General features: G+C 44.4%; 2 protein-coding genes across 2 annotated transcripts in view; both read left to right on the top strand.

Moving 5' to 3' along the window:
* Positions 1 to 361: 361 nt before the first annotated feature.
* Positions 362 to 17,208, top strand: COTL1 (coactosin like F-actin binding protein 1; the record flags this gene model as incomplete). The annotated part of the gene is made up of 4 exons (XM_079541622.1): positions 362 to 438; positions 618 to 700; positions 9,385 to 9,542; positions 17,098 to 17,208. 4 exons carry the CDS (start codon positions 362 to 364, stop codon positions 17,206 to 17,208), a joined length of 429 nt encoding a protein of 142 aa, XP_079397748.1.
* A 45,107-nt stretch (positions 17,209 to 62,315) lies between these two features.
* MEAK7 (MTOR associated protein, eak-7 homolog) overlaps positions 62,316 to 70,080 on the top strand; it is a gene marked incomplete at both ends in the record, with an annotated part of 7,781 nt that continues 16 nt past the window's right edge. The window contains 7 exons of the mRNA XM_079541466.1: positions 62,316 to 62,483; positions 64,798 to 65,028; positions 65,650 to 65,794; positions 66,394 to 66,831; positions 67,307 to 67,425; positions 68,573 to 68,752; positions 69,971 to 70,080. The exon at positions 69,971 to 70,080 is cut by the window's right edge and continues 16 nt beyond it. Coding sequence (XP_079397592.1) covers positions 62,316 to 62,483; positions 64,798 to 65,028; positions 65,650 to 65,794; positions 66,394 to 66,831; positions 67,307 to 67,425; positions 68,573 to 68,752; positions 69,971 to 70,080 — 1,391 coding nt within the window. The remainder of the gene's footprint in view (positions 62,484 to 64,797; positions 65,029 to 65,649; positions 65,795 to 66,393; positions 66,832 to 67,306; positions 67,426 to 68,572; positions 68,753 to 69,970) is intronic.

The raw sequence follows: 70,080 nt of genomic DNA on the forward strand, positions 1-70,080 counted from the left end.
CCTCCCTCCCGCAGGGGCTACGCGGACACCGGCGGCCGCTCCTCGCATCACCGCGGCGGGCCCGAGAGCCCCCCTGCCCTCCGCCCGCCCAGCCCCGCATCCCCCCCCCGACTCTTGCATCACCCCCGGGCCCCAGGAGGGGCGGGCGAGGGCCGGCTCAGCGCGGGCCATTGGCAGCGGCGGCGCGGCGGGGGCGGGCCGGTGGCGGCAGCGGGTTCGGCTCGGCTCGGCTCGGCTCGGCTCGGCTCGGCTCGGCTCGGCTCGGCTCGGCGCTGCGCGGTGCGGTGCGGCTGCAGCAGCGGCGGAGGTCCTCATCTCCGCGCCGCTCCGCGGCCGCCGGCCCGCTCCCCCGAACGTCCCCATGGCCACCAAAATCGACAAGGAGGCGTGCAGGGAGGCGTACAACCTCGTCAGGGACGATGCCACCGAGGTGAACTGGTAGGTGCACCGCGGTGCCGGCATCTCCTGGACGGGCACCGATGCTCCTCTGTTCCCCGGCTCCTCTTCCCCCTATCCCCGGGATGTTTTTTGGAATGCGTTCCTCCCCTTCTCCTCCTTTGCCTTCCATAAGGCTGACTTTTAAATCCCGTCTCCCTTCTCTTTTCCCCTTCCCAAAGGGTGACGTTTAAATACAACGGCTCTACGATCGTCCCCGGAGACCAAGGGGTAGACTATGAAACCTTTAAGAGGAAGTGCACAGGTAAGCTCCTTCCCGATGCCTTTGGCACATACAGGGGGAGAGATGGGAGAAAACTTGGGGGAATTGCAATTGGTGCTGCTTCCCCTGTCCTGCACGGTTGGGTTTCCTGCTGCCATGAAGCACAACTCCCTGCAGTCCATAGTCCAACCACTCCTTTGTTTCACCCCCGGACTTAAGATCCTTGGGGCTTTTTCCACCCTTTTGCACAATTTCTCATGGCTTCTCCACCATCACCGAGACAAAAGGTTCGATTAGCAGGAGTCCCATTGTTCGGCGCCGCGTTTTCAAAGAGTGACCTCTTGCCGACGAGCAAAGAAGCGTTCCGTTTTGGTGCCTAAAAATGAACTCAGACAGCTTGTTTTGCAATAAATGGTGCTAATGTAACCTCGTGTAGAAGGCTTGCTCAGATTTTTTCAGAAGGTGAAATCTGAGCTGCGGTTCTGCCCCAAACAATGCGCTGGGAACAGGCGGCTGTGGCACAGCACGACCCACCCGTGGGGCTCCGGGTTGAGACGTGGCAGCTGATGGTTCCACTGTCGGATGTGGATTATCAACAAAGCCCAGGGAAAGCCAAAGATAAACAGATATTTAACTTCACCTGATCGCAACTTTCGACGCCTTTTACAAAGCTTTGACTTTGCTCCAAATAACTTCTGGGGGATGTGGGATGTGGGACAGCTTCTCCCCCGGCGTGGCTGCTGTTTAACAACACTGGTATGAAGCATTTGTAATGAACTGTAGATAATGCTGCTCTGCTGCTGGCAAAGCTTCCTCCCTCCTCTAGTTATAGAGCAAGTGTTAGGTCTGTGTTTTTACGTTATATTTGTACTGCAGAGGAGTTGGGTGCTGAACAGTCTCTCCCTCCTCCAGGTGTGCCTGTGGCACTGAAGGCAAAGCCCCACATCCATAGAAATGCCACTGCCTGTTCCATGGGTCTTCCCTGCCCCAGGGCTTGGCTGCATTCACTGGGTCAGAGAGAAGGATTTCCAGCGACTTAAATGTTGGCAGGTTTTGGTCAGTTAAAAAATATCAAAGGAGAAAATATGTTGTAGCCTTTGCATTGCAGTTGGTGATCAGAAGGGTTCAGAATGCTCTGCTCTGACGTTTGCAGTGGGTTCTCACCAGGATTATTACAGCTACTCAATTCCAGCTGTTCTTGGGAGCTCTGCAGGGAAGATTCTCAAAGCCAAAAATCATCCTTTAGATGATGTCAGAAGAGCTGATGACGTATGTGGCAAAAACTCCTTCCCACCTAGCTCTTCATGTGCAATATTAGGATAAAAAAGAGCAGCCAGCGTGCGGGGGGACCAGGGCTCAGTGCTTCTGAAGTTCAGCCCAATGTTATCTCAGCATTGTTTTCCTGGAAGGTCAACAGCACCAGCATCAGTGCTGTGTTCTATGTCTCCTCCTGTGGCTGAGATAACCGAGTGTCTCCAAGTCCCTGGACATCTGAGGCTTGCAGAGGGACCTTCCCCATTTATTTCCCCTCGTTTTTCAGGAGCTCATATCTTTATTTTGCCTGGACTGACTTTTGATGTTTTGTCTGGACTGGTACCCTCTATAGGAATGGTTCTCATTGTCTCTGCCATAGCATGGGAATACTTTACATCGAGTGGATAAGCAGGAGGAGGGGCTTTGGCAGGGAGCAGTCGCTGGCCGGGCTGGGTTGGATGCGAAGAACAACTAATGGAGGCATGCATTACACTTTGGAACATGGCCAGTTTTGTTTTCTTACCATTGCTTGCATGTGACAAACCTTTAAAAAACAAGGTATTAAAATAGACAGAGTTTATGGAAACTTGGATTTATATCAGCAAAGTGGCAAGCTGGCCCCACTGCTGGAGTGTTTTTACAAAAAGGAATTTGCACACGTTTTAGGCATAAGCACGGTAATGGGAAGAGCTGAGTGAAAGGCATCAGTGGGGTTGAGGTGGCCCATTAGACTTTGATGTGCAGCTCAGCCCTTACAGCAGCTGGGTTCCCTTCCTTTCGCTCTTTTCTCATGCAGGGCTGCTGCTTGGCAGATGAGGGGCCAGGGGTTATTGGTTATTCCCCAACCTTCTCTGGTGCACAATTGCTGCAGGCCAGGAGAAGCAGGCAGGCTCAGGTCCCAGGCTCCTGGCTGAGCACCCAAAAGGATCTTCCTCTACCCACAAGTGCAGCGCTTGCAGAGGGTGAGACCAGGTTTTGGTGCCTCCATCTGTGCAGCCACCCTTTGTCTGGACCACTGGATTGAGAACAGGGCTCATGGGCAGTTGTCGTTTCCTTCTCATCTGGAAGAAAGGTGCCAAATATTACTATGAAGAAGAGCTGGTTGGAATATTTTTACTGGAATGAAGTCATTAAGAAAGAGTAGGAAGGGCTGGGAAGAGCTGCTAGATATGATTCCCTCCTATTGCTGCATGTGCTACCTCAGCTCCTTCTATGTTTTGCTGGAGGAGAGAGGAGCTGCCACTGATGCAAACAGCTTCAGAAAACATGGTGAAAGGATTAAAAAAACCCTGACATTAGAATGAACTTCCTTCCTTGTTTCAAATTCCTGTTTTGTGAAGAACACTGCCCCCAAAGCCACAAAGTGCTGCAGCTGCCTTGGGTAGAAGCTGAGCATAATTTGGTGGTTGAAGGTGAGAGCGTGAGCTGGAAACGCTCAGCGTGCGAAATGTCACCAAGAGCACTAATTCATGTGGCACTGAGACCAGGGTGGCCTTTTGTACCGGTTTGGAGGACGTCTGTCCATGGTGGATGTCTGCCTTGTGTGCTGGCAGAACCTGGGAGGTGCCGGAGGGGTTTGTTGGTAGCAGTGCTTCTGCTCACTTTTCTTTTCACGCAGCCCATGACTGAGTCTGTAAACCTCCTCAGGGAATGAGAGAGGCTGAGGACAAAGGAAAAAGTAAGAATTTGCTTGAAATCGCTTCTTTTAAATAGAGCAGCAGCTGAAAATGACCACGTTAGGAGCCAGCCCTGCAGAGCCCCGTGCTTTGCTGCTGAAGGAAGGCGGTGCAGATGGAGTTGATCACCACAGCTCTTCCTCTACTCTCAGATATGTGTTGCACATGGGAACCGTGCTACATGTCCTGGGGTGGGGGCTGTATCTTCCTAAGCTTTTTGTACTGGCAGAAAACTGTAAAGTACCGTGTACTTAAAGTATTTTCATACTTGAAGCATTTTCAGTCCCCTTCTGTTCAAGATCCCAGTGTGACACCTGTGCTGCATGCACAGCCTCATCCTTGAACCTTTGCCTATCAGTCACTGCCATGCTGTTGTTGGCAAGGTCCGTATGAGGCCACAGGATGACAGAGACACTTGGGCTGTGAGGCTGTAGGCACTGCTTTAGTCTTGTCTGTCCTCCAAAGGCAGCCCAAGAGGTGTGAACACCTCTCCAGCCTTTTCTGAACTAAAGCCATCAGGCTGGTTTAAACCACTGACACAGTCAAGTTCTTATTAGGAGATTAGAGGTGGCTGCTGATGGCACGTCCTCCTGCAGTCCTGTGTAATGACCAGCCTACGTGACTGCACTGGCCTTTGGGTGACCCAGAGAGTCTGGAGACCATAAGTTAAGGGCATTAATTGCGTCAGGGTCATTAAACGCAGTGTAGACACCCCCTGTGTCTTCTGGCTGAGAGCTGTTTTGGTTGGGTTTAGCCGCACAGATTACCTCGGCACTAAACAAGGACTTAATTCAGGGCTTTCCATCCATTTGACTTCACAGTTGCAGCTTTTCCCTTTGCAGATGGCTTGGGTCCAGGCACAGCTTTCATTTGGTGTTCAGTGGTACATGGACATGAGTTCACTTAGGCGAAACGCTGAGCTGGTGAACTGGAAGCCAGAAAGCCAGATAAGAGTTGAAGGTTATTGTACAGAAGGATGTTAAGGCTTCTGGGTTTTGTTGTTCCTTAAGTTTCATCACTGGGCTGGTGTTGCTGTTGCTGAGAACAGCAGGATGACTTAAAACTGAGATACCAACGTAAACCACCAGGCAGAAACATCCGCTTCAACTTTGGGGTGCATCAGTGATACCTGACTGCACGGACAGCTGGGTTCACTTCCCATACCACAGAGCAGCAGAGCATTGCATGGCCTCTGTCTGTAGTTTATTTTAATGTCTTTTTTTTCATCCTGTCATTAAGTAGTAGAGAGATGGGAAGACTGTTTCCTCCATGCCACATGTGAGCACTTGTTTCTCAATGCATCTCTGACAAAAGAAATAATGAGCCTTTTCTTTGGAAAGCCCCAGCGCAGATAAATAATTGCGATGACAGCATGAAATGGGATCGTTATTCATGTGTCTGAAAAGATCAGACCAAAAGCACACTGTGCATTCAGTGCGAGGAAGAACTGGAAATCTTTGGGCTGAAATAAATACCCTATAAAACCGTTCCTGGTTTTAGGAGAATTAGGAAGAAAACAGTAGTGGGACTTGCTTCTGGTACAAATGTGGGCTTATGACAGTTGCCCTATAAACACTGGCCTGTATATAAAATTTAGGAGTTAAGATCTGAGAGAGAGATCACCAAGATTGCATTGGCACCTTAGGATGGAGTTAAGAGCTGTAAAAATGCACAAGGGGTGACGAATTAATGCACACCTTCCTTCCTTCAGGGAAGGAGACAAACTTAGTGCAAGCCAATGCCAGCATCCTGCCTCCACATGGCAGCAGGGCAGAGAAGGGCTGGCAGTGTCCCCAGGGCAGCTGTGGCTTATCTACCAGGATGCTGCACAGCAGAGGGAGCAGGAGGAGCTTCTTTATGCACGTGTGTCTGGGTGCCCCGCTCAGCCATGGTTGGTGCCCCAGCTGTAGTTCTGCAGTCAAACCTGATGTATTTGTCTTGGATGGCTTAATGAACATGCTTGCATGGTGCAAGGCAGTATTGCAACAGAGATGCACAGGCTTCAGTACAGGGACAGAACCAGAGTGCTGAGAGGTTGGGATGGGTTCTGTCTGCACCTCCAGCCACGTGGCTGAAAGGGTGGCCAGAGAGGTGGAAAACTGACAGGCTGATCTCACATAAACCCAACGAAAAAGTCCTTTGCGCAGCCTGTGGGCACTGCCAGTAACTCACTGTGGGGAGAGCACACACAAGCAGTTCTTCCCGTGGGCTGCGTGCTGTGTCACCCTGATGGAGCAGGCAGGTGAAGCCAAGAGTGTGGCCATTCAGTGCCACCACGGGAGGCATTCGAGGCCAGGCTGGATGTGGCTCTGGGCAGCCTGGTCTGGTGGTTGGTGACCCTGCACATAGCAGGGGGTTGAAACTAGATGGTCATTGTGGTCCTTTTCAACCCAGGCCCTTCTTTGATTCTATGATGATGTGAGAGTGGATTTCTTTCTTGCAGCTGATAGCTTTAACTGATGAGTCAGTGCATTCTAACCCAATGGGAATTTTTGTGTAGAGCTGAAACAAAGGGTTTGAGCGGATGAAAAAGAGGAGAATGCCATCAAGGAAATCTCTGCAGCTCCACATCAAGCTTTGTTTACAGCCAAAGGCAGTTTAATCAGTGTATCTGGGAAATCCTGCATCGTAAGGGGCTTGGAGAGAAACAATAACTAAGTTCATTAAGGCATTTGTTGTACTTCTAATTGTTTGTATAGCCCTCTTGCCTTGCCGTGCAACTGCACTTAAGGGAATAGTGATATCAGTAGGAATTAAGGTTAATTTCTGCTGTGTGTAACTTGTGAGATCTTCTCCAATAAAGCTGCTATTTCCATTCCACCCAGAACTATTAATAATATCTTTTAATTGCTTCTCTACGCCCTGAAATTCGTGGCTGAGCGATGAGGAAGGTGGTTGTGTAGAGCTAGGCAGGATTTCCTCTTGCAGAGGAAACCTTCTGTCTGTGATTTGTTGGATTCCCTCCACATGCAGCAAAATTCCTTTTTTTTTGGGGGGTGGGGAGGAGGATTATTAACGGCTTGAGGTTCTGAGCAGAGCCAGCACTGATGGCACCGATGGCTCCCAGCACAGCGAGGTGATCTGGCAGGGCAGAGCCCATTAACTGTGAAAGAGAAAAATCTGGGAGCATAAAAGAAGTCCTGCTTTGATCCCGTTATCGCTCGGAACAGGCTTCAGACTCATTGTGAAACTCAACTGCTTCTGCTCAGGGATTTTCATCAGGAGGGTCACATAACCAGGCTGAGCCAGTGCTAAGACAGCCCGCATCTGTCCTGTTGTCCTGTTGGGAAAGGAGACAGGCTGATTGCTAAGGGCTCTGATTCACTTTCCCTCTTGGCTTCATCTGCATCTGCTGAAGAGCTCCTCAGCCACTGCAGTCACAGACTGGCAAGCTAAGTTAAAGCATCGTGCCTTGGAAGTCTGCACTGAATACATTGGAAACCTGCCTCAGGCAGGGCAGTGACTCAGAGCCCACATGTAACCCGCAGTTGCTCATTAAACTTACTGGGACCGAACACCATGAGGTAGTTGTTCAGCCACCGAGTGCAGGTGTTCTGATAGCCCACATGGAACTGCTGGGTTTGGCTCTGGGTGCTGCCACTGATCGAGCTGCTTTCAGACAGGATGGGAAACTCCATCGAGAAGCAAATCCTGCTGCTTCCAGCGATCCCTGGGTTCATACTGACAGATCCCTAGTTTGGATTGTTCCCATTCATTCTACTTTTGCATTAGCTTTATTTTAAAGGAGTAGATTCCAAAGCAGGCTTCAGGCTCTGTAACAGCCTTTAGTAGAAGAACAGGGATCAAAAACCTCCACACTCAGAATGGAAAGTGATTATCCACGAGAAGGGCTGTGACACAGTTACAGAGCTGTAGGGGACAGGACTTGGTGTCATTAAAGTGCCTTCCAGCACTGAGTTCCCATAGGAACCCCAGTACAATTCTTAGCAAAGCGTGGCCTCCTTTCCCGTCAGATCTGGGAAAGCAAAGTCTTTTTTCCGTAGAACTGTTAATAATAACGTTTGGGGATTTGCTGTCTCTCTTCACCTTGGGTATTTCCTGGCTGTCTGTTCATTTACGGCTCTAATCAATCTTGGCAAGAGGATTTACTGTCAGGAGCAGGAGTCTCACCGTAGGTTTGGTGCACTTGCCAGTCATTGGGCTTCTGAGAGGGAAGTTTTGTTTGCCTGCTCTATCTGTGCACTTGGCTCTTCTGGTCTGCCAGAAGATCCGTCTGAGTAAGAGCTCTCTTTTTCTTCATTTCAAATCTGAGATCTTCAGAAGAGTTTGTTTGAAACGCTCCAGCAGGCTCACACACCCCTACATACATTTTCCAGCTTTCCCCAGTAGTCCTCTGTCAGTGGCAAAAAACAGAGAGAACAAAACAGGAGAACACAGGTGTTTGGGTCCTTTTGGACTTTAAAACTTGACGACATTCATTAAATGAGAGTTGTCTTTACTGACACTTTGGCAAAACACGGCGTTTAAGAATCAGATCTGTCAGCTTTCAGAGAATATTCCCTTTTTTTTTTTCCTAGCAGCATATTTTCTGGGGATGAGCAATTCCCAGCTCCTTTTCCCCATTCCCTGGAGCTGCCGGGGCTCTTGTGACCCTTCCTGGAGCGTGCTGACCTAAGGGATGGAATTTTGGCACGTGTCACTGCACCTGGAGTCCGTGTTCTCACCTGGCAGCAGTCGAGACAGCAAGTACCAACAAAGCACATTGAACTGGTCACAACAAGTGTAACCAGAATGAACACGATTCTTCTCAAACAGCAAGTCTGTTCTTCTATTTTGAGTCATCTCCCTTCATTAAAAAGGTCTTGAGCGCCCTGTAACAGATGCAGTAGCTATGATTAGATATATTCCACGATTGCACAACTGTCCATCTGCTCTGCTTCTCTGCACAGTCCTGGGTAAGGCTCCAGCATCCTGCGTGCCACTGAGGCTGGGACAGGATGGATGGTGTCACATGCTTATCAAGTGTCTGTTATCATGCAGGAGTCCAGCAGTCTCAGTGGACGAGCTGCTATGCAATGAAGGTACAAACTCTTCCAAAGAGTGTTCAAGGTTTTTACACATAGAGCCGAACTAAATAACTCTTGTCTGGTCTGATATGGCAGAAACTGGCTGGAAAGCAAAGATCAGAACATTTTTTAAATCCAAAGCCTTTGTCTACAGGGCTTGGGAAAGAGTAGAAAAGCACATCTGGGGAAGCAGCTTCAGATTTGCTTTAGACACTTCTTCTATCCTCCTCTTTTTCTTGCAAACTCATACTCCAAGTGAGCCACAAATGTTGCTGAAGGGAAAGCAGGAAAAGGATCAGATTTACACAGTGGCCAGTTTCTGGGTGTATTTTATAAAAGGTGATCTTCATCTGGCTATCCTCTAACAGACGGGCTGGGAAATCACTTTCTTCTCTTCTTGAGCAGTGACCTAGAGATGAATGATCAGTCTGAATGTGTAACTTGGGTTAGCTCTGGGCTGAATGTGTAACCAGGCAGAGCTCTGTGCTCTCAGACTGCCTGTTGATTGTGTGTTAGCCATTTCCAAACTCATTAGCAGTGCACTAGTGAAGCATGGGCAAAATCAGATTCTTCCCAGTCGTGCTTTGCCAGCAAAGGACACGTGAACAGAGCTCCTGTGTTGCCCTGTTAGTCCAGCACAACGCTGTCATAGTGCAGTATCAGTGCTCTTCGGTCTTTAATCTGTGAGCAATAGTCTTACTGCAGAAAGCAGTGAGGGGAGGATGTTTCTGGTTTTAATCACCTTGTTTCTGTTGCTTTGTCCCTCCAGATGATGTTCGATTGTTTGGCTTTGTCCGATTCACCACCGGTGATGCCATGAGCAAGCGAGTCAAGTTTGCCCTCATCACCTGGATTGGAGAGGATGTCAGTGGCCTGCAGAGAGCCAAAACCGGGACCGACAAGACTCTGGTCAAAGAAGTAGTACAGGTAACCCTTCTCAGCCAGTTCTCATTGCTTTTAGCTCTGCCAGCATCAGCAGGAGGTGAGAGAGGGGGAAGCATCGAGTCATGCTTCATCTTATTGATTAATCCTTTAAAAAGAAGACCGTTTCTTATTGCCTGACTTCTTACTAAGAAGACTTGACATCTGCCCTTCGAGAACTCAGGCATAAAGAAGCACCTTTGAACTTAAACACATCTTAATTATTACCAGAGGAGAGAACACGTGCTTCCCCCTGTGTTGCCATTAAGAAGTTTCTTATCTCTTTCCTTGATAAGAAAATGACATACTATCAAGTGGTAGAGAACAAAGCATTATTAAGTTAAGCAAATAAATCTAAACAGAAAGATCTGTGTCTGTTTTTAAACTTTTCCCTTGAGGCCTTTTGTCTCTGTACAGTGAATTCATGGACACAATCAAATGGAGTCTAAGGTCCCTAGCAGTACCAATTAACCGACGGCTTTTAATAGCTAACTAGGTTTGAATAGTCTTCTGTTTGACTGTGGGCATATCAGAGAAGAGAAATGTGCTTGGTGCACACGTTGGAAGGACTGGGCTTGAATTGGATGCCCCAGCAATGTGCCCAAGCTCTGTCAAAGTGAGGAAAAGCAAACACCTACCAGAGAGAAGTGAAGAGTGGAAGGCTGCTGCTGGAAAGGCAGAGACGACGCTCGTGTTCAGCACGTGTATTCTGAAGAAGCGTTTAAAATAAGATTAGCTCTTTCAATGAGACCTAAGGCCAGCTGCTTAATTCCTTATAAACTGGTCATTCTTGCTGCACCAGGAGAATAAGCTGAATATTGCAATAATTTCCCTTAATTATTTTGCTCTTGATGATGTAAAGATATCTTCCAGTAGGACCATATGGAGGATGAGAACAAAGCCCCCTCAGTTCATTGGTATTTTGTGTGATAACAGAGGATGTTTAGATAGGGAGCATGAACAATATAACAAAATGTTCTGAAAGAACAACTATGCAGAGGGGCTCCTTTTGAAAAGAAACTTCCATACTGATACCTGTGAGACAGGACAGCAAATCTCTGCTTATGTGAAGCAGCTGAAACTGCATTATTGCAACCGTAACTAATGAATGATTCATACTAGAATCACTAAGACGAAGATTTTTAAAAGATGTTTAGACAATTTATTTCTGTTGGGCTGAGTAGCATTCCCAAATTCTGTTCTAAGATCTGTCCCTTAGGTCTGCTATGTATGATTTGCAATTCCACTTGTTTCATATTTGATTAGTAACTTGTGTGAGTTAAGAATCCAGTGCAACATGAACCATCCCTGGCTGCTCGTGAGGAGACTTCTTTGTACAGCAGATAAAAGCTTCCAGTTCTGTGATCTATGGGAGAGACTGGCTGGGCTTACAGAACAGCACATCTCCAGTTTGAGAAGTGAAACTTCAAGGGCGTTTGCCATCTCGTAATATTTGCAAAAGCTAACTGGAGCTTTTTATCCAAAGCATCACTGTGAGAGGAGCCTGCTTTATACTCTCTGATATGTTGTAGATGCACTGATGAGCTGCGGCTGAGCTCTGCTCAAAGCTGAACGAAAGCCAGCAAACATTGTTCTTCCACCAAGAGGCTCAAAGGGAGAGAGAGTCAGCTTCAGTACCTGCCAGCAAGCAGAACCCACAGAGCTGCATCTGTAGGACGAGGAGAGTTCACACATGGTGATTATTAACTGTCTCCCAGTAGCACCTGCCATAAGGAAAACCAGAGGGATATTAACCGTTGAAGAGTAGATTAGGGGCTCCTGAGCAAAAGGATGCAATGCTACAAAGCAAGGAGAGCAACTGGGCTCTTGCCCTTGCTTTTGTATTCCTCCCTTGGATGGGGGAGCAGGTGCTGGGAAGGCTGTGGGAGGTGGCTGGGGAGTGGTGCTGCTGGTCAGTGGAGGAGGCTGCCAGGAGATCTCTCAGGAAGCAAGGACAATTGATTTTTAGCTGTAATAGCTGTAAAATTATAGGGATGGATCTCATCAGATACAAATAACTGTATTTCCTCTGAAGAGTACTAGCTGAGAATCAGATCTTACTTATTTGGAAATGTCCTTATCGACTCTTTGATGTTGTTGGAAAGAAGGCTGTGCACTTCTTTTGAATTGCAGAAAAAAATGCATTTCTCATTTAAGGAACACTGAGTAGCACTTTTCACAGCCGTTTATTTTCTCAGATGCAGGCTGTGACTTGGTCCAAGCAGTTCAGCTGCAAGAAGGTTAGAAGTAAGGGCAGGACCAGGAGCAAAACTTCCAGCTAAGGAACTTATTTGACAAAACAGTAATCCCATGGTGACTCCAGCTAAAGGGCTTCATTTGTTTGAGTACACAGAGCCACTAGCTGTCATGCCAAGGCTGCATACAGATGCCAGCAGATACCAGCTGAGCAGAAGGACTCTGGGAATATTTTCTGCTTGGCTACAAAGGATTCCATCCAAAACTGGTCTTAAACTCACCTTTTATGTTCCTGGCAACAAAGACATCTCTGCCTTTTCCCTTCTTTCCCTTCTTCCCAGCGTGGCACAAGCCATGGCCCACTCAGCATTAGCACAGGAGACTCCCTCTGCTCCAGCTGTTTTCTAACCTCCTTTATCCCAGAAGCTCAGGAGACACAGAATTCTGGCCTGAGCCCAGAATTCAAAGCTGTTGTGAGCTGCTCAGTGTGGTTATCAACGCCTGCTAGCATGAGGTGCAATTCAGCCATAAAAATTCCTGCAAAGTCCAACCTGGCAACGGTGGGCTTAAGTACAGGAGAGTCAGGCCTCCCAGTAAATGGCCTCATTCACTCTGGGGAGAGGCAGAAGGATGAGATTACATGCTTTCTTTTGAGTAAGGACAAGCCCAGACCCCGTGGTTGCAGGGCTGGGAGTGGCAGTGCTGCCATGGAAGGGTTGGGATGGAAAGGCTGGAGAACTGAAATCAAGACTTTGTTTCTCTGAATGTTGCTTCCTCTCCACAAACTTGTTTCCCTTCATGACTGCATTTCCTACCAGGTGATTTTAACCCCTCATTAGGCAGTGTGGAGCTCTTTTTCCCAATGGGACTGACTTCCCCTGAAGAGCTGTTTGAGCAAGGGACTGACCAACCTTTGTCAGTTTGCCTTCCATAACTTTTCACTCCTCTCTGTTTTCTCCAGCACTCCTGCCCCCACAAAATCATGTGCTCTATTACTTGCATAAATCATATTCAAAGTGAAACAGTTCCATTTCTGTGAGCAAATATTCATGGCATTTGATTCATTATTATTTTTGGTGAGGAATTTGCCCAACTTCAGTGATGTCAACAAGTTTGCCAAATTCCTGCTCTGGAGCTCATGGTCAGATCTTCATCTTCCTTGCTTGTTTCTCTTTCCTCCTGGGCTCCTCACTGCACTGATGCTGCTGTCATGATGAAGGACCCACTTACGGGGTTATTGTCTTTCATTAAGGGCAAATAGATCGTATCTAATGGTCTATCCATGTATGTGCACTGGGTTTCTTATGTGAGTATGGTAACTTAAACAGAAAATGATTTAATAGTTTTCTTTTTTTTACGATCAGAAAATCAAATTCATATGTGGTACTGCTGGGAAGGGAAACAGAATTGCACTTTTTGACAGTTCTCTTCTGGTTTATTGTGATGACCATACCAAGTGGATATGGATGTACATGAACTCCTACTCCTGGTTTAGAGAAGGTGATGACTTTATAAGTAACAGAAGTAACTTCTTTAAGCAGCCTCCCATCACCCCACATCTGAAACACAGCCCTGTGACTTCCCCAGTGGGATGCAGAATGGGTAGGAAGAATTTGCAGATCAGCTGAAATGCAGTTTCCACTGCTGTGAGATGTGTTTGCCAGAGGTTAGAGCTGGCTTCTCCCAGTGGCTGGAAATGATGTGTGTAAAAGTTGGCAAGGTATGAAATGGAAGAGAGGAGTTTTGCTGATGGCTTGGACTCCCTTATCTGATTGCAGCACCAGGTTGGGTGCAGCCAGAGTGGAGGGCAGTGGTGCTGTATTGCAGTGCGTGTAACCTTGTGGCTCTCCTTGCTCTGAGGGAAGCCCTGCTAGAACATCCCTTTGCTGCAGCCATAGCACATTTCTCATCTTCCTACATGACCTCAGGTCTAGGACTCACACCATGCTGGGAAAGAAACTTGGACTATGGACTCTGTCAGCTCCTCTGAAGCAGTACCTTATGCACAGAAAACAAGATGTCCAATGGATGGGAGCAGTGACATTAAGCAGGGTGGATCTGAGGATTTTGAGCATCAGTGGAGGCCACAGCAAGGCCCAGTGTAAATAAAAACAGCAGGTAGCTGCTTGACTACCTGGCACCATCACTCACTGCTAAGAACCCCTGTGTCTATAGACGATACAAGGATTTTCCTCCTGGCTGCAGGCCTACCCATGCTGGGATTTATAATGGCCTCCGCAGATCTTTTTGGGACAGTATCTGCACCAGGCAGATTTTCCCTTGGCCAGCTCAGGGAAATTTTATGACCCCAGATGCTAAACATTCAGAGCCTGGATTAGGCAGAAAATCTACTCCACCTTTTTGTTTTCCTCCTTAAAGTTGTCTGGAAGAGAAAGTCTGGACCGACCTTACTGCACAAATTTCACACCTCCCAGGGAGGGATGCAGGCTTTGCTTTTGTGACCTGGCCTGCATGGTCAGAGCCCCTTCTCTCCATAGTGGTACATGTGGATGTCACAGCAGACTGCATTGCTTAGCTGTAACCCTCAGCTACTCAGGCACAAAGGGAAGCAAGTGCTAGGTTGGTATATTGAAGAGCCATGTGTAAATTGCACTTTCTGTGTTGCGTTCAGTGATTTAAGAGGCAAAGCATAGCACTGTGGTTACTGGCATGTTGTGTGAGTGATAAATGGTGTCATTGTTTCAGTTATCTGCAGGCTGCTGGTGACTGGTGTGAATACAAAGGCTGGGATTCTGCAGGGCTTGCTGTAGTTGTAAAAAGCTTGGGGGTAGGGGATGAAGAAAAGGAAGTAGAGGGGGTGAAATGAAGATGCTTGTCAGCATAGCGAGGGCTCAAGCATCAGAGTTATGCATCATGCCTTAGGCAGCTACAAGTACTCTGCAATTCACTTGAGAGACATCAGATAATGGCATTTGTGAGGGAAGAAACACCATGGACTTTCCCCACCCCTAAGAGAAAGAAGCTCTTAAGGAAAATCTGGTGGCAGAGCAGAAAGCTGACTGAATCAATGCTGGCATTGCTGCTAGCTACTCAAAGCTCCAATCTTTTCTTGAGCTTTGTCTGAGCCAGTCTGCTGTGATCAGTTATTTATAACTGCAGATGACAGTCACAACAAATAGGGACCATTGCTTGGTTCAGCTAACATCAGACCTGATTAAATCAGCCAGGAGTTGTTTTTTATTCTGGCATTTTCAGCAGGATCAAAAAAAAAAGAGTGAACTCTGGGTAACATGGCCCTTGGCTGAAAAGTGCTGCTGTTGACCCTAAGTGTTGGTCTCCAATCTGAAGCCACAGCCTTCTTGCCCTTGCAGTCATCAGATGCTTTTAACAATCTTAGAATGCTTCCATGCTTCCCTTCATCTTATGATTTGTGCCCTGAACAAATCTTCACAAAGCTCAGCCCCAGAGAACTCAGACAGTTCAGAGCAATGAGTGGCTGGAAAAAAGGTCAAGCACGATCCCAGAATCAGGAATGCTAGGCAGTAAACTCACCCCAAGCACCTTCTCCCTTGGGGCCAGGCTTGATGGGACGCCGTGGTGGGGGAGAGCCAGTGTGAAGAACCAAAGGAGTCCCTACAGCACCTGCAAAGAGAAAGGAATAAACTTCTGTTATTTATAGCAGTGACCCAGATTGCTCTGTGAGGGCACAAATCTGGCACAAGAGGTGGCCCCGTCAGCTAAGAGGATATTGAAGAGTGGCTGGGAACATAACCCATCTGGCCAACTGCTGGGGGGAAACTATTCCAATCTGGTGTCCCGGTGGCTCTGACATGAAATAGTGACTGACCCCCATAGGGCATCACCCAGGAATCGTCTGGGTAAGTGTCCACTTGAGAAGTGTCCAGTGTTTGAGTAATTATAATTGCTGGTGCCTGGAACATAGCTTCCCTCTGGCCATACATGAGTGGACTTGCAGCCTGATTTCAGATACAGCTTAATTCTGCAGACAGGGCATTAAAGGAAAGCCTCCCTGCTTTATAAAATATGTTTTTCATGGAACCTTTCTCAGAAAGGTTATGGGCCTGACTCAGCTGTCACTGCAGTCAAGCTAGCACTGAAGCCATGTAATCGCATACATGATTTTTTTTCCTAAATAAACACTTTATTTCCCATTTCCCCTGAACTCTGCTAAGACATGGATGAGTGCCTGTAGCATCTGTCCATCCTCACACCAGAAAAACTGAACATAGGTTGAAGCAGAGCAGACAAGTCTCCTCCTAGCTACTATAAGCCTTTTTTTTTTCCCTAATCAACCCTTCAGCAGTGAGGATTTCCTACAGTGTGAAACAGGATCAGTGCAGCATGGGGTCTGATGGGGAGGGAGCTGTTCTGCTCTCCGTTCCATTCTTCCACCGCATGAAAGAAGTGCTGGGGCTCTTTCAAGCTGCATCCTTCTCCACCCCCTCCTTTACCCAACTGCAATCCCAAACAGAGACCCTCGAGACGATACCAAATAAAGAGCTCTCTCATGGCTGAGAGCCTGAAACCAATTAGAAACTCTCTCTGCTATAGGCACTGTGCAGTCCTGGTCTCAGAGATCCATCCTGAGAAAGGTTTTCTCTGTTCCCAGCCTCACGTAGCAGCATGCTGCCTAGGGCTTGCCTGGCTCACACTGTTACAAAGAGCCTTCGAGCAGCCAGCGAGCTGCCCTGCAGTACACAGTGCATTAACAGAGCGTGTCCTTAAAGGTCACCTGGGATCATTAGACCATAGAGCACTCTGGAGCCTATTAACAAAGCCTTTCTAGGACAATATCTTGGTTTTGGCCATGATGTGAATTAGATAGTTCAAAGGAGAGGTCAGTAAATCTACCGAAGTAGACTTATAAGCTCTTGGTAGCATCTGCATGCTGCTCTGCCTTTATCAAAGCATCCTTCCTCCATCCGGGGGTATGGCTCTGCAGTGTGCTGTAGAGCTGGCTTTCTTTTTAGGAGAAGGGCTCCCAAAAAGCACTGGGACACCAACAGGACTGGTGACATGGCCAAGGCCACGCTGAAGGTTGTGGCGGCTGTCAGCTCCTTAGTTTCCACACTACTTAGGGCACTTGACCTAACCTTGCTGTGCACTTCTTGCTAGGACAAGCTACTGCACAGGGCAGGATTAGCTCTTGCAGCCGGTGCCTGTAGAAGCAGACACATAAAATTGCTCAGTGTTGAGTCATAGAATTGTAGAATGGCTTAGGTTGGAAGGGACCTTACAGATCGTTGAGCTCCAAGCCCCTGCCGTGGGCTGGCTGCCCAGGCTCCATGCAGCCTGTCCTCCAGCACCTCCAGGCATGGGGCATCTTTACACAAGACTGGACAAGCATCCTCTATTTAACAGGCTTTTTCTTTACCTCTTGCAGAACTTTGCCAAAGAATTTGTGATCAGCGACCACAAAGAGCTGGATGAGGACTACATCAAGAACGAGCTGAAGAAGGCCGGGGGGGCAAATTATGATGCACAGACTGAGTAACCACAGGAACCTCCTGGCACCAACACCCGGATCTCCAAGGGAGGGGAAGCACAGCAAACTAACACAGCTGAGAGATGAGGCAGCTGAGCCCCCAGCTTTCTGTGTGCACTCCTCAGAACTCCCTTTCTTTGAACAGCGGACTTCTATTTTCCATTCCATCTCATCAAACATTCCTCTTTGGGGTTCTGTTCCACCCTCCCTCCCCCCTTTTTTTTTTAACTCATAACTCTTTCCATGTTCTCGCATCTGTGGAATTTAAGTTTTGCTCTGCTTTGGTCCATATTCAGCACTGTGTTTGTAGCAGCTTGCCATCCTGTCCTTCTTTGTCTGCATGCGTGTGTGTATGTATTATTTAGTTGGGCTCAACCTCTGAAGGGAGAAAGTTCTGGGGGAGTTGTGATCATGGATTCTTTTCTTTGTTTTTTTTTTTTCTAATAGGTTCTCACTGATACTTTTGGGAATGATATTTTTGTCTGATCTAGGCTCAGGTCAACACGAGTTGAGTGCACTCCAACTTTGATTAAACTGTCTAAGCTTCAGCATCCAGCTCAGAACTGATCTAGCAGCTTAAAGAACAAAGCGAACAAACAGCAAACCTTCATCTCTTAATAAATGGGAATAAATTTGCCTTAAACACTGCTTGACAGTTGCTATGCTACGTGCTACATCTCTACCCCTCCCTCTTAAAAATAAGATCCAACGCGATCCGAATGTGGGGGTTTTGTTCTTTTCTGAAGGTATCATGGCACAGTAAACCGGGGGGGCTTAGAAATGTCTGAACATTTGTTCACTATTTTGTGTACTTTGGTCTCTGGGTTTGTATTTGACTTTCCAAACGCTGGGGCTCAGGAGGTGAAGCCGAAACGCGTAGATTTCCTTTTGAACATCTGCATAAATGGCAGCCGCTGAATCCTCGCAGCCTCCTCTGCCCGTGAGCCCATCTGTGCAGCTCAACCCAACAGCCTGAGCGATGTGGGGCTGCAGGCAGTGCCTCCTGCACTGTGACCGAGGGATGCAGCATGGAGCTCCGTCCCAGCCAGGCTGAGACACCCAACAGCTCGGGCTCAGAGATGACCTGGGCGCAGTTTGTTTGGTACCAAACTGTCGGTTTGGGGGCTTCTCTGTATGGCTTTCTTTCTTTCATTCCATCAAAGATAATGGTCCCCAGAATCATGTGTAGGGGAGAACTGTTGTACTGAGGCTTGGAAGTCAGCGCTATAAACCCATTATGGAAATAAATGTTTTTCAAGAACAGTTCTCAGAGGCTCTGTTGTTATTCTGTCTTCCCTGCAACAACAACCCTGTATTTAGGAGCTCTCTCAATCCTCAGTGTAGGGCTCTGAGCTCTTGTAACCTCAGTGCTATTGGGACAATTAAACACTGGCTTAAATGTAAAACAATTCTGGTGCCTACAGCCCTTGCCTGCTCTGAAAGCAAAGAGGTGACCATGGCACATCTGACACACTTCTGTTCAGCAGCTCTGTGCCCACATTTCCAGCACCAAAATGCCAAGTGGAAATTGTAATTAGGTCAAAGAGAATTTCACACCCATGTAAAATAACCATAGAGAGCTTGGGAGCAGATTTGGGAGTAAGAATGACACTTGGAGTGAAGTTGGGAAGTTTCCTGCACAGACTTCCATGGGGCATTACCATTCTGGGACCAACCTTACTGAGCTTTGCACTGAAAGGAGGGAAATAATGGTTATTTTAACAGGGCTGACAGCAAAGAGAAGCATAACGAAAGGGAAAGAGCTTTGCAGAGAGCCTGAGACACTCTGGGGCTTTGCCTCACTGCTTCAGTGGCCACAATAAACTTTTACGTGACAGATTGTGGGGTACAACTGAGAATTTCTACAGATTATCAAAGATTTGTTTTCTCTGTTGGGGCCATTCTTGCCCAATGCTGATAGAGCTGGGAGGGGAGGCACTCCAGTTGCCCCTGCCTTGGGTTTTCTCCTCACTTTGCAGTGGGTGTTCAGAGCATTCCTGCATGATAACCATCCCATTTACCTCAGTCAGTCAAGCTCACAAATCCCACATTGCTCTCTGGATTGTCTCTGGGGCGTTCTCATGCACATGGTCACATTGTGACCACAGGAAGATGGAGATCACACTGTGAGCTCAGCAATTGCATAAAGGATATTGGATACTTCAGAGAAAAATGAGGAAGACAAGGAGCTACTCATCTGCGGTAGGACACCAGGACAAATCCTTATGGAAAAAACAAGCCCAGTGAGTGACACTGATAACAAACAACTAGTGATTTTACTGTTGTTTTCAGCCTCAATTTCGTCTTCTCAGGTGGGTCCCCAACCACACCATCCTGCAGATGCTCTGAAGAACAGCAGCACAGTGGCAGCCAAGAGAATCACGGCCACACTTGTCGAACCTGCAATCAAGTGCAAGATTAGCTGTGTCACTAAGAATGCTGTGGGCGCATGGCCAGCCCCAGCTCTGCTCAGAGCACGTGAGCATGCCCCCCAGGTGGCTGCTTTGCAGTACCTGGGACAAAATCTCATTCAAGAATCTGCTATTCCCCTCCCTCTGTGTGAGTGATTTCTCTAAGAGCAGTCTAAACTACAGAAATTAAACGGCTTTGCTTATAAAATGCTGCTGATACTTTGCCAATACTAAAAAAAATTTTATTTTCCTCAAGAGAGTGATTATTGGTAGGAAGTCAAACCCTTCCCAAGCCTGCAATGGGAGCAGCTCAGCGAGCACAGGGTGATGGGCCTGGGGAACTCACAGCCTCCTCTGCAGGCTGAAAGCTACTTCTGGGCTCTGCTCTTCTTGGCTACAAAAGCACCTTCCCCACAGTGCCTGCACGCATCATCCTTCCCTGTTAATAATTAAGAATGCAAGAAAGAATTCACAGCCCTTATCAGAACTGTGCTGATAACACTGCATCCTGGAAGTTATGAGACATGGATTTGCCTTTTCATTTTTAAGGTAAAGTGCCCTGCTTTGCCTCCGGATAGCATTTGCAACCTGTTTTTGCCTTAGCAGCCTCTCTGCTGCACAAAGGCTTTGGGGCCACGTTCCAGGAGCCTACTGTGCCATATGTGCCATATGCCAGGGCTTGGGGCCAGGGGTGCCTCTGGCAGCAGCTGGGGCTGTGCCTGGAGGGGAGCAGCCTGAGACAGCACAGGCTGCTTTAGATTTGGCCTCGCCAAAGGATTTTCTATTCCTCCCCTCAGGTAATGGATGCCAGGCAGCACCCACTTTTAGCAGTGAGCTGAGCACAATATCCTCCAGCATCTTCTTGATGAACACAGAAGTAGATAACTATTTCAGCAGGTCCTGGTGGGAGGTTTTTATGCAGTATGGGCGGATAATGGGAGGGGATGGGGGTCAATGATTGGCCCCCAGAGGGGGTTAGGGGGCCGTGGAGGCCAATGGATAGAAAAAAGGGCAATATTGTGGTTTGAGCATGGGGGACAAGCAGGGCTGCTGTCAATCAGAGTGGCTGCAGCACACTGGAGGGCAAATTCTGCCCCTGAGGAGTAGGGGGGTTGGGACAGAGAACAGCAGAATCAGGCAACCCCATGGAAACTGGCTTGTGGAAATGGCTGGCGTGCTCTGCCTTGGTTTTTATAGTGCTGTCCCAAAGAGAGCATTATGCCAGATTACTGGCTGATGTTAATCAGGCTCCGCTCTACGGCCTCCTCGGGTGAGCTAATCTCTCCGGTTTGAGCCCTCACGGTTCTTTAGCATCCCTGGAGGGGCTGCAGACAGGTGAAGAGGAACTGTGAGACATTTTGTGTGTTACAACACACAGCACAGAGGGCCACATCGTTCAGTGGCTGTCAGTCCAGGAGCTGTGCTCCAGGTGTGACAAGGTGGCTGTGGTTCTGCTTGCTGCTGGCACAACATTGTCCCTGAGCACAGAGCTGGGAGCAGCCAGGAGATCTCCCTGATTTCCCCAGGTTGCAGCCATGCGCTTGTGGAAGAGCAATATAACTGCTCTCTATTGAGCTACTAAATTACATCCCCTCCACCCCAAAATGTCACACTTTGGGGAACTTGCTGGCATACGATGGGGGCAAGGTGCTAACACAGTCCTAAACTAAGGCTATGGGCAAGTGAGGAAAAACACAGAAAGAGGTGTTTTAATTGCAGCATGATGAACTTGGTAGGAATAAATGCAATAAAAGACCATTCACAACTCCTGGGGGCCTTAGTCCCTATAGGGTATGGTCTTTGCTAGTGTGATTTGCACCTCTGCTGGCAATCCATATGCTAAAAACAGAACCTCTCCAGCTTTCACCACATCTGTTTCTGGTCTGGAGGAGCTCACTTTGCTCACGAGGACCAACGGATTTGTGTGAGTCTGTCCGTGCTGGGAAACGAAGAGAAATCTTCCCAGATATTTCATCTTTTCTCCCTCCACCATCAAAATGTCCAATAAGGTTTTTCATTAACCTTAAGACATCTCCAGAATGAAACCGTGTTTCCATGTAAATACAGCTGAAGGGGAACAAACAGCATCTGTTCTGCAAATATTAAATGCGGGCAGTGGATGAATAGACTGATCTCCTCTATCGTGATTAGCCACATTTCTGCCTTGTAATTTTGGCTTATCGCTCAGCAGAAACTGTAATCAGGATGTGATACATCCTATTGGCAAATTACAGCCAGGCAGCTGTCTGAGGCAGCAGCTGAAACCTTCGGCAATTTCAGCAAGGTTTTATTGCAGCCAGGGCAAGGCTCCAGTCAGTATATTAGCAGCGTGCTTTAAAAACAATAAGGGTTGGAACTCGTCCCACTGAAGTTAATTCTGACGTTGCTTTCCATGGGAAGATGTCAGAAATCCAGCAGGTCTCAGGGGTGTCTGCAGCAAAGGTAGAGACTGAGAGAAGCATTGTACTCTTTTGCACATTAAAAGTGATTTTGTAATGGAATGGCTTCAGATTTTTTGGATGATGCATCATCATTCCCTGCAGTACCCCCCAGAGCTGCTGTTTCCAATGGCCTTGTGCTGGGTGTCGTCAGATATCATATTTTATGTGGAACTGTTTTGACTTTTCTACAGCATTGTGACATTTTTACAGTTTCAATGGAATCACGTGGCTGATGGAAAACATCCCAAACAGTCACAAAAAAACACACGAAGCCACAAGTAAGCACTTCCTTTTCCTTTCAGCTCTCTGTTTGGCAGGAAGCATCTTGCATTTAGCTGTGCCATCTCTCTGAGACACTTAGGCAAACCTAATGGAGAATCCTTACGCCTCCGGAATCGCATTGCTGCTGGGATAAAATGGATGCAGGTGTGGAGTGATCTGATAGAGAATCTCAATCGTGACCGTACAGAGTAGCACACCTTACATTCAAAGCACAAGAAAATGCATTACCCTCACCTTGCTTTTTTACAAGTGACAACCTGTCAGATGAAACAATAAATCTGCTAGCTGGCCTCTCCTGCCCCAAACCTCTTAAGGCTCCAGCTCGTGTTTGTTTCTGAACACTCTCAGCCAACATTTCATTTTCCTCTCGTACTGATACTTAATGCCTTAAGTGCTTGGAAAGATAAACACTGTCTTTAAGCAGCACAATCTCTTGATCAGTTTATCTGAGGATTATTACACGAGTGCACAGAGGAGTGAGTCATAAATTGAGCACATTTTTGCCCCAGCTGGTGATTTCATTGGGACCAGTGAGATTGTGTATTCCAAAAGAACCATGAAAATGGGACACGGAGGAGATTCAGCTAACAGTTTTGTCCAGTTAACAAAACCCACTGTGATGGGGCAGCAAACTATGGAAGTGTGGCCCACGCTTCCCGGTGCTGGGGGGTGGAGAGAAAAGATGCTTTCCTGGGATCAGATAAAGATACACCAGCCTTTGTTAGCAACAGTGCTCTTTTTCCCTTTCAGTGCCATTTTAATAGATTAAGTTGTCTGAAGAAGGGTTTATGACTTTTGCCAAATGCTACTTTCAGAACAGCCAGAAAAGCTGATGTGTCCCAGTGGGAAAAGAATATAAGAGATGAAGTGGAATTAAACCAGCACGAGTTCATCTTCTTAAATCCAAACCAGACAAGAAACAATGAAAGTTTGGTTTTGGTGCATGTTGGACCAAAATGTAAGAGTCTGAATGATGTGCTGGGGAAAAGCTCCAATAGAAACACCAGGGCAGATTAAAACAAGGGGTGGGAAGCACTGCCAAGAGCTGCCCCGAATCAGCTTGCAGAGCACTGTGAGAAATGACAGTGATTAGAACTTTAAGTTTGAAGAGTCCAGTTAGGGCAACTGCCAATCAGCTGATGTTCCATTAATGCAGCTGTCCCTGATACCCTATTGATGCTCAGCTTACAACCTTCCATTCTGCAAGGGTATTTTTCTGGTGAGTTTTAAAATCTGGTGAGTGAAGAAAGTCCATGTTCTGCATTCGCCAGCTCACAAACACTCCACACAGGCCAAAGTTCTCCCAGAATTTAGCTTTACTGGTCATATAAACCACAACAACAAAACAGCTCTGACTTCGAACTTCCTTTCCAAGCTTAACCAGTCCCAAGGTTGCTCCCTGCTGACACACTTCCATGCCAGTCTGCAATTTCTCTCTTGTATCTGTTTGCAACTTGTAAAACTGACCTGTAGCTGTGATCCAGCAACGTTCCCATGGGAAGAGTCCTGGTATTTGAACTGAGTACAGCTCTGCTTTTATAAGAAGGTTGACAAAATTGCTACGCACTAATGAGTCATCTTCTCAGATATTCACAAATATTCTCCCAAATTCACATTTTACTACATTATTTATACCAACAGATGTCGAGGCAAGAACAAACTTCAGTTCTTCCTGAAAACTGGCCCTAATTTTAGGTTGGAAACGCATCTTCCTAATGAAAAACATGTCAGAGGCAAGGATGTTTTCAAAGCAACCGATCCTGGCATCTTACACTTTGAAACTAAAGCCATTTCTTTTCTGAAAGGATTCCATAAGACTCACACATACTTAGGACAACAAAAGATCTTTTTGTGTGTGTGTGAAAGTTGACCCATCACTGGACCAAGAAATCCAAGCTAACAAACAAATGTGCAATGATGGTAGATGATTTGGGCACTTCTCTACAGTGTAGGTTCTTGGACCATTCATAGCAGTCATTTTTGAAATTCTTTCCTTTTGAAAGGTTCTTTGTGAGGGAAATGTTGCTTAGGTTGAATCAGGGATATGGAATGGGAACAGAGTCCATTTTCTTATTAAACAGAGTACTTTTCATGTTATAAGCATGACAGAGAGTATACATCACAGCCTGAAGTTTGATATTTGAATCCACAGCTAGACTTGACTTCCCACTCTTATTTCAAGACATGAGTAAGGACACATCTGCAGTTTACATTCTGAGCCATTCAGAGGCCACTGACCAGTTCAGAAAGAACCTGAGAGCTCCAGATTCAGCAGCTTGGCTGTGAACTGGTGTATGAAATGGGCTCAGGAAGACCTGGAAAGACCTGGGAGAGCTGAGCACACTCAGATCCACCCAGGGAGCTCTCAGATTTTCCAAGAACAGAAGTAGCGAGCAGTGGAGACCTGTCACTTACTGCAGCCTCCTTGGGGCCAGACATCATTAGGTTATTGCAAGCAGAATCTAACACACTTCCACAATTTCTTCATACAGTGCCTCCTATCCCTCTGTCATCTGATAGATACAAGCTCTGTTTGTTACCCCAGCACTGAGATGGTGCCTTGCTATTCTCTTTGACAGAACAAGAAGCTTTTCCACTTCACCAGGATTTCCGATCCAGACAATGTTCCAACAGTTACAAATGATATATATTATCATTTATATGTGTTATAAGAGCATCACCAAAGAAAACGTCTTACAAACAGTGATCAGGTTTCTGTGCTACTTCTTACCCTTTCAGAGCTAACGATAATGTTTTTCATTTCAGCAATGGAGTACAGAAGAAACAAAATCTTTTGTTACAGGTCACCTGGTCCTACTTTCTGTTCCTTTGGATTAAGTGGAAAAGAGCAAAACGGACTCAGAGCTGTGATTTTGTTTATTGTGCATTCAGAGTTTTATGTTAGATTCAACGATGTGAATTATTACTGAACTGCATCTGTTAAAGAAACCTGCCCAAGTAAGATCTGCACCTACTGGCTCCAGCTCAGCTGCAATCCATAGGCTTTTTACCATCAATATTTATATGATCAGACACGAGAGCTCTCTGTAATGGGCAGGCAGACACAGTGTGTCTGTAAATGAAGCCAATGCTTTTCAGCCTCTAGCAAGACTGTGTTCTTAATTAAGTATGAAAAGGAAGGATAATTTGATTCAGAAGTAACATTACCTCTCCTCTACCTGGGCTCACACCAGAAGGTACATTTGCTTTTGCCATTATAAATCAACCACTCAGTGCATTAAGCGCACATTTGTGATGCTCAGAGCTTCCTTTCTATGCCAGCTAAAAAACAAGAGCAGATGAATCTAGAGCACGGGGCCAGGTGTCCTGAACTAGTTTTCAAGCAGAGTGCTACAAAGAGAGGGTTGGAGGTTGGGCATCACGCTGGGTGTCTATTAAATTTAAATGGTGTTTCTCAGCACGATCAGCAAGTCAAGATGCTCTTACTTGATGAGCTCAGGAAGAAACAATCACCAAAAGGGATGGATTGCCACGCTCTGAGTTTGACAGCTTCATAGCTGCCATGTGGCTGCATGTTGGACTTTCCTTGCAGTGCTATGGCTTCACACTGACTCAAGGAGCAGCTTAATGCCAGCAGTGATCTGTCCCCACTGATGTGATTTCCTCAGCAGCTGTAACCAACTGCTTGATGCTGCTCTTTGAAAAGTATCCCACACACAGAGGCAGGTTTTTTTAAGCTAACTTAGGAATATACAAGTGATTAAATGATTATTTTCTTCCTTCATAGATCTTTGCAATGCCTTTGAGAAAGGCTTTAAAGGAGACCAGTATCACAGAATCATAGAATGGCTTAAGTTGGAAGAGACCTTAAAGATCACTGAGATCCAACCCCTCTTCCACGGGCAGGGTTGCCCCTGACCAGGTTCTCCATACTTCTTTGCTATTCAGTGATAAAGGAGAAGAATACAGAATTCCTGAACCTCCTTAATCTCCCATCTCATTTTCCATCTTAGATTACATGGTTCAGATTAGGGCAGATAGAGCAGAGCAAGGGTCAAGCTGCTAGATGTGGACTGGATCACAGATTCCTTGGTGGGAGAACTACTTTTCTATGGGTCCATGATGCTCCCACCATGATAGGTATTTTCAGTAGAAGGCACAGCAATGTGAGCCAGCCTGACAAAGGAATGACAGTGCTCAGAAAAAATAACTGACCCCAAAAGGCATCACCACAAGTGATCATGTAGATGATGGCAGGAAGGCTGGTATCACAGAGAAAATGTCCAGAATGCCCTGAGAAACAGATGCATGGGGAGACTACTTAGAGTTAATGAGAAGATTGTTAGTGAGAAAACTAATTCACCAGCCACGACTGTCAGTGTGTCCAACACTCAAGGAAAATTAATATTAACATTTATTAACAGGCATGCATTTTCTCCCTCATTGAAGCTTTTTCTTCTATTTTCAGCACTCTGGAGTGCTCAGATAGCCCAACTCTGACTATGAATCCCAGTAGGAGGCCATTTCATAAGAGTCTCTTTAAGATAAAATATTTCTACAAACATGGAAATAAAGCAATATTCCGTGGTCCTTTCCAAAAGAAACAGCATCAGAGAAGTTCAAAAAACCTCTTCTGATCATCACAGTCCCTTTCTCATTACTGAAGGATGTAGGGCTCCAGACTGTCTGCCCAAAACACAACCGACAAAGGTGCAGCTGTGGTGTGTGATATATGATGATGGCAATCACTGAGACTCATCTGGGGAGCCTGACTTTCATTATTCTGTTCCACATCCTTGCTACTGACCCCACCATGTGGGTAGTTTCAACGTATTTTGTCTGCTAAAGGGCCACAAGAAGAACTGGGGCTTAAGCTTCAGCTATTACATCTGCTTTCCTGCATTCCTTGAAGGTAACAGAAGAACCTGCTTTGTCTGCACTAGTTTAACAAAAAATCCCCTCTGCTCATCTATTCTCAATCAGTCCAAAAATAATTATCCCTTGACTGGGTTTGACTGTAATACAACCTGCCCATCTGATTCAAGAGTTCAGGTTGTTCACAGAATCATAGAGACCATAAGGAGAAGACCACCAAGGTCTAGTCCTACCATCAACCCATCAGCACCATGCCCACTAAACGACGTCCCACAGTGCTGGATCTCAAAAGAGTACACATATAACAAGATGTAAAATTGTGTCTTTCCAGTGACATTTCTATTATTGTTATTTCTTCAAGAAATAAATAGGAAATCAAATAAATGCAAACCATTCCACTTATTCTTTGTTTTGTTCTCTTCAATGCTAAGTGGAATTGACACAATGCAGGGTGGTGGGGGATTGGTTTTGTAGAATCAGCATGTTCCAGGGAACTTATATCCCATAGGAAAATTCATCCACTCACACTGTGTTCTATTCTTGAAAATGCCTCAATTTTTATCAGTTCAGCTTTTCTATTCTGGATTATATTTCTCTCTGAGAGGAAAAAAACATCTGTCAACATCTGAACACTCTGCTTGTAATTGGAAATTTAATCCAACATACGATATTTTTTCTTTTTCTAGAACAATGGAGAAAAAGGCATTTGGGACATATTAATGGTACTAATATGAATGTGTTTCACATGCTAGGCATTGTTGGATTGCCATGGCAATTATCTCCATGGAGATTTCTAAAATATTGATTCCTGGGTGCAATTGTAAACGTTTTTCCTATTGAACAGAGACTTGTCTGGAAATCCCCAAATCTGTTGATAATGGTGTATCTATGTGGCATTGGGTTTCAAAGGAATTAGAACCAACTTGGATGCAGTTCTGATCCTACATTCCCGGGCTGTTGTAGGAACCCTGCATAGTCCATTTTAATTCACTTTCACAGTTTTCACTCACCATTAAAATTACAATTATTCCATTTAATGTAGTTAAAAGACGATGACAAGAAATGGGGTGGCTCAGAATTTCTGCAGCTGTTAGTATTTAGAGTAAATAGCCAACAATTACTGAAGACCAAGACTGAATAAAGAGCCTTATAAGACACAGGCGTTCACACTGTAATTTGCAGACAATGAGGATTCCATGGACTACTTCTAAGGGATCCATGATGCACTAATAAGAAAAGCAACTGTGGGCTTAAATTCACTATTCAGGGACCATGCTTCTAATAGAAAAACCACAGCTCAGAAATGACCGAAAACCTTTGCCATGGGATTGATTTGCAGCTATGTATGTGAGTAGCAGGACTCACTTTTGCAAGCAATGATTTATTTCACAACGAGTCAAAGATGGAGTGAGATCCCATCACAGCAGTGTGGGAAGAAGCAGGCTCCAGTTTTATTCTTGCTTCTGATGTTCAACTATTGCCTAACCTGGGGCACGCTGCTTTTCCTCTCCTTGCCTCTGCTGCTCCCCATCCTCCCTAAGTCTTGTGTTTTTATAATGGAATTTCTTCAGAAGAGGGGCTGCATCCCATTATGTATTTACCCAAGGCTGAGCACAACAGAGCTTCACTTCTGCATAGAACCTTCACCAGCAGAACATTTCATATGGCTCTGGGCAGCCTGGTCTGGTGGTTAGTGACCCTGACCACAGCAGAGGGGTTGAAACTAGATGATCTTTGAGGTCCTTTTCACCCCAGGCCATTCTATGATTCTATGAATAGTTCCACCCAGTCATATTGCCTATACACAGCAGTCATTTCCATAACAAAGAAACAAATCTTAATTGTGATCACTGTACACACCTGAGCATATTTTTCTTCTGAGCAATCTTTCTTCTGCCTCCCTCCAGCTTTGCAAACCCCACAAGTGCCCATGTTAACTCTCCATCTGCAGGAGCACTAGAACAAACTGCCCATACCTGGGCTCCCTCTGAAATTATTTCCCTGGGAAACCTCTCCCTTGTTTCCAGTGATTCCATGAGAGAGCTGCAAAATCGTCCTGGCTATTGCAGATGTGATGTGAGATTCATGGTTATTATTATTTCTATCACCACGAGGATTTAGCAGCACAGTCTGAGGCCCACAGAGAAATGTCCCTGGTTTGTGAGGCACCTGTGTCACACAGTGAAATGGGCAATAAAACTTATAAAACATGTCTCAGAGAAAAGCTTTCTTGCTCAACTACTGGAAACAAAAAGCATGGACTGTTTTGGGCCACAAAAATATCCAGAAAAAATCAAGGAAATTTGCAATCAGGCGTACACTCTTGTTCTCATTAGGAAACCAGTTTGGAACAGCTATGTGCTTTACATGGAAGTATAATTAATTTCCTTAAAATCAGATGCTATTATTCAAAGGAATGAGTTCATTACATCAACCACTTCAATTTGCTAATCTTGCTGTGAGAAAGCACTTGAACTATTCCAGCCCTGGCTGCTTCAGCCATTTGTGTAGATTTTTATGCTACCAGCAAATGTTGGGATGGGGCCATCTTAGGAAATATCTTCACGTGATGGAGTGAAGATGAATAGTTCTCCATTACAGCTACTAAGCTGATGGTTCACAGCTGCTTTCTTGTTTGGCAGTATCTCCTTAGAGTCCTCAATCTTTCCAGAACTTAAAGAAGAATTCCTTACAGGGATTTGCCTGAGCAGCTTTGCTCAGTTCCCTGCTGAAAGGACCTGCAGAATTAACTACCTGGACATCCTCCCAGAAAGCACTGGTTCCTTTCTCAAGCATCTTCCCATGCTTCTGGCCCGACGTCCTGCTTCTGTGATTGTTAATACCAGAGCTCTGCACTGCTGATCTGCCAGGATTACACATTTGATATGGATCAGGCATTGGCATGTGACTGTATTTCTGTTGAATTAGCTGGAGTGCAGAATGCTACTTTCCCATAGCCTAGAAGGACAATTTCTGATGGAGTGAAGGAGTTAGAGCAGCAGTAGCAGGAGATGCCTCACCTACAAGTGAGGCTTCTGGTCCAGTGTAAAAATTACTTTTTAATACTTCTAAACAGGCAGGTTTGCTTACTTTGCATCAGTGCTGTATGGCATGACTCTTCTGATCTGAGACAAGGAGCCCTTAAGCTGGATTTATCGTACTGCTGAATCCTGACCTCAGGGATTTGCAAGGGAAATGAGCCACAGCCAAGTGCCAAAGATTTAAAGGCAACTTAGAAGTGGAATCTTGGCCCCACTGAAGTCAATACTCTTTCTTGGAAGAAAACACTTGATTTCTGAAACATGAACTTCCTGTAGGAATATGTGGGCTGGGTTCAGTGAGGCTTAAATTTCTGTTCTGAATAGTCAAGGAGAAGAATACTCACTCCTGGAGTGATGATGAAGAGCCCATTTCACTCTGCATGTAGGAAAGGGGTGGGAGCAGACTCATGGGGATCCTGGGCATAAACATGTTCCCAGCCAGCCTTTCTTCTGACAGAGCCACTGCAGCATTTATGCCCACCTACTGTAATTTACGGCTCCTGCATTTGCAGTGTTCAGGCATTAGACAGCAAACACTAAAGTGACGTAGCACAGGTGTCCTTCCAGCCAGTGGAGAAGCAGCCTGAGCTGGGTCAAAGCCATTCCTACCTGCCTCTCCCTCACATCCCTTTTCTATACAGACTGAAAGTCCCAAAATCTATTCCGCTGTAGAAAGAAAAGATTTTGGAAGAGAGAATATAATGTGGCTTGTAACTACTACTCACATATGTAACCGCTATATATAACTGCTATATAACTACAGGAAGTGCAAAGCACCCCTCTGAGATGCAGTGAAATCTTTCATTTGGTTTACACACCAATTTCTGCTTCTAAATGCCCACGGGTAACGTCCTGGACCTGAAGCCCTGCACAGTGCTTTGTGGTTGGGGCCACTCTGCAGGAGTGGAACTTTCCACACACTCCACCCTGGTTTATTCTAATAGGACTTTCTTTTCTACTTTGTGCTGCAGATTCAAGCATGCACAATTTTCATTTTGAATTTCAAGCAAGTTCAGATTATAAGAAAATGAATGTTGCCATTCTTAGCAAATTCTCCATTGCCAAATTTTGTGAACCACTAAACCAGCTGAGTTACTTTTTAATCTTACTTTGATTACAATTGAATTTTCTTTCAAACAATAAATGATCTTAGCTAGGAAATGATTTGCATTAGTAGAGTGCACTGGTTGACTCAGAGGCAAGTTAATTACAGAATACAATACAGAAAATCTTTGCCTACATGAAAGAGACTGCTACTAGAAGAAAAAGAATAGGTGTTATCTCTTTTAAAACTAAATTGCCTGGTACAGAGGTTGGTTCTTTACTCAATATAAGATGGACTTTAAATGAAATGAGGAAGGAAAAGAGGAAACAAGACTGAGAGGAAACTGGGAGAAATAGAAGAAAAAATATATTAGACAAAACGGAAAGTCTAAAGGAGAAAGGGTATTTTTTTCTACAGTGTTCCAAAGACTCCAGGGGAGGCTGTGGTAACAGTGACAGATGCAAGGAGGGAGGACAGAACTGAATTGTGTTCTGTCCAGTACTCTGCTGGCTTAAGGAGCTTCTGCTGTGGTTGCAGTCATTAAGTCAGAGCAGGGCTCTAACTTATGCCAAGAAGAGGAAGTTCTGAATCAAAACAATTTCTATGCAGTTACCACAGATGCTCTTGTAATTGTGTTTGGGAGCAAGGAAAAATCAAAGCCTCAGCCTGAGCAGACCAGGCTGAGCCTTGCTTTCAACTTTGAATATCTACATGCAGAACGTATAACTGCCAAAAAGAGCTTTAAACTCTAGTGGATATAATTCTGCCTTTGTGTTGATCCCTTCCAGATTACACATGCAGATATTAATTATGGAAGTATATTTACCATGGGTACAATTAATTACATCAATTACACGTGCTCATGGATATAAAAGTGTGTCATGCCAAAGGTGAGGGAGAGACCCCAGTGAAATCCTCAATGTGAGCTCCTGGCCCTGTGTTGGGATGGCAGCAGCCTCTTTGGCAAGACTTCTGGAGAACCTTGCTGCAGATGGTAACATTTGTTCCAGTATGGGACCACTCAGAACTGGAAAGTGCTCCCAGACTTCACTTCTCGGGTCCAAAAACTTTGTATAACCAAGGGAATTCACTCAGAGAAAGAAAAAATAAAGATTATGTGACACCTTTCCCATAGCTGTGTGTGCAGTGCATGCTTACAAAGACTGCAATCGTTGTAGGGGTCATTCTGTTTAATCTCATGTATAAAAGGCCTAAAAAAATGCTGTGGTATCTGAAAAACTCACGTATGATTTCATATCGATACAACAAACATCAGGATAGAAAACTATAACATTACAGTTATAATGATACTATCAAAAGCATTGGATATTATGTGCTAGATGGGTGCCTGTGCTTTCTTTTATTATTTGTTCCTCATTCAACCCTTCATTTATTCAATATCTGGGAAACAAACAGCATATGAACCGTGCAACACTTCATCTGCTATTCCCCCAAAGCTCAGGATGGTTTGATTCATTTTTGAACACGCCTTTAGTTCTAGGTCAGACAAACTGGTAATGACAGCTTTTTAGAACCATTTCAGCATCTCACATAAAAACAGATTTAAGTCCCTGCATCTCACAGTACATCACTTTTATTGTCTGTACAGCAGATCTGGGCATTCTCAAATTCTCTGCCTCTCAGCCTGCCCTATTCTAAACCACCACTCCGATCATAAGTAAAAAGAAAGCTGTTCATGTAAGTATCCAGAGATTTATGGGGGTCCAGGAGCGAAGCAGACTTTGTTTTAGAGTGAATCACTAAATGCTTTATGGCCTAGTTATTACACAGACACAACATTTTCCAAACCTTTCCAAGCTGCATGCAGTGTATGCACTGGGGAAGTCCTGTGCTCTGTAATGCTCACCTCTAAGAGAACCACTGAAAACTAATTTCTTTATGGATGCAAGAGATTCATCTATAATCCCATAATTCAAGCAATGGACAAGATCAGATGATGCCAGAAACCAGGAATGTCTCCATAATTAATTCTCTGAAAACAATAAAATAGATTGAAAGATGTCATTAAAGGTGCAATTTAACCTAACGAGCCATCATTTCAACATAAAACATAGCTTGGCTCAGAAATTATTGCCAGTTTGCACCTGAGTCTAGACTTCCCTTACATCTGTATTGGCAAAGGCGATAAATGGGTGCAGGCTCGAGGCAACATGTGGAGATTTCCTCGATGAAGGATAGGCCCACTCTGTGTGGAACTGATCCTAACATGATCCTGATGTGTCCCAGAGCAATAGAGAGAGCTTTTAGACAGATAAACCTCAAGGAGCAGTGGAAGAAAAAAATATTTTTCTTCTCAAGATACAGTTAATTGCAAAGGAGTTTTGAGCAAGAGCAAAATACCCAGCATACATGGGCACTAGCTTAAAGCAGGTCTCTCAGTTGAACAGCACCCTGACATTTGAGAGCTGACCTACTAAAACTTTACCAAGGGATGGAAAACTTTGTCCAAGAGCTTTATCCCACTTTGGGAATTGGGGTTTCAAAGCCACTCTGGTACATGACTTTGTTGCCCAAGCCAGCTGGATATAAAGCCATCCATGCTGTGACTGGTGCCAGTGTTGACATCGCTATGTGGGATACTGCAGCAAATATAATGCTGACCATGTTTACATACACTTGTCATTGCTTAACACTGCTTAATTAACAGTGTACAGAATGCCTTTGGGACATTCTTCTGCCCGAGCAGCACCACGGAAAGGGCAAGTCTTGTATAGGATCAAAGCTGGAGTAGAGCTGAGGAAGGACAAGAAAAAACACCCCAGTGAAAGGAGACCACGAGGAGTGTTTTCAATCCCTAACCTGCCAGCAGTAAATCAGTATTCAGCAGACAGAAGGAGGAATGGTTTTCTCGTGCTGAAGCACTTCAAAACCAGTTCTTGAGAAAGTGTTTCTAAGCATGCAGAGAATGGCTGAAGATCTTGAAAGAAAGGGCTGCTTTCACACCAGCTCTTGGCTCTCGCAAAGATTTTAGCTTTCTATGACCTCATGTCCTCCTACTCTTCTATTACTACCATCCAAAAAGAAATATTTTCATCCAACTGGCATCCCATGTAACAAAACAAGCCAAGATCTTTGTGAAGGGTACTGTGTTAACTGGTAAACTGGGCATTTTTCTGGGCTTCAAATGCTCCCAGCTCTGATTTATTCCCTCATGTGACGTTTATTCCCAGCATAGCAGCACTAGCAGTCACAAAGGGCTGCACCAGGGAAGGCTGGGTGGTTACCAGGGAGAGCAGGATCCTGGCGAGGTAAGGCTGGGGCACAACATCCAGAGCTCCCCAGTCCCGTGGAAGGCCTCACATGGTGATGGTCAGAGGCTTTGGGGAGGGTGGTTTTCCTGCACCAGCAATCACAGCCCCATCACCCTGCTGGTAATGAAAGGTGAGCTCTGTTTCTCATGATCTCAGTTCAGCAATTTGTGCAGTTTCTTCCCTTTTACCTGGCAAAAGCATTCTGGACTATATATGAAGAGTGGCACAATTCATTTTGTCTGCTAGAAACCTTGGGTAGATTCAGGACCCAGCTTATTTCCCTCACTTTTTAGCTCACCACAGAGTCTGTAATTCCCCATAAGCCTTGAGCTCTTTCAAAAAATTAAATCATTTAGTTATGTTACTGAGCATTTCCTTGTTTTCCCTTCCTAGAGTAAGTGGGATACTACCTGTACAGCACTTTGAAGATGTGAAACTGCTTATTACTATGGTCTGAAAATAAACGGACTTATAAAGTTGAAGTACACAAACACTGAAACACCCAGACAACACCAGGGAGGTGATGGTGGAGTCACCATCCCTGGAGGTGTTCACAGAGATGGGGCACTGAGAGACACGGTTAGTAGGCATGGTAGGACTGGATGGGGTTGGACTAGATGATCTTACAGCTCTTTTCCAACCTTAATGAATCATAAGGACACGGAACATCTGACAGATTTCCCTGTTCTCCAGTAACTGAAGAATTATTGTGCACTTAGTGACAACGCAATATAGAGCAGAAAATACATTCAGGTCAGATGTCACAGTTGGGGAGGGGATACTGAAGGTGAGAAAATGGTGTACCACAATGGCACTTGTTTATCTTCTTTTATCTCGTGGACATAATCCAATCTGGGGAAGGAATGTACTGTGAAACAGGAGTCTCACCTTCACTATGAAGCTGTTGAGGGCTCCTGGGACTGAACCTGAACATCGCTGCTTTCCCTATAGGTTTTAAAACTTGTTTGCTCCTTGAAGGCCTCCCTTTTGGCTCTTAGGAGGAAAGTGCTAATTGCTCTGTAACCAGCCCCACAAAGACCAAATTAACAGCTATGCCTGGCAGCTAGGAATGGGCCACTCTGCTCTGCCCAGAGCTGCAGACCTTGAGGATGGGTCTCATGATTGTGACTAAATTTAGTAAAAATGTTGTAACTTGGGTCCTGTTTTCTCTCTTCCTGCGGAACATCCCGAGTCACTTCTGTGACACTTGTCCTTTTGGAAAGATTTCAGTCAAACCAACCAGAACAGCAGAGCAGCCTCAATTAGAGTTGTTTTTCATTGCTTATATGCCTTGCTGACCTTTTACTGAATCCATTAACACCGGTCACTGTGACACTTCAATTTTCCCAAACAGCAAGAAATCAGCAAGCCAAGGGCCCCAGCTGCAGCTCTGCAGCACTGTGCAGTGAGGGTGCATCTGGGTTGTGTGTGTGCAACTGAGTGCACAGTGCCTCCCCAAATCACAACATGACAGCACCCACAGTGCATCGCTTCACCTCTGAACTCAGCTTAACAACATGACTTTAAGCTGTGTTTTTCTAAACCCCAGAGGAGCTCAGAGAGTAGGAACAGCAATATACGCAGAACTTTGATTCAGGGGTCTTGTACCTTCTTTATAAAGAGCTTTTCCAGAGTATTAACTGCACCTGGAGCACTCCGTGCTTCTCTGACAAAAAAACAGGTCTGCTCAACCAATGCTTTTATAATCCTAAGAACCTTTTGATAGGATTATTTTTTGCCCATTTGAAATTAGGTTTTGAAACCTCTTACAAATGAGCCATCTGAACTGATAAGAATGAAGAATTAGCTCAAGTGCTTATCAGAGAAATACCCAGACAGCCGGGTGCTGCTGTGCAAGGAACAACAGCACTGAGCCTGGAACAAGAAACACCAACATCTCTTCAGTCCCCTTCCTGCATCTACACAGGAAATTGTGTGAGCACAAGTCGAAGAACGTATCGCAGAGCTCTGAGATCTGACCTCTGCTCAACCCCAGAAATGGAGAGGCTGAGTACGTGTTCCTGTTTTTCAGCAGGTTGGGGGAATATGTATGAAACAGGTTGGTTGTAGCTCCTAAACGTAAGGATAGGAACAGAAATTCAGCTCCTTCCTTGTGCAACATAAAAAAGGAGCCAATAAAAGTTGAAAAGATGTTGGTTTCAAGTCTAGAACAGTGATAAGGAATAAGGAACACTGTTATTTTAATTTCCCATCTCTAGGGTAACTGACAGGGCACTCACTGCACTGCTCACTGCTTTAGGCATTACAAATACCTTCTACATGAACTCCACCATATGTTGAGTTTACTGTGTAATCACACAAAAGCCAAGAAAACGAGGAAGAAATGGAAACAAATATTCTAATTTCAGATGTCAGTTTTGGAGCTAAACAGACCAAAGAAAAAAAATCTGTTTTCACTGACTGTTTTTTTTTTTTTTGTCAGCAGAAAAGCAGTGAGTGGGAGGAAAATACTCCCTCCAGTGACAGAGGAGCTCTTCTGGCCTTTTGTTCTGTGCTAGAGCTGCGCCTACTCCCTCTTACCTGTACCAACTCTGCTCCATGCGTGGATATAAGAACAAAGCACAGATATTGTTTCTCCAAAACCTGACTTATTCCCAACAGTACTGGAAGACAGAGTGCCTTTTGCTGGATCTGTCGTGCATGGATCACACCATGAAGCAAAGCATCCAGGCAGTGGATGGGATGGTCTTGGAAGGCGTTCCTCTTGGAGCTGTCACTGGATTTTTGTCATGGGACTCATCTCGACTTCCACACTTGGCCCTTAAGGAGAAGTTTCAGTGTGCAGACATATATCAGCTCTTCAGCTCATTTTCCTGATACAAATGTGGTATTTTGCATCATTTCAGTAACAGAGATGGAAGGAAAAGATGAAAATGAAATCAAACTAGATGAAAGAGGTGTTACAGATGGACGTGCCTACAAGGATGAAAGGAAGGAAATGGCTCAAGATGATGAGAGCCTCTTTGGTTGTGTCTAACCTTTGGGGACAAAACGTATGACCCGGGATAGCTCCAGAAAAGCCTCTTCAGTCTGAAATTCTGACGTTTTCTTGCTCTATGAATGTGAGAAAATTGGCTGAGGCCACTCCAGTGTAAGTAAAGTCTCACCGGATAAAAATGGTATTTTAAATGGCTTGGGTTTTTTTCTCCTCCAGAATGATGCTTGAGGTGAATCCAGGTAAACACCGAATGATTCCAGTTCCATAAACCACACGCCCTGCACTGATATTGACTCCGAGGCAGCATGATAAATTTAACACTGAACATGAGTGACATGCTTTCACTCATCAAAGATAAAAGGCTGGAGAAAGACAACATCACTATGGTTATCATCATCAACTGTTTAATGATGATGCAGTTCTGAAAATGCCACCGTAACGCTTTCCTCCTGTTGAACACTCAGTAGTGGCAGCAGTGCTGTAAACTTTTAATCGTGTTTCTCTTCAATTTCCATTGAAGAAAGTCTTCTTGCAGTGTTTCTTCTTTCTCAGTCCCTTTCAGAAGATATGGATGTGTTATTTCAAGTCAGTGCTTACATAAAGAAAGGGCTTTACTGAACATTTGGACCTGGGAGACCAAAGGTCTTTGATAGCTCCTTAGTTTCTCAGGGCTGAAGCATGAACCTAGTGCACCGAAACAAAAGCAAAAATGATAATGCCAAGAATAGGCAGAGTTCAAGGCAGATTAATTTGCAAGGGGGTTTTCCGCTTCTCTATCCACTGAAGTACAGAGGAAATAAAAAACAACCTACTGAGATTACTCATGAAATCAGTAACAAAGGCATCCTGGAAGCCAACTGAAAGTGACTGCACAACCTCTCCTCAGTTCTCGTAATCATAACTGTCTCTGGAAAACACCACAGTGGGCTCTGCTTGGGGTGGGATAGATGTTTGATGAGTCCTTCTCAGAATCACAGGAGTGCTTTATTCAAGATATTAAACCATATACTACAATGATTCTTGCACAGATTGCAAGTAGTTTTAATTATGTTATGTTCTTATTTCAAGGAATTGGTGACCTTACTTGGCATTCACAACTCACACTTTTGCTAGCAACAAAGAAAAAGGTATGTGATTTTAAAAGATGTTGGGTCAAGTTTGTCCACAACCAAAGCATCAGGGAATGAGCTGTCCCATTTTGTGCATCATTTCTCTGAGTTTGACTGTTTAAAACAGCAATTGCACCTGTGTCTGAGCAAAGAACAAGACCTGTGTAGCCAAACATATACAATTCATGGTGGCTTTTTACTACACTAATGAAAGCACAATGTCTGAGTGCCTGCGATCTGACACAAAACAAGAAGTTTTTACTGTCAATGATTGCAGCTCTACTTTAGGCACTATAGGGAAAGAAGAGAAGGAATGTCAGCATGGCTGGAGCATTGATGAGATTGCATTTTTTCTTTTACACACACACACACACACACACACACTCACTTTTCCACTCTCCTCCCATAGAGCTTTGGCATACTCTACTGCTACATTTTTTGCCTGCAGCAGCTTTTCTCTTCCTCTCCAGTCACCCTCCCACTTCCCATCCCATCCTTCTTCAAATCATGAGTTTTGACATCCATTTCCCCTCTGACCCTTTCCCACATCCATTTCTTTGTTTCCTGTACTTATCCCTGGAATGTTGGTCCCACCTTGCTCTTTTCCTGTGCTTGCCTGCCTGGTGCAGGGAGCCTGCCAGGAGCACAGGTCATAGAATGAGCCAGCAGTGTGTGAAAAAGGGCAGGTAAGTACCATGTGAAGGATGAGATATAGTAAAATAAGTGGGTAACACAGCAATGCAAGTAAGTACATACTTCACACTCAGAGCAGACATCAAGATGTGGAAGGAAGCCTGGTTAATTTAGTTAATGTTTGATTCAGCTGATAACCCCAGGCTGATCCACCAGATCTGCTCCATCCCTCTGCAATCTCCTCAGGCCTCTGCCTCGTCTGGGGATCGTCATAACAAATCAAGCAGGGTTAATCTCACGTTTTGCTTCATGCTGGGTGTGCTGGTCTGTCTGTGCTGAGTCCTGCTGGAGGACACACAGTTCCAGGACCCACTGGTGCGCTGCAGGTACAGGCTGACCAGCTGGAACCAGGAACGAGCTGTAAATGCTCAGCTGAAGTGCTCATTACCCAGTACTTGGCAGAACTACCAGCACTCTCCAAAGTCAGTGGTGAATGCCAAGAAGTGCTGAAGTGCTGTGAGCACATCACAGAGTATGCATCTATGCTAAGCAGCCAGATTATATCTAATACATATCTGATAAATGTCAACCAAAAATAATTGAAGTAGATGCTGTAAAATGTGGGCTAGATTTACTAGCTCCCTTCCCACTTTATCCCTACGAAAGGGATTGTTAAGTTTATAAACATGCCACAGTGTACTCAAGATATGCTGCATCTCCAGCGACAGCTAACTCAAATGAAACACAAAGTCTTGAAGAGTGCACATAGCAGCAATTGCTCCTTTAGGATATCAGACCAAAAATAGCATCCATTTGAAACAACAAGAAGAAATTAGGCCAGGAGAACGTAATTACCCACGCTGGAGTTTGTCCAGGTTACTTGGATTACTGCTGCTAAAGAAAGCAGGAAGGGACCATCAGTGAGCAGAAGTGATTAGAATCTGTGTTTAGAAAAAGCTTTTAAAGATACTAATGTGAATTAAGCATCCCATTTCAACCAACTTTTGGTACGAGCCAGGCATCTGTTTCATTAAAATCTCCATTTTAGGCTGTAGCATTCAGCAGCTACTTTCTGGTTACAGCAGTAAATGTAATTCAGTTTTTGCCTAAGGTTTAAATGCAAAAAATTATATACCATAGAGGTTTTCCTGAGTGAAGAAAAATGCTATTAAGTGCTAAATAACTGTCACCTAGACATTTCTTTTTGCCCTTTGTTTTTGGGCCCTCTGTGGTCTCAGTCTTACAAGGAACTTCCAGACTGAACAGGATTAAGGGCCCTCATTCTTATGAGCTCTAAATTGATATCTCCAGCTGTAAACCTATCACAAAGTCAACCAGTTCCCTCAAACCCACTGCAATATGCATCTGTAAAATACAATATATTTCCAAACATAGGTGAAAAGGATAAATGGGTGATTTGGTAGAATATCCCAGCGCATAGTTCTCTGCATTCCAGCCTATTTGGTCAGCCCGACCTGCTCTATTATAATCTGTCACAAACCAACACTTCTCTTTGCCTACTACGCACTGAGCTTTCAAAGAAATTAAAAATAGTGGACCTCTCATTCCCAGAACAATATTTATAGCTAAAGGAAACTGAAACAGACTCAGGCATGCTCAGTGTTGAATAATCCCTGTCAATTTCCCTCTCTGTGCTGCCTGTCCCTTGCAGATCTATCTGCTGTGTTTGCTGACTCACAAATCTTTCCACGTAGCAGACTTAAAAGACTTTATTATAAATACACCAATAATCTGAGCTGTTGCTGCTGCTATCTGCTAAGCTCCTGCATGGGGCTCTGTAATAATGAGCTCTTATATTCCTTTATTTTTGACGAGGGAGATCTAAACTGAATGGATTCTATTATTTTTTTTTTAATCAGCCATCTGCCCTGTAGGATTCTACAGCTACTTACTCCTGCTTTCTGGGGAAGAGATGGATTGCTTTGCTTGTTTTGCCTGCAGACAGAAAAAAGGCAGTATGAGCAGGACGGCACCACTACCTTGACTCCTGGTGAGACTGTGCCTCCAGCTCAGGAAGGAGGCACTGACTTAAGCATAAGCTTAAGCATAAGCAGGGGAAAAGGAAGTCATGCCAAGCCTCTGGCTAGCAAAAGTTCATTACCAACTGTTCTATCTGCAAGGCTTCACTGCCCACCCTGCAACCCAGCACAGTTCATTCATACTTTTATTCAGTGGTGCTAATCAAGAAAGTTAATTATATGTCAGCCAGGGTTCACAGTGGCAGGAATCACAAAATTAGAACCACTTCCCACCCCCTCACACTTCTGTTCCGCTAGCCCCAGAGTATTACTAATCCCCAAACACCTATTGAGTTTAATTGAGCCCTTACAGTCATGGCAAACATGCAAATTAGACTTTTGGCCCCTGATTTGCACAAGCTCCTGGGTTTGCACATTAAAAGCCTTCACAGATCTTTCAGAGAAAACGTGTCAAAACTCAGCGCCAATTTGTGGTGCCACTGGAAAGGACAGTTAGTGCTGTCCTTGGTTTTCACATGTTAGCGTGTGAAAGAGTCACCAGAACACGAAACATTTTGATGTGGTTAAAACATCCTACCTTGGATTTATGCCCAGAAAATGTAGTTCCTTGTTCACTTTAATGCAAAGTTAATAGGACTGACACTAGAATTTTTGCAGGACTGTTCTGCCCTGCAAACACGTTGTGTGTTTGAGGTGGAAGGGTCTTTGCTCATACTCTGCAATGTTCTTTGCTAGAAATAGGATGTGAGAGCTGCTCAAACCCAGCGTCCGCACAAAAGATCTTCCCACAGCAGGCACTGAAGGCGCTGCTGAACCAACCTCTTTATTTAACAATCATCCAAGGGCATGACTAAGTACTGTACATTCTGTTCTTTAAAGCTCAATCAGGCAATAACAATGAAATACCTCACACCATCTTAATTTTCTTTCTGCTGGTAATTCCTCAGATTGTCCCCATTTGCTTTTGGCCTGGACTGCTACTTCTGTTCAAAACTAAAAGAATTAAAATCTCTTTCCATCTGATCCAACAAGTACAAGATAATCAAAGCCAGATCTGCCTGGAAGCTCACGTGGCATGTTTTCTAGTGAATTGAGAAGGTCTTTCTGGCTGAATAGTGCCTATTTCCTGTTTGAGCTGCTGTGAGGCAGGAAATCCCCCCACCCATCCAGCTGGCTACCCTTTCAGCCAAAGGATGTAAGTGCAAATGTGTCGTTGAACGTGCACACCACACCCATTTATGTAAAGGACAGACTTAGAGGGATTTGTTTCAACAAATGGACAAAGTCAGCTGAGATAAATCAGGAAAAATCTGGAGCATAGCAATAAAGAAAGCTCCGCTTTCAGTCAGTTGATCATCTCATGGTAAATTCTGGTAGCAGAAAGGTGAACTGAGCCGCCACAGAGTCCCTGATAGCACCGAGTTTGACTCACCGCAAATACAGGAGATATTCTCCCTCATGGCACAGAAAATATTATCTATGTAGGAACTCATCCTGTCCATCAGGGACATGAAGGCCAGTGAGTTGAAGAAAATTGCTCTTTGCGCTCTAGTCTAGAGGAACATGGTTCTGAAGTGCAACACGATGAGAGGTAATATGAGAGGAGATATTCTTCTATACTGAGGGCAAGCAAAGGAATTCCCTGAATCTCCTGCTCACCACAAAGATCATCAGGTGGACAGAGCTTTGTGTGAACACCCTATCTGCATAAGTGGGACAAGGATAGAAAAATTACAAGTCCAATTATGCCACCATGAAAAGATATCCACAGTGAGACCAAGCAAGCAGCCAGACGGCCAAAACCATCCCAACCCAAGGAGGAGTCAAATAAGTTCCCACCCACAGAAGCTCACGGTACTCCTGCAGCCTGTGTCAAGACATGAGCATGGAGCCAATGAGTTGTTTCTGCAGTCAGGTCAGTAACCTTTGGAAGCAGGCCGTAAGGAACAGAAACATGAAATAGCTTGGGTTGCAATGGACATCAAAGATTATCAAGTTCCAACCCTCTACTGTGGGCAGGGTTGCCAACCACTAAATCAGGCATCAGATCATATTGCCTAGACTCCCATCCAACCCAGCTTTGAACACCTCCAAGGATGGAGCATCCACAACTACTCTGGGTAATGTAGGCGAGACAAAGTTCTTTTAAATCACTGCCTCCTGCAAGATTTAACAGAGCTCATCTCTCAGAGCCCTAGAATTTTGCCACAGAGATTTCTTGCTGTTGTGAGAGTGCCTTTCCAAACAGGGTAAGGCAAGACTGGCAGCTATAGACCTGAGCCCAGCAAGGCAATCTGGAAGCGAGCAGAGCCATCCAGCTGGGTGATTTCATTGCAAGGATCCTGCTGATGTAAGTAATTGGAAAGCAAACACCTGATATTCCCACCGACTCCAGGAGCAGCTGCATTTGCTCAGCCTTGTGAAGCCAAGGAACAAAGGGCTGCCAGTGCACAAAGAGGCCGTGATAACACTGCTATAGGCCCATCTGCTCTGAAGTGATTTCTGTGATGGGAAAAATGGGAAAGAAGAGGAAGAGAGAAGAGCCCTTAAAGCTTGAACCTTTTTGGGATTCAGTATGAACCCATCACAGTTTGTGATTGGGGTTGCCATAGCAATCCCGAGCCTTTTTGAATAGATGTAGATCTGAAGCAACACAGAAGAGCCTTTTAAACACAAATTCTTCTTTTGAAGCCCCTTCTCCCTGTGCTTGCTAAGCCACCTTCTTTGGAAAGGGGCAGGGAACTCAGAGAATACAAGCAGAGGTTGCTCAGCACCCAGCAATGCTGCCCTTTTGAGCAGGTTTTCAAGGTCTTTCTGTGGTCTTGCTGGAGCAAAGCAAACCTGAGATCCAGTGTCGTGTGTGGTGAATTCATTGGGAATTTAAGCCGTCTTCAAGCAAGACTGAATCCTGGATTGAGGTAAAAAAGAAAGCAGTGCTTCACTTCTAAAAGTGCCAAGATTGGTTCTGCTTACAGCAACCAGCAGTCATTGGCTTGCTGGAATACATGCAACACCTCAAAGGGAGCCATTAGCTCCCAGGATACACAGAAGGTGATCACCTTGTCCTGCAGGCACTTTCTGTGGGGTCCTATGAAAAAGAAAGCCTGCAGCTCTGCACTGTTACAAGAGGAGAAAGATCTCATAGTAACTCCTTTTGTGCAACTTTCAAATAGAAATTTACATTGGGGAGGAGGAGAGCACAGGAGGCAGGTGTAAAACCACAGCCATGGCACATCTTTCTCCAGGGTGTTTGTGTTTTTCTCACATTTCTTGGCTCCTTCATCATTGTTTGTGTGGAGGTGAAGCCAACACTTGAAAGTCTCTGATTGCTAGAGAAGACACCAGCAGCTACGGTTCCAGCTCAGCACCAAAGAGAAGCTATAGCTTCAACATAAAAAAGGTCAAAGCAGCCAGCTCCACAGAGCTGTGAGGCCTGCTGGGATTAAAAGGAAAGACTCTCAGAGAAGCTGGTATAGACTTACTCTTCAGCAGGTTCCCCAGCCTTCAGGGGACTTTACCATACAGCTGATTTTGGTGCATAAGTCAGGTTGTGTTAATGGGGCAGGATGGCAAACGCAATGACTCGCTTCTCCTCAAACAGGCTTTGTGCATCTGATTTAGTGCACTTTAAGTGGAGGTTCTCAACTCAGGACTGTTTGGAGAATACAGTTCTGAAGACATTCTGAGGAACTCCTGGGAATTGAGTGACACTGGAGTAAGATACTGGGTAATGAGGCTGTAGGAACTGACAGTGCAATCTGGACCAACCTCTTGTTGTGCCAGAAGCAGCATCTACTGGCCATTTGATTAACCCAAACTAAAGGAAAAAACAGACCGTGCTGGGAACAAAAGAAAAAAAAAAGAAAAAAAAAAAAAAACTTTTTAGGCTAACCAGCTCCCAGTTCAGGTCACTGGATGGTCAACCAGGGAGTTGCATGAGTTGGCATTGCTGTTAAGAGAAAAACACATGCCGAACTTCCTCTCTGGCCTTTGGATGCTACTCAATCTTTGACCCATCACAAGTGATGAAAGGCCTGGTGGAGAGTGAAACCCACAGCCCTCATTCAGGCTTTGGCGCTGAGTCTACAGAAAAGCAACAGAATCTACTCCTGGTACATGGCTGGAAGAGGCGAATTATGATTCCTAGAGGAATTTTCATCGTAAGCAGAAATGGATTTTGCCCCTTTGTTCATAAAGCTTCTGAGGAAGTAACATTTTCAGTGAAAATATCAGACCTAGGAAGGGGAAAGAGTTCTCCATTAGCCAAAACCTGTGCATTTGCCTCACTTGAGAAGTCAGCACGATGTGGCTTTCAGGAGATGCTGGAGTGAGGCTGAGTAACACTTGAGACATCATCCCTTTATCAGGATGCAGACCATTGTTTTCTATAGATTCATATACATTTTTATTCTGTTACCATTGATTTTCCCAATTCTGACTCTAAAGCCAAACAGCCTGTGTTGCTAAACACCCAGCTACAAGAAACAGCTTTTTTAATGAAGCCCCTGTTAACCCAAAATGGTGGCTTTCTAATAACCCCCTGGACTCAGCATGCTTTGTGTTGCTGCAGCCCACAAGAGCAGTTATTACACACATTACAGTGGATATTGCATTAAACATCTGCTGTATGAAATCAGCAAACTCTCCAGCTGAGCAAATTGCTGGGTGGTGTTGGGTCTGTGTTTGGCCTTGTGGTCATTCACTTGACTTAAAAATAAAATAAAAACCCTACCATACATGCAAGCCTTAACAAGGGACTCCACTGCACGCCAGCTGTCAGGATGAGAAAAGCACTATAATTGGAATGATTAAAAGCTCACAATGGCAACAGACATGCTGCTTCACTTAAGGTGGAGTGAAACTGTCTGTTAGGAGCATTATTGCTGCTCCATACAGCCTGCCAAATTGGCTCAGTCATCTTTACCTCAATGCTTAAAATTCTGCAAAACAAAGCCCAGCAGCTTGGCACCTCCATAAGCACCTCTAATTACTATTGGAGAACCAAAGCATAAAGGGCTCTGATAAACTCCAAGTTGTACAAAGGGTCTGTGTATTAAGAAGCACACATGCTTCAATATTTTACTAAAATATTGTCAATTCTGGCACGTCATCCCTCAGGTGACCGTGGGAGGGCTCACATTTAATGTTACAGTGCAGGAGCAGTGGTCTGGGAAGAAGTTTCCACGAGACTGATAGAACTCAGTAAGATCTCAGTGGGCTTCTGCAGGTGAATCAGCCTCTATCACTCCCAGTTGATTCAGGCAGTGTGGATGTGCAGGATATCTGCATCTTCTCTGAATTCTTTTGGAAAATAGCATTTCACTTCTCTGAAGCATGAAGGAGACCTTGAGGAAAAACAGTGCTGTCCTATCTCTCAATGCCTTTTCTCTCTATGCACATTTAATGCTGGATAAAAATAGCTTTAAACCTTGGGTTAAGTAAGCTTCTTACAGTCAAGAAACCTGTTTCAAGCAGACACAGAGAGGCACAACTAAGACACCATAAAAAGGCCTTAAGTTCCAGTGGCTGTAAATGGAAATATCATCCTGGTGTCACTGCTGGTGCCCAAGAGGGAACTTACCGACACTGAAACACCGACTGTAAAGAGCAGAGTAAGCATGAATGTGGAGATGTTTGTGAACATCTCAGTTCTCCTTTCCACGTTTCTTTCTCAAGATCAGACTAAGTTCCTTTTCAAGACTAACTGGAAGCTTTGCAAATAAAAACCAACAACCAAAAACAAACAAACAAAAGGATTGACATGTTGACATGCAGAATAGATTTAGATTTTCATCTTTTCCCTGTCTCAGGGATACATCAGCAAAGGGGAGTAAACTTACAAGTTGGACAAGATCTTGGCTACAGAAGTACGGTCTGTGATCAGGCTATTTTTCCATGGCTTAGTATTTGTTAGAGAGTTTAAAAATGAAGAATTTCTGTAGACACCCACTTCAGTTGCTTCAGTTGTAGTTATTTCTGAGTTACAGTTCAAAAGCGAGGACAGAGAACAGAAAATGGGAGTGCTTGCTGCATGAAGCACTACAGGTCTGCAAATTACTTAAGAGTGTCAAAAGGCAGCTGGGGAAGCCAGACCATTGTCTTACTAAACCTAATCAAGAGTGCACAAACAAAAGAGGGTTGACTGAATGAAGCAAAATATTTGGAGAGCTGTTTCTACCACACTATTAGCCTGGTTTTCAGGCAAGCTTGTTTGCTTCATATGCCTAATTTTCCCATCAAACAAACAAACAAACAAAAACAGTGAAATGGTTCAAAGAGAGTTCCTTGCCAAAGTCAAAGCAGAAGCCAAGGCACATTAAAGTCACACAATCCTTCCAAAAAGAAATTCTCCCACACCCCACTCCCAGCATCATGGGTGCTTGGCATCATTACAAATAGGGTCACAGACCAAAAGAGCAGGGAGCCAGAAGAAAATAAGGTGGGTGGACAGATTTTACATGTGCTGATTTCTCGTGCACTCTCTTCACAAAACAGAAATTGCTTCCCAGACTGGGCTGCACCTTCCTACCAAACAGCCCTTCTTCAGTAGGTCTCAGTGTTGTGCTTTCTTTTGTGTGCTTTTGGAAGAGTTGCAGTAGTTTTTCCCTGTTGATTACAGAGAGCCCAGCCATCATCACAAACAAGTCCCTCAGATCACAGTTATGTGATTAAAGACTTCATGTACTGCCATCAGCTCATGGTAATGTCGCTCATCTCTTCCTTGCAGGTTCCCACAGCATGAACCTGTCAGGAGACTGATCTGTGTGGCTTTAACATCAGGTGGTTTTTAAGCTGGATCAGTTTCCTGATCCACTTTGCAGTACAACAAATTCCTTTGACAAAACCAAAAGGGAAGTACAAAAGCAGGAACAAGAGAAAAAGGAAGGGAAAATAAAAGGGGCAGGTACACAGTAATCTGGCATCACCACGAGTAAAGTCATTCTGGTCATAGAATCCTTCCAGAAATCACATTACTGTGCCCCAGACAGAATTAGATATTAATACTGCTGACAGAGAGTTGTGGAAAGCTGCTTGCACCCTTGGCCTCAGAAGACTTGTGCTTGATAAATCCTCACTCAAGAGAGCTACTGAGCAGTCATCCTTTCTCAGTGTGACAGCAGTTAAATACATCAATAAATGAGGAATATTGTATGAGCTCTGTACAACACAGGCACGACTGCCACCAACAACATAATCCATCTAATTGGGAAGACCTGAAAGTTTAAGGACACCCATTTTAAGGGGGGGGGGGGGGGGGGGGGGGAAGAGGGAATTTACAATCCAGGCATGATTTTGGGTCTCAGAGCAAAAACTACTGGGGAAACTTTGTGGCCTCCATCCTGCACTATGCAGTTTAGAGCATTGTAATCAGTTTACTCACTTCAAGAATTAATGTGCAGTGGGGCACACAAGAAAATAGACTTCTGAAGAAAAACCAGCAGTAAACAGATTTATCAGAATGACGATGTTCAAGGCAAAGCAAACAGATGTGGTGCAGGCTGTGCCTCCACACACTGTGCTGGTGGCTTCCTAAAGGCAGGACTGCAAGTTCTCTGCCTCAGACTAACCAGTGCACAAGGACACATTTGAACGTGAGCTGCCTATTGCCTCAGTAGAAAGATTAAGCTGATGAATGCACTTTATGCCGCTTGCAACCCCTCTGCGTAAGGCTTAGATTGCTCCTCTAATTTTGTTGCCTTTCTTTTCACACCTATTAACAGATCTTTCAGAGAAACTTTTAAACATTGCTTTCAGTGGGCATTTTGCCTTCCAAAGCACATTGGACTAGGTGTATTGGTGCTATGAGGATGCTGCATGCAGTACAGTAAGGAAAAGGTGGCAGAAAAAAGGGAAGGGAAGGGAAGGGAAGGGAAGGGAAGGGAAGGGAAGGGAAGGGAAGGGAAGGGAAGGGAAGGGAAGGGAAGGGAAGGGAAGGGAAGGGAAGGGAAGGGAAGGGAAGGGAAGGGAAGGGAAGGGAAGGGAAGGGAAGGGAAGGGAAGGGAAGGGAAGGGAAGGGAAGGGAAGGGAAGGGAAGGGAAGGGAAGGGAAGGGAAGGGAAGGGAAGGGAAGGGAAGGGAAGGGAAGGGAAGGGAAGGGAAGGGAAGGGAAGGGAAGGGAAGGGAAGGGAAGGGAAGGGAAGGGAAGGGAAGGAAGGGAAGGGAAGGGAAGGGAAGGGAAGGGAAGGGAAGGGAAGGGTGATCTTTCTTCACACACAGGGTGGTGAGGCACTGGAACAGGTTGCCCAAGGAGGCTGTGGATGCCCCATCCCTGCAGGCATTCAAGGCCAGGCTGGATGTGGCTCTGGGCAGCCTGGGCTGCTGGTTGGTGACCCTGCACACAGCAGGGGGTTGGAACTGGATGAGCACTGTGCTCCTTTGCAACCCAGGCCGTTCTGTGATTCTGTGATAAGTGAGAAATTCAGAACAGGAAAACACAAACTGAGCACCACGAAGAAAATCTCCCAACCTTGATTCTCACTTTTTGCATTTAAATGCATGACTAAGAACACGGCCAGCTATTAGCTCTAGAAACTACTCAATTCACAAACCTAAATACCACCTTAGAGAAACTGTCATTTCATAGATCACTTACTTTCAATGCGCACAGCTTTTTAGCACTTATTCCAAAAGTTTATGAATAATTTCTAACAACAAATCCATCTGAGAACTTTGCAATTTGTCATCAAACAAAGGAAGAGGCCAAATTTCTCAGATAAATTAATTTTAATGAATTATTCACCAGAGTTTGCTGTACAGGGAAGCAGAGAACAATTCTACCTTGACAGACAGAAGTAGAATAATGATCTAACAGATATTTTCCCACTGTTTGTTTCTACAAGATAAAAGGATAGAAACCTCCATGTGCATCATCCTTCTCTACCTTTACCACCAATAAGACCTAAAGCAGATTCAACATACAATAAAATAGCTGCTGACACAATACTCCATCGTGTATTTTTACTGCTTCTAGTGCAAAAACAACAAAAGGAATCCTTATAAATTTAAAGGCCAATTGCAACAAAACGTCTCTGAAGTCTATTTTAAAGTGCTTGTCAGGGACTGGTTTGCCTTCAGAGCATTCCTCCTAGCAGCTCTACCCCAGAGCCCATTCAAAGCCAATCAATCACTCTGTACCTTCATCTTCACCGCTTCCTCTTAAGCAATAGCTGGAAATGGCCCCATCTGCTCTAAAAAAAAAATATCAAAGAGCAGCAGCTGGCAATCAGTCCTCTCTTCCAGCCTGTGAGACTTAGGGATATTGTCCTGAGCAACTCAGTCAAAATTAATTATAACTTAGAAGGAATTAATTACAGGCTATCTTTATTTCATCTCTATTGTTGTGCAGACAATTGTTTAGCTATTCCTCACATGACTTGGTAATTACAGTAAGATGAAACCGTTTGAGATGTCCTGATGTCCTGTGATTCAGGCTTACTAAAGTTGTGGAGGTGGGGGAAAAATACCCATTGTTAAATCTAGAGCAGAGCTACACATGCAAAAAGATCTGTCAGTTTCTGTTATCGCTCTCTTGTAGCATCAGAAAAGTTGCTTCACAACAATGTGTTTCAGTGAACTCACATGAGAAAACAAACAGAAGCTTGCACAGCTGGAAGAACACAGGTCTTAAATCAAAGAAACTTCCTGAAATGTAGGAATCAGTATTTGTACCTTGTGCCATGGGATTTCTTCCACGCACTTTAATACCACTCCAGATCAAGGGGCTCTAACCAGCACCTCCACAGCATCCTATGAGGGCAGGCCTGTGCCTAAAAGCAGCACAGATGCTTCCCAGACTGGTGGGACAGCTAAAAGGAAAGGGTCTCATCAGGACTGAAAAGCAATGGTGGAGTTCTGTATCTGATTAGTAACCAGCACTCTTTCTACTGGCTTCTTTTTTATCCTATTCTATCGATAAGATTCTCATATGTAATAGTACAGTAAACATCTGAGAACAGCTACAAACAAAAAATTGTAATTTGGTAAAGAGAAAACCCACCCATGTAGTTGTCATCTGTTATAGTGACTTTTCTCTACAAACACAGAAAAGCTGAATTCGGCTAAAATAAGAATCTCTTCCCTTTGGCTTTGTGGTAGGCTAAACAGAAGATGACACTCCCAATAGACACAACTGCTTCACACTTCCAGGGGTAATAAATGAAATACCCACTGTTGTAACTGGCAAACGCAGGCTTGGCACTCCTGGGAATTAAGCAAAGCTGAGACTATAGCACAAAAGTGAAGGTGAAGCTGAATGCTTAATTTACGTGGTGCTGCTACTAGGAAGATCCAGAGGCCCTAGGTCACAGAGAGACTATTTTTAGAGAATGAATTCCTATGAAATTACCATGACTTTCAGATGTATAATACATGAGGGGCAGGAAGGTCTGGGCTCAATCTGGCTTTTCTTCCAGTGAGAGCTTCCTGACAGAGCTTTTACATCACCAGTCAGATGGCAACCTCAAGTGAAGGAAGGAAACAGCAAGGAGAATTGGTTCTTCTAGGGAGCGCCAGACTTCTCACTTAAACACAGGAGCTACATGCTTGGAAATCAGAAACCAGCTTGTTTTCTGGACATGTTACCAGAGCAGAGCCGTGCCAAGGGAAGCCTACCAAAGCATTCCAAGTTAAACTCAATTCTCTGCACCAATGCAGCTCTCTCTGCTGCTACACCGCTGATTTTCCCATGCCATCAATTATGTTATATTCAGCAGAACTGGAAAAACTTGAATAATTAAAAACAAAACCCAAACATATGTGTTTTTTAACACGTATGTGTTTGTTATCTTCCTAATACGTAACTGGTTTAATGACTAGCAATTTTGTCTAAATTCAAGCTGGCCACAAAATGTTCTCCATAAATTAGCAAAAACTTATTTAAATGTGCATCCAGAATCCTCAGTACTTCACACACTGCTGTTCAAAGGTATATTTCTCATTTTAATCTAAATGGCCTAGGACATTTACAGTTCCTGCTGCATGAGAAGGGTATTTAAACACTATGTGTCCCAACCAGCCACATGATAAAAAATGTTTCCTGTGTTTAATTAGAAAATAGATGAGATCAATTTATTTAAAATGGTACTCAAAGTAAGCAATTAAGTGCTTCACTAAATAGGAGCATGTGCTGTAGATCTGCCCTTTCATTACAGGCGCAGTTTCTAGCTTTCTAGTACCAGACAGGAGCTTGTAGGCATTGCTTTAATAAAAATATGCTATTTCAGAATATTGTGATGTATTTCTGCTGCCTCTGGGGGACTTAAGCTAATACAGCCTATTATCTGGCCTTATAACATAGAACTAAGTGTGCAATTAATTGCCAATCTGTAGTGGATTATGGGAACGTTCCAGATGGATGGGGATTTATCACAGTATTTTTCACCAGCAGCTACTGCCATTTCCTACATCTCAGACACTGCACTTACAGGAATACGTTTCTTTCTCAGGTTCATGTTCTGTGCAAGAATTTCCATTTCCTTTTGACATCAGAGACAACAACTCAAGATGTACCACAAAGCACTAGCGAGATAACACAATATTGCTACAGCACACGTTCCTTTGTGATCAGACACACAATAGGATGTGTGGGCTGAACGCTCCCTCAAGAAATGAAAATGCAATCAATTGACTCAGTTAATATTTTGCTCTGTGGGAAAAACTCCATCAGACAATCTGGAATTTCATTAATCTGTGGCACTGCATGAGCTGCTGCAGCCTAAGAACAGGAAGGCAGCTTTGTGCTTTATTCCCTCTGTGCCAACACTCCTTAGCAATTCGGGAGCAGGGGATGATGTTAATGTCTGCAGCATTCCCCTCCAGTGCTGCTGAGGTTAGATTAAAGCTGGGCTGACATACCTGGAGCTGCATTACAGGTGGCTGTGCTCCGATGGGAGGGAAGCTCTCCTGGATGCTGAACTCAGCCAACAGCCCTTGGCAGCACATGGCCAACTGGAGCAGGGGTATTTGGCACGCTGCTCTCTCAGGAACTGTTCTGTAAGACAATCAAACACAATGTTTTTGTTCACAAACAAGTTTACATGGTTCTCTTTCTACTGTAGGGGTAAATATTGTTGTTCCTCAGACCACCTAGGTTGGAGTGAATAACAGATCACTTTCAAATAGCACATGTCATATACCTGCTATATACTGTGTTCTCAAGACTTCCATCTTCTCCACTCACTATAAGTACACAAGCAGGCTACTAGAACACAAAGACAAGAGCTGCATTCTTGCTGTTGGCCTAGGTATACAGTTCCCTAACAATGAATAGCTTTCTGCTTTTTCCGCACACTCAGCAAGTATCAGAATTCTTGTAAAAGCTTATAAATGCATATTTGGACAGACCACAGCTTAGCTCAGTAACCTAATACTCATGTGAACTGCATGCTCCGCTTTAACAATTTTCAGTTTAATGCAATTTAAGATACGCATCTGACTAAAAAGTAAAACATCTTATTCTCACAGCTACACCTCAACCTTCTGCTGACTTCCCTCCCTTCAGAGCTTGCCACTCATTTAGTTTCAGATAGAGAGCCATGTCCTGCTCCCCACCCCCTCCTTAAGCTTCCATCAACAGACCCACATGTACTCACTGATCTCCAAATTGCTTTTGCCATGTGTTAGCATTAATAATTAATGAAACCAGCTGATGGTTCCAAGTGACCTATTCTCCTGTGAGGGCAGAGATGAGCCAGAGAGAAGAGAGGATTCATTTATGAACCTCTAATTTCAGTATTGAAGTTCAAAAGCAAAACACCATCAGCAATGTAAATCTATTTATCTCAAGAGATCAGTTTGTTCTGAGAGGTGGCCAGAACTGCCCCTCAGCCTAAAAAGCAGATATTGCCACGCTCAGGGCTTCTTACACATAAAATAGCACACTTTCCTTCAGTGTGTGACATTTCTCAGGACTTTCTTGACATTTAAGTACCATTCAGGCATTTAATAATAATCAGGAAGAGAAACAGAATGGGAAAGAGAAATAGAATGAAAGATTAAAGGAAATGAATATGTATAGGGCATAAAAAAGAATGAGATGCTGGTACACAATGGGAAACCACAGAGCCACAGGGCAGAGTGGGAGGGCTTGTGTTCATTAAGTGTTGATACAATGGATTTAAACAAAATTGAATAAAATCCAATTTAAATGCTAGAATAAAAAGCCTTGAATGATCAGCTAGGGAATAGCATGGCTTTCTGCCTCTCAGAGGTCAGATCACTGGTTGACCAACAACAGCTGCAGATGGTCTGACAGCAGACGCCTGCAGGAATTAAAAAATTACAGGGTTAGAGCAAATCTGCTGCTTCTTTTTCACTCCATTCTTTGCTTCCATTCCTCTTTTTCTAGCAAAAGAATTGCTCTGTAGTACACTCACAAAAATACACCTATCACAGCTGTGATGCCAGAGCTGCTATCTTATTAATTTTTGTCGTGTTTCAGATTATGTTTGCTGCTATATGTGTGAGCCTAAGAGAGTTGTATGCAATTGTAAACGAATAATTGATTCTTGAGCAATCAGACAGCAAATTCTTCCACTCAGAAAAAGCAAATAAAAAAAAATACACTACAGCTCATAATTTTCTTCCAAGTCATGAGAAAAGCTTTCCCAGAGATAGCACTGCAGAGCTTGTTAGCAGCCTCCTGTTACTGTAGACTCTGTGCTTAAAGATTATTTAGGGAGGACTAGCTCGTGTTACATTTATTTCCTCTAAACTCACCCTGGGCTACGTGAGGAGCAGAATCAGTGACCATCTGGGGGAAGCTTCACGCAGTGCCACAAACAAAATCCAGAGATTGAACAATTTCTGTGCAGCCACCCCATGTCACGTGCAGCTGTACCACAAGAAACAAAGACAAACCCAAACATGCAACAGTCGTGTCTTCTGTAAATAAAGAATAACATGCCCAGGGATGTGAAAAGCATGGAAGTGCCCATTGTGTGATAAGCAAATCAGAGAAGGAAAAGTTGGTGTTTGGAAAGATAAATTGTGTACTTTTTTGCTTTTTTTTTCAGTTGTGTCTGCTTTCTGTGTCCTTACTTTAGTCGAAGCAAAAATGACTTGTTCCCCATTCTCCAAGTCAGCCTTTACAGCCTGCAAGAACTTTCTTAGGAGTCATCCAAGTGCCACAGAATCAGTACATTTTTCAGCAAATGACTCACTTTTTTAATCCCCTGTGCGTAGGGCACAGAAAACACGTGCGTTTATATTGCTTCTGGTTGGCTGTGCAGCTAGAAATTGTACTGCTGTGACTTCATCCTCACCAAGGGACTTGCTGTTACAGCAGGCTGATCATCATGTTTTAGTCATGACAAAAGGGAAAACCTGTGCGTGGCTACTTAAGGCAATCACTCAACCACTTTTAGTACTGTGGCATGATATGCTTATGGCACTCTCATCCTACCACGAGGCACACGAAGCATTTCATAGTCAGGCCCTAAGAGTGCTTTATTTAGGATTGTGTGCTTATTTTAGGATTCAAAGATTAGCCTCTAACAGATAGATCTCTTTAGGACAGTACAGATGAAGCGTGCTTACCGGAGGTATTCCTGCATTCTGTCTTCATGGAGAGCAGTTAACCTACATTTTGATTTTCCACTCAGAAAGATGGGCTGGAAACTCCAGCTGTCAGATTGAACACTTGGAGCACCCCTGCACTAGTTAAAGGAACAGCTTGGTGGTCTCTCACGCTGCTCCCAGCTTAATCTGATATTGTTATGCCATAACACAATGATGCTTTTCTATACTGATTCACAGCATCTTTCATTTCCAACACCAGCATACATTAGGAACTGTATTGTAAGCAAAAGACAAACATTTCATCTGCACACTTGGAGGTGTCTACCACCCACTGCCCACAGCTGGAGGTATCCGTGTGCTTCTTCTTTGTAGATTTGCCTTCAAGACCCCCGTTTTGCTTCCCCATCACATTGTTACTGGAAAGGGACAGCAACTCTTTCCCACCCAAGATGAAGGAAGGGAAAGAAATAGCCTCAAAAGTCAGCCTTGTTGTCATGGAAACCAGAACAAGGATTTGGGAGGCCAAACTGGATGCATTTATAAATCAGAGATGAAAAAAATCCCACACATTTATAACAATACCTTCAGTGGGAAATGTCTTTAATTACAGCAAGTCAGGCCAACAACAAACTCAACAAAAGCTACAGCGTAAAGAAGTGAGTGATTACTTTCTCTAAATGAACACAGTGGCTTTAGAACCAGTGGTACCCATGTTTGACAGAGAGGCAGAGACAGCAGTAGCCACAGAAACAGTTTACTCTTCCTAGGTGGAATAAGGTGTTTGTAACTTGGTTCTGGTGATGCCCTCACAATTGCCAGCCAGGTGGCTGCGGTGGCCATCCATTAGCTGCTCCCAAACACATCCAGTGGCTCACCTTCTTCCCTACCCCCATCCTCCTGAATCTCCTCTTGCCCACGTCAGATGCCAGCATCTCTGGCAAAGCTTGTTGGTTTGTGCTCTGATCTGTGACAAACCTCTTGTTAAGTGTTGGGAATCACTGCTTTAAACTGCAACTTGAGCCCCGTCAGGGGACACACACACTGCCAGCCAGTTCCAGCAGGCAGGTGACTTACACAGCAGCCTTCAAAGCTATCACAGCTCTCTGTTATGATCTTGATCTCTTGATATGGTACCTTACTCAGTATAAGTGCATGTTATGCTCTCGAGTGTGTAACGCATAATAGGGCCCAAGCTGTGAAAAGCCAATCTGATCTTCAAGACTGCTCACTGTACTGTGGAGAATGGCAGGATTTATGGTTTAAGTCCATTTGTTGTTAATGACAGTTTCACCCTAATAGAGCAGGGCAGTACAACTGGAAAACGGAACGTAGAAACAGCTGGTAAGTTCTGGAAAGCATCTGTGAGAGACAGATCAGCCACACACATTTTGTGGGATTACTGGACTAACCACACAGGGAATAAAGACAGAAGATGAAGCAACTTATTGCCCTACATCCCTCCCTGTGGCACTGGTAGCCGGGACAGCTGGACTACATAGGAAACTGATCCAGCAAGAACTGCCTTGGCAAGGATTGCAGTGGGCAACAATCATCCATACGATCAAGGGTATTTCTTTGCTCAGGGCAGAGTAAGCCAAGGACTTGGAATTGCCAGCCACACTCACATAACCTGGACAGAAATATGGAAAGCAATCAAAAAATTCCTCTACATCCAAAAGTAAACTATACTGCACAAAAAGAAAAATAATTGGTTAAATTCAGCCCATCTGGTAGGGATGAAGCTAGTGACGTGGGAAAAGAAGCGACATGTAACAATTAAAGCAGTGAAATACTAGCTGCACAAACACCCTAAAACTGCAAGTTTATTAGATTAGTTCATAGCTTTCAAAATCACACGAGCCCTGATCATGTCTGCATCACTTCTTTTCAAAACCTCAGAGTTCACCATGCAGCAGATGACAAAACACTGGTTTCTGGTTGCACGGTGGGTGTAAATACTGCACAGTGCCAAGAAACACAGCTGTCCTGCTGAAAAAGACTTCCTTCACCAGTAACTACAAAACCAAGATGTTTGTAAGGATTTTTCTCCCACTGCTTGGAGAAAAAGAGTCTGTGTGTCTTAACAGAGGTGAACAAGGGTGAGAATGGGTTCAGGAATGTAACAGAGATTTTCCCAGCTCCTACTCAAACACTTGTTTCCCAAATACAATGCTCTACATTTGTTTGATTTCTTCACTTCATTTCCACTTTATTGTCCCTGCTGGTGTTAACGCTTCCAGGCTTTTGGTTCAGCAGACCAAACAGTCTGACCACAGGATCACAATGGTGACAGCATGCTGTGAGACCATCTAAACTCATACACGGCTCCAAAAATCTGTGCCACGGTGCTACTACTATGAAAAACATTGCCCACATTCCAAATGCAACAGATGACATGCAGACTGTGCTCCGAGGAGCTGAGACCCGAGATCCTCTGCTTTTCATCCTGCAGTACAGAAACAGCCAAATTTCCGAAAAGCTTCCTTATTAGAACAAACCCTGTGAACAAATGCACAGATTGCATATTTCTTGGAGAAGGTTCCCTTGTCAAAGGGATTTGCCTTGGTAAACTATATGAATTTGTATGAAGATTACAGCAGATGGCTTCTTAGAGAAAAAGATCTCATCTAACTGGGGCCATAAGGCCTGCTATGAAAAAAAGTTCTAAGTACCACACAGCAAACTACGTTAAAAGCAGTTAAAATGGCCAGTGTTAGCATTCCAATACTAGAAAGTGGCAGAGTTCAGGACAGCTTGTTTTGGAGATGGACCCAGGAAATGTGAAGGCACTTGCTTTTGTGTTTAAGGCAAAGGAAGCTACATGCAATCACCTCTACTGCTATTTACATTTTACATTATATCTAATTACTACAAGACACAGGAAGTGTTGTCCACTGATACAAGTTAGATTTACCCCAGGATAATGAAGAACAGTCTATCTCATATGATACAACTGTGACAGAAACTTCAAATGCCTCACGTAAATAAAAGAACAACTATAAGATTCTATCCTGAAATAGAAAAGCATCCATGGTCAGTATAATGGAAACAGGGTTCAAAGGGAGCTTCTCTGCACAGCCAGCACTCATCATTTTTCCTCATTTTTTCCCCGTTACTTAAATCTTCAACAACAGGTAAAAAAATGAAAAATTGTTTGTAATAAGCATTTCCTTCTCACAGCAGCAGCAAAAGGATAACACGACTCTGAGCAAGAGACTGGCTGAACTCAGCACACAACAGAAGTAGGCTGGAGCACTGCAGCCTTCCTGTAGACACAGAGGCTGTTTCTTGGTGACGTTAGTTAATGAGCTGTGCAGAAAGCTTTTATCCCACCTGAAAGTACATTTTTTAGGATGCTGCATATCATTATCTTTACTCATGATCAGAATCAAACTCTTCATTGCATCATTCTGTTGATTTTTTTTTGCCTTTTATAGAAGGCAGTTGGTGACTACAGGCAGAGGTTTTGTAAAGGGAAGTAGGGAGACTTGCAAAACACAGAACTTCCTTTGTGACTGCCTAAGGGTGCAGTTCTGACTAGTCAGGCTCTTTCTTTTAGCCATATATGGCAATCTCACTAAAAACAGAAGGCAAACCAGGTAAGCAACTGTAAGGCAAGGGGTGTGACAGGAGCCAATTAAATGTAGAGCTGAATAATATATGTGTAAAAGGGCAGCGGCGTGTAGGTTTAAGATGATACCTTTTGCAGTCAGTTTTGTGCTATAGGATGAAGTGGGCTAAGCCTACAACCAGTTTGATCAAGTGTTAACATTTCTGCAGGATTTCACATACAGTTACTGTGTGTCGTTTGCAAAAAATAAAAAATAAAAAGCAAGTTTGGATTAAAACAGCCCACACAGAGTCTAACAGAATCAACAAGAAGTACAACTATGTTTGTGTTCAGTAGACCCTAAAACACGAACAAGGTTTTTGCAACCTAACTTCACTGTTTTTTCAGTTCAGTGCCAAAGGCAATGTAAGGTTCTGCAATATATGGTGCTTAAAATGCTGAGGAATAATTGGAAAGTTCAATGAATGGAACGCGTTTCCTTCATGCTACTTAAAAAGCAGTTCGAAATTAGAGTAGGGGGACTGGAAAAGTTTTGAAACCCAGCGTTTTTTGGGAAATATAGTCAATATTTGTCTACATTTCAGGTTGCGATCTTGCAGTGCTTTCCCTAAACAAGAAGTGGGATTATTAGAATTGCTGGGAATTAAAGCTATCTAGGTTTGCCACGATCTTGGCAATCAAGTAAAACCAAAACAACTCAATTTCATACCAGTCTAAAATAAAAACGTCTAGAAGTTATTAAATATAAGAGTTTGGGACTTTGAGAGTGTGCTTTTTGCATTCTATAACCAAACTCACACCAGTTGCTAGTTCACAAACCGGCCGCAGTGATTTACAGAGCTCTGTTTTGTCCCCTTTCCTCCACTTTTCAACACAGCAGTAAATTCCTGAATGTCCTTAAAAGGCCTTATGGTGTATTCTCTCTTTCTTACTGGTGGAAACAAAGTGACTTGTAAGAGTTCAGCATCTAAAAACACACTTGAGGAAGTGATTAGTCATTCACAGAGCATTGCAAACGATTGCGCTCATAAACCAGGTTTCTAGCTTGATTTCTTACACTCTTGGTGCAAAAAGGTTGTGAAAAGGTGTCAATCTGTGACCTGCCAGCTCTCCCACTATAGGAGCACAATGCGTGTGATTTACTGCTAGTGTCTTGTGGCTGTAAGAATACATGTGCACTGTGGAGGAGCCCAGTATTACCAGGCAAGTGACCAAACGCCATCTAGCAGCTGCAGGAAGATCTTTGCTGACTGACAGGGCAAATAAACCGAGTCACCTCTGTTACACATGGGCAAGGCCTGAATAAAAAGGGCAAAATGTGGTTGTAAAAAGCAGCTGCTTGGAGTGAGGAAGGCCAGACGTCCTTTAGGAGCCACAATAGTTAAACAAGAGAGGCCGTGAAATCACCGTGTTTGTGCAGACAACTCGGTGCTGACTGCTGAACTGGTGCAAGGTCAGCAGAAGCAGAATCTCTAACCCTGTATTTCTAGAGCGAGGCAATGCCACATAGAGCTACGGTATGGAGTGCAACCTGAAGAGCAAGAGACAACGCAATCATCTGAGACTGTTCACAGAAATACCGTCTCTTTAGGCATCAACTCATTAACGCTGATACGAACCGGAGCACCACAGCAGACCCAGCTTGAGAGACGCACCGCGAGCGAGGAAGACGGGCAAAGAGATTAAAATAATTTACGACCAGAGCTTTTGTTTCTACATACGTGCAGTCAACCATCGCGAGGACGCATCCTCGGCCGTGCGGAAGGGCTCGGAGCGAGCTGCAGGTAGCTTTAACGCACACCGCCACCGCGCGGCTGCGAGGCGGCACCTGCTGTGGCCGCAGGGGCGGAGCCGCGTGCTGAGGGGCGGCCCCGCTCGGCGCCATTCCCGCGCGCCGGCGCAACGCGTTGCTCGGCGGGCGCCCGTCGCTGAGCGGGGCTGTGCGCAAAGGTGCGGGGCGCGGCGGGCGGCGAGCGGGGTGTGAGGGGACGCCGCGGGGCTGCTGTGGGTTGGGTAGGAGGCCGGACCCGGCGTAATGCTTTTTTCGCTGTTAAACAAGATCAGGGTGGAAGTAGCAGCCCTGAACCGAAAGCGAAGTGCCGGAAGTGGTGTGGAAATGGAAAGCAAACCGCAAAAAAGGGCGGATGGTGCAGTTTGGCTTCCGTGTGCGGCTGTGCCCATAAGACGGGGACATGGAAGGCTGTGCTGCCGTAGTGCAGCTCGGGATTCCGGGCATGCTGCTGGGTCTGTGCTGCTCTGAAACCTCGTGCGTGTGGCCCAGGCAAACCCCCAGCCGTTCAGTTAGTCGCTGTAATGCGGGTGAAGCCTGAGACACTGAGGGAGGTTATAAGCGTAGCGTCAGACGTTTAAACAAAACACACGACGGAACCCAGCGCCTTGATGCTGTGGGTGGCAGCTGCCAACTGATCCCGCAGTCATGTGAAGCCATGTGGTGGTGGCGTGTCTCCAGTCGTACCCTAACTCTGTTTGCCCCCCTTGTTTCCTCACGCATTTCTGAGTCAACTCATGAAGAAAAACTCCTCATGCGATCTTCAGAGTGATGGTGCTGCAGTGCTGTGTAGTATTGGCAGGCGCAGCTTCAGTCTGTTAATGCAGCAGGAAGATGCAGCATCATCTGGCATAAACAATCCATAAGTAGGCTGTTACCTTCGCCTCACTGATGTATTCCAGCCGACAGACTCACGGTCACTTTGTGCGAGCTTATTTAATCATTAAATCATATTAGTTTTTCCATTTGAGAAGGCCTCGATGACGTTTGAGTTGGTAGACAGGGTGGTCTAAGCAGAGAGCTGACTGTCCTTTTTTAAGTCACAGTTACTGCTGCACAGTTAACAGCAGTTTCTCATCAAACTCATTCATTTGCTCGTCTTGTAGAACTTGCACTGGTATGTCAGGCTGCTCTGTGTGTCTCTTGGGACTGTTGTGATACCGTTCTGTGTTTGCATTTATTTTCCTTTCCCTTTGCTTCAGGTTGAAAAGATGGGAAATGCAGAAAGCAATGCCTATCGGAACCACCTTTCCAGGTTTCTTCCTGAGGAGCAGTCTGATGTTGATGGTGTATTTGATACCTTAGCAGGATCAAGCAGCTCAGCAGCAGCCAAAAATGGAAAAGCTATGAAGAAAACTGTCACTCTGGAAGCACTGAAGGCAAGAAAATAAATTATTGTCGATACATCTGGAACAGTGTATTGAATGCAGTTCTAGAAAAGAATTAAAGACATGGCAATAATTATTTTTAAGTCTTAATTTAATAATATTTTGTGGTAGGACACGTAGTTAATATTTTCTTACAGTTTAAGCTGAGAAATGACTTCCAAGTTGGTATTTCTCTCCTGAGTCTTCCTGTTGCATCAATTTCCAGCTTTCCTGATCCTGAGATATGCTGGGAGGTATGAAAATACTTTTACAGAATCTAGAAAAGTGGGAGGAATGCTTTTCCCCCAGGAGTCTGTACGTGTAATTTATTTATGGATTTTCTCAAGCTGTCACATCTGTTTTTGACTGTATCTTTCTCCCTCAATTGCATCGCTATCTAAGGTTCTCACTTGCATCAGGAGAGAATTCAATTTTGCTTGATTAAGCTGTAGCTCCCTATTTTATCTAATTAGTATATGTTATGCTCTCTGATTACCTTCGCATTCATTTTCTAATCAAGAAAGAAGTAGAAAATGATTCATTGTAATATTTCATAACTTCAGTTAGATAGGAATCAAGTGGCCAAATGAATGTAGTATTAAAGTGCATTGGTACATATGCTACCCAATTAATGGACTCAAATTAGAACCACATGAGAGAGATAGGATATTTTAAGGTATTTAACAATGCATCTGCATACAGACCAGCTTCAACTTCCTTCCAGCCTGGCTGTTTGTCAGCTCTCACCAGTTTGAAGCAATGTTGCTGCTGCCCAGTCTTTCAGTTCTAATACCTCCTTCCATGAATCTGGTCCTTGGTGACCTGGAGGAAGTTCTTTTTCTAGCTTTGCCATTCTCTCAATGGGATGTTTGATGAACCTTTGCCTATTCCCTTCGCTTTCCCTTTTGCTTGCCAACTTAAATCTTTGGACAGACTGCGTGGAGGTGCCTAATTCCTCATTACAGGGCTGATTGCAGTGGTGTGCCTGCATTGTAGGCTCCTGAGATTGACTGATACACGGCATATTTGATCTAGCAAGTCTGATGACATTGGCTGGGCCCCACTTACAAACTCTGGTGAATTCAGCTTTAGTACAAAGAAGCTGCGTGGCTTCTGGGCCAGAGCAGGCTGCACTGCACAGTTGGAAAGCAGAAAACGTAGGTATCTCTAGATAATTACTTGAAGCCCTTTACAACAGGAATTCTAAGGTGTCAGAGATGTGTGTTTGTTAGATGTTTTCTAAAGCTTCCCTTTCTACTGTTCTACTTCTCTTCACCTGCCCTGTTCCCCTTGAGTCTGCTCTTGGAATAACTGTAAGCATAACAACATAGTGCAGCTAAGTGGTGGGTGGAAAGGATATGGAGTGGGTGGGTAATACTGCAGTGTGTCCAGTGTCATGTTTTTAATGTTGTTTCCTGCTGCCTATGTTACTTTAGGCTCATGCAGTGCTGCTAGAAAGCCTCTTGAAGGCAGCTGTACCCCCTGTGACTGTCCCTCCCTCTACACAAAGCTTTCTATTGTGTGTGACTGTGGCTTTACTAATTCTGCTTCTGCTGAAATCAATGGGAGTTGTACCACTGACGTCAGCAGAAGGAGGGTAGAGCTCAGCACATTACATCTCACCCTATAGGCACAGCAACAGCCATTAACATCAAATAGGAACATCCCTGGTGGCTTTGATAAGGGTGGTATTGAGCCAGCAATAGATGGGTAATAGCAGCTCTGCTGAATTGATCAGGAGTGCTTTTATGGAGGTGGAGCTCTGCTGATTTTAGTGTAGTCCCCACTGGGCCATGCCTCAGGTCATGTATTCAGCATGTTCTGCACTGTGCCTCACACAATGAAGACACTGTAATAATATCCTAGCATACAGATGTGTTTTAGATGACTTATTTTTAAGCCCTGTCATTAACTGGAACACTGTGAATACTTCTTGAACACGGATTCAGATCTCTTTGTGGTGTTGTAATGTGTGCACACGAATTGAAGTCTAACTGAATTCAGTGGGCCAGTCACACAACTTAGGTGACCAATCCCTGAATTCAACTGTCTTAGCATTAAGGATGCCTTATGAAACTCAGATGACCTCCGTTCTGTTCCACATGCATTGAGTGAAAAACATTGCCCACTGCCTGCATTGTCATGAGACCCAGTCTGAAGATGCATAAAAAAACCTTTCTTCTGCTTGTGATTTCTACTCATCTGTTAGTAAAAAAACCTTTGCTCATAGCAGTATATCTCAGTGCACGTTAGCTGTGTTCTTCATTTCAAAAGTATGTGTTATTCATTTAAAAATATATATTCTTTGCTGTTTTTCTCCTTGTAGGCATATATGAGGGAACCACTGCCAGAGCAAATGACTGTTAGGCTGTACAACGGAATGAGAAGTATTGACCTGACTGGAAAATCGTCTGCACCCAGTGACCACATTGCTAAGGAGCAGTTTGTAATTTTTATGTCCAACCTCTTAAAAGGAAATGCAGATGAGAAGATTACCATAATAATGAGAATGATCTCCACCACAGAAGGACCTGTGAAGGGCAAGGAGATCCAAGAGGTACACCAAAAGCGAAATGCATGTTTTGGGGGGCAGTAAGAGAGCACAGACTTTGGTAGGTAATCTGAAGGTAACCCTTAGGACGCAAGATGATTCAGAACAGATTCATGGCTGTTTTTCACTCTGCTGCTGATCTGCTGATATTGGATAGGCGGCGTTGGCTGGAGTCAGCAAAGAGTGAGGTGTGGCTGGTGCTTCTGGGAACTGAGCTAAATGTAGCATTAGCCACAGGGTAGATCAAGTAAATATCTTTTGCAAAGTAGAATTCATCAGTGGCTTCTATCCTGCAAACCTTCAACCCCTACCCATCCTTTGCATTCTATTTTACAGGGACAATTTGGGATGTGATATTTAAAAACACACTTTTCAAGCCTTATGACACTGATAAAGTAATTACAGAATCACAGAATTATAGAGAAAGGACCTCTGGGGATCATCAAGTCCAACCCCCCTGCCAAAGCAGGTCCCTTGGGTAGGTTATTTCTGACTTCATGAGAGGAGTTGCTTCTGTCATTGGGATTACAGCATCAGTACTGCTTGGCTTTGCCCTTAGAAAGTCTTTGGAGCACTGTGCAACGTTATTTAAGAAATGATGGCATGGTGATGTTTTAACCTTTTAAGTTCACAGAGGATCTGATCAAGTCTGTAGTCCATGTACTGAGCTACAGGAAGGAGCTGAAAGGTTGGAATTTGGAGAATACCAGGGATTCTGCGGGTGGAATAAAGGCTCTGTCTTCTCAGCTTCTATCAGAATTGAAACTTGCAGGTAAGCAACACTGATGTAGTACATCCCAAAACATCACAGAGCTGGCATAATCTCTAATCTCAAAAGAAATTTGCTCTCTGTGCCATAATTCAAATGATGAGACCTGTTTTTCTAAACCTAGTGCTTTGAGAATAACTTGGGAACCTTTGATTATTCTAGCTTTCTCCAAAAATTCAGGATTGAAGTCACAGTTTAAGCAGACATGCAAACCTGTTTTACAAGTATCTGACCTGCAGGTGACATTTTGATGCATCTGCAGATGTTTTCTGATTGTATGTCATTTTGCAAAGCCCAGACTTACCTTTGCACTGTTGTAGTAATAGATTTTGCTGTTTTCCAAAGAACATCTCATTTGTTGTTATACTGTGAGCCCACGTATTTTAATTATTACAACCCAACCAACGTCACAGGCTGATGTTTCTCAGTTCTGTGCATGCATCTGCTCGATGTAGTTGACAGCTACACGAGTCTCTGCCTTTTTGTACATGATTTTATGTCTAAATAAACGAATATCTTTTTTACACTTAAAAATGAACTGATTGTTTTTCTAAAGGAAAGTACAGTGCAGCTTACTACTGTTTCCGTGTCTTATTATTTAGATGGGACAAAAGCTGTGAGTCCTCAGCTGATGGAGATGAACTTTGACAGAAGTGTCATTGAGGACTGGGTGTACCGAGTTCCACAAATCTCAGCTTTCCTCAGCGTTGTTATCAGGCAGGGCCTCCATGTCCTGCATTCTCTCCCAGACCAAACCAAAGACATAGTCAACTTGGTTCCAGGCTGCAAAGGCATCAAAGGAAGAATTGTCAGCCTCTTTGACATCCCATCTGTCATGTACATCAACTCCCATTTGCCTGCAGAGCTGCAGCATAAGTGGCGGCTTTTATTTTCTTCTAAACTGCATGGAGAAAGCTTCTCCCAGCTGTGTGCACACATAGCGAACAAAGGTCCCTGCATTTTGATCCTAAAGGATGTAGATGGCTTTATCTTTGGTGGCTTTGCATCTCACTCCTGGGAGGTGAAACCACAGTTTCAAGGTAAAACTCACTTTTTTTTTTTCTCCTTGTTAATATCTCATGGTTCAGGAAAACATTGCTTATTCTGCACAGGTACAAGGATCCAGTCTGCTTAATGGATATTGTCATTTTATTTTCGTAACAGATAGCATTTCTAATAGCTTAAGTGTATTTTCCCGTGTCAAAAATAACATTCATTTTGGAAGTGTGTTAAACTACATACCAAGTTCTTGCTCTTGTGCCTGGCCAGGCACATTGCTGATGAATGCTTATCGTTTGTCTGTCATTTGATAAGACTTTTAACGCTGCAGGACGTATTGATCATGCTCTCCTTGTCAGTGAATTCTGTCAACTCCTGTAGCTCCATAGGTGAGAGGGGAAGCAACACAGCATAAATGTTGAAGCAGCGCTTAAACAACGCGTCCAGCAGATGGCAGTCTTTCATTTCAGAGCTGCTGAGCCGGCGGTCTGACCTCAGATGTTTTTCTCTTTGCAGGTGACAATAGATGCTTTCTGTTTTCTGTTTTTCCCTCTCTTGCTGTGTATACATACACAGGATACAATGACCACTACATGTATTTGAACCACGGCCAACAGACAATGCCAAATGGACTCGTAAGTACTGAGAAATAACAGTTCAGAAGTTGGATTCATGGCTGAGTTTTGGAAATGTTTTGTTTTTTGCTTCTGTTACTTTGAGCTGATTTGTTTCACTTCTTTTTTCTCTGAGGATGTTTCCATTCTTTTCTATGCTATTTGTCTCACAGTTACTAGGAGGATTATTATTATTTGTTGCCTGAAATCATCAGTGTAAGGCATGAACTGTGGATACCAATGAAGAACTGCCTACAATTCTAATAGAGTACTTACTTTTCTTTATAGTTGGCATGTATACTGAAGTACCACATAACTAGGATAGGCTTTGTTCCTGTCTGGCCCAGGCAGGTGGGCTTGGTGCAGGTTTGGGTTCTGGAGATTATGGCAACGATGTGTGTTGGGTTTTTTTTCCCCCAAGTTTTTTGGGAGAACTGGCAGCATCTGTCCACATTATTGAAAAAGCAGGAGCTGGCTGAGCAGTGGAACGGAAGAGCTTTGTATGGCTGTTCTCATTGCCACAGTAATTGTTTTTTAAGTGATGGAATTAGAGCACAAGAGTTTTCTGTAGGCTGCTGCTGCTGTGTGGGTCCAGCGGCAGAAACTCCCTTTACTCAGATCCACGAATGAGCTCCTCAGGTGCAGAGGAGTTTCTGCAGAACCACAGAACGATTTCTATTTGGAACAGTGTTTTACAGATCCGTTGTGTTATGTGCCCTGACTTTGGGAATCGCAGGAGACCGAGATAAATTTGCAACACAGAAAACAAACAGCATCAAATTGCGTTACCCATTTCTGTAGCTACTTTTCTGGATGGAAGAGATGCAGCTAAACCCAACGCTTCCAATCTGTTTAAAATGGAGCTGTCAATCAATAAACAAAAGCCAGTGAGCTGCATTTCTGGCACAAGGCAGAGCTGAAGTCCTTGTAAATCCTGATATTCTGTAAAGCACACAGGGAGGGCAGCATCACGCAGGTAAGTTCTTATTTGTCTTCAGGAATGCTGGATCTGTGCACAGATCAGGTTCACTTAGAATATGTTTCCAGCTACCCACTGAGCATGGCATAAATACAAAACTTGGCAGCGTACCAAAGTCTTGCTTTCATAACTTGTCTGCTCTGTTTTACATGTGTAGCAAAATGCTCAACGTGCTGCTTTGGTTTACAGGGCATGGGCGGGCAGCACGGTTACTTTGGACTCTGGGTGGACAGTGATTATGGGAAGGGACACAGTAAAGCAAAACCTCGATGCACCACCTACAACAGTCCTCAGCTGTCAGCTAAAGAGGATTTCACACTGGATGCCTTGGAAGTCTGGGCAGTGGGAGACATGCCTGAAAGTGCAGAGGTTGGTGAACAGGGCTGACAGCTGTGAAATGGTGTCGAATTGGAATGGGAGGCGATGCGAATGAAAAATGTGCAGTTTCGGTTTTCTCATTAACACTGGCTCCCTACTGTAATGAAGAATGTTTTCTTTAACTCAACATTTTGTTCCAAGAGAATTGCAAAACAGTGAAACGGGTGGGAGTTCTAGTAAGAAAAAGGATCGGGAGCTGTGAGGTGATAGAAGAACAATACTCGATTCAGAATTTCTAGAGGCCTTTCTGATACTGAGGAATGGCTTCAAGGGAGGAACCTCCTTGGAGGGGTTGAGTGAAACCCAGTGTTTCTAAAACAGAAACAAAGGCCTAGAAGTGCAAAAAGAAGGCTTGGCTAGAGCTCAGGAAGAGAACTGAAAGCAGCAAAACGTTTCTTTATCAGTGAGTTGCAATTTACTGTTGTTTTGCAGTAGATTAGCCATTTATAATCCTTGCAGCTCCAATCTCAGCACTTCCTTATCTAACAGAGACTAATAAAAAAGCAGCAGGAGCTGCATTTAAACAGCTGATACTCTGTATAGAGCAGTGATATTTGAAGTGCCTAGGAAACCTGCTTTCAGCCGGGATACAAAGAGAGAGCTTTGTTGCTTAAATAGTTTGTGATTAGATTTATGTCAGTCTTTCTGCACCTGGCTTATCCCTGGCAATTAGTATGAGACCTCTTTCCTGTCTCCTCTGTCCCTGCAGTTCATTCTGTTATTAAACTGTCTGTTCTGCACAGTTGCTTGGTTTTTTTTTTTGTTTATGGCTGTTTTTGTTTTAATTTTATATTTCTTTTCATACTAAATTAATGTATCCTGTCCACTCACTGGACACAAAGAATTTCTGAATAGAAACGGAACAAATTATTTACAACAACTGTTGAATTGTACTTGAATCTATTCCTTAAAAAAGAATTCACATCCGTGCTGGAAATTGAGGTCAGGCTCATAGCCTGAATGAACTTGAAACAGTCCAACGTCCCATCAGACATTTTGTTCTTACTATTTTGTCTATTTGTTCTTACTATTTAGTCATTTGATGTACCCCAGTGAATCTTAGATGCCTTACTTGAAAAGAATGCTTCATTGTGACAAACTTGCAAACCACATTTCTTGTGGACTTTTGAGTGTGTCTCTTTCTGTAGCTGAATGCTGATTAACTCACAGTGACAATGTAAACTGACTTTATTTTATTTTGCTTTACAGACTAAAGGTAAGAAGAGTATCCTGGATGTAGACCCTGAGGCTCAGGCCTTACTAGAAATGACTGGGAAAAGTCGGCACAGCGAAGGTTTACGAGAACCCCTCGAAGATGA

This window comes from Tetrao urogallus, assembly GCF_951394365.1.
Source record: "Tetrao urogallus genome assembly, chromosome: 12".
NCBI lineage: Eukaryota > Metazoa > Chordata > Aves > Galliformes > Phasianidae > Tetrao > Tetrao urogallus.